This window comes from Danaus plexippus, chromosome 14, assembly GCF_018135715.1.
Source record: "Danaus plexippus chromosome 14, MEX_DaPlex, whole genome shotgun sequence".
NCBI classification, from domain to species: Eukaryota; Metazoa; Arthropoda; class Insecta; order Lepidoptera; family Nymphalidae; genus Danaus; species Danaus plexippus.
Window position 1 is genome coordinate 584,845 of NC_083546.1, and position 57,577 is coordinate 642,421.

Below are 57,577 nucleotides of genomic sequence, written 5' to 3' on the forward strand. Positions count from 1 at the left end.
TTGAAGAAGACCGCTAAAATATTAGTTTTCATTTTAATCACTTTATTTTCAGATTTGCACCAAATGGTTGGCAGCGGACCTTTTTCTTTTTGGTACAATAAGGGTAATGGTGTTGCGAAAGAGATGATAAAATGTTTTCCAGTATAAAATAGTAATTCTATTAGATCTCTAACGTCGATTACAACTTGACTCGTAATTCAACACGCGGACACAGACAAAATGTAATTGTCATTTATTTTTGTCACGACCATTTTTATATGCGAAGTTTATGACAGGACGTCATTTGACCGTTGTTCTTGAGCGTCATTAAAAAAAAACATAGTTTAAGCCGTCATTATAAATACAGTTATCTATGTAAGATTAATATTAATAATGCGAGTGTAATGGCTGTATGAAGATTATCTTTTCGTCACGCGGCTCTGCTTGACGCATTAAGTCGAGTTTGTTTACACTATCACGCTTTTAAAATATGTAAAACATTTGAATTTTGTACACGGATATATAATTTTAAAGGTATATTATTCTTTGCATCGCTACAATAAAACCGTTCGAGCTTAGGCGAGTATTATCGTAATGAAAAATATGTTGCAGAGAGAATATAAATATAATGTTGCAATTATTAAGTACTGTATTTTTTTATTTAATTTTTATAAAATGCAGGTAACAAATATATATTTCTGTCATTAAAATGTAGTATCAATTAAATGTCTCCTAATTGAATGTGAATGTTTTAATAAAAACCATATCGAGTTACGTGATCTTAAATAAGACTGTAATTGTATTAAAATATCAAATAACAGTTTAACATATAATAGGGAAGTGCATTGTTCAAATTCTGTTAATACCGAACCATATTGTGGTCAGACGGGGCAGTTTTGGCGTTATGTTACAAGTTACTATTATTCAGTTAGTTCATATGATCCTATATGAATATAAAAGATATATTAAAACAAACTTGTGATATTTTTTCGTATCAACTCTTTTTTCCATAATATCCTAAATTTAAAATATTGTGTATATTTATTTATATAAATTCCTCATTTATGGCAGAATAAAATAAAACTCTAGTTTTAAAAGGCTGGCATAAAAAAAATATATAGACACTCGAAATGTCAGTACCATATAATATTGTATTTTATTTGTAGTTACAATAATTTATTTCCTATTCCAGTCCATCCCCAATTCTATTCTATTATCCTAACACAGCATAACGGACGCCATTTTTGTTATTAGATTTATTATCTACTCCCCGTAGCTGCGTTGCGTTGACGTCGCGAACTAGAATGACGAGTAATAAATAAATAATAATACAATACTTTAATACATTTAGTAAGTTTTATATTAACGTAAATATAATTGGTAATGTCATTAAAAGTATGTTATATTTTTGTCATTTAGGATTAAGTCTTATTTTGTAATTTTTTATTTTAGTAACAACACAATGTGACATAATATGTATAGTATATTTGGTTTCTGAACGTATCCTTAAATAGCAATTGTAACCTAAAAATTAACAATATTTCTAACAAATCGTGAAATACATAATGGAACATTAATAACGACCTAGCCATGGGGTACCCCATGGTGTGAAAGCTTCATTGTGAGTTGTGACAGTAATTATGTGTGCCGTGGGGACCGGGTGTGCTAGCGACACGCCCCGGCGATGCTTGCTGTGAGTGAAGGACGGCGAATGATGCTGTCTTCTTTATATCACTAGTATATTTTATTACATTTTCATATTAACATGTTTATTAATGTGAACACAGTTACATATAATCGTTAATAGATTCTGCAATGAAGTTATCTTAATCACAAATCACTTTACATTTGGCTGTGTAAAACATCTCAGAATATTGTAGAAAGAATTTTATATTATCTATTATGGTCATGAAAATATATACCTAAGCGTTTTGTCTATTTAATATTAAAGTGTCGCCGTTTTGGTATATTTTTTACCTTTTATTATAATTTTATATAAATTAGTGTTCACTCATCTATCCATCCATATTTGATTTTCATATTATTTGTTCGCAATAATACCTGATCTGACTTGGTTATATATTTTTCTTAGTTCGAGCACGTATTTTGAATAGCGTGTACTTATTTTTGATTTTACGCCAACGTTTCCTGTATTGATGTGATAGTGTCATCTCAAATGTTATATTCAACATACGTCGGAGTTTTATGTCAAGAGACGTATGTTTTTGATGTTCATTAATAGCGAGAAAAGGAAATTTTTAATCTGTGCTGATGAAATCTTAGTGAGTTTGTAATTTTTTATTTTTCTTTATGCTCATTCGAAAGTCCATTTCGTTTTATAGGAATAACGCGTTAAATTGACGTTATTTTTGTTAGAATAAAGTATAGCGGTAATGAAGGTATAGACAAAAATGTATATTTAAATATTACATTACGTCAAAGTAAATTAAGTGTGTAATAAGATGGTTATTCTGGTCAATTACCGTCAGCGGTTGAGGATCGCTAGCTGGGTATCGGGTTACCACAACTTGGATGATTTCAATTAAATTACAATAATTTAAAATTGGATTTAATTATTTCTTAATCTTTAATTCAATTGGTTTAATTGATTTGAAAACTATATATTTTTTGTAGACGCATATAAATCGTAACACAGCACAGTTGAGTCTCAGAAGATGTTTTGTCTACTTCTAATCGATTTATTACTTACTATATATTAATTATAGAGATTAATTTAAATAAATATATTTACTGTTTCATATAAGAAAGTTTTTAAACAGCGTCGCTTGAAGTAAATAAAGCTAGGAGTTCATAATTGTTCCACCAGTTTTTAGCGAGATCGAAACGAGATAAATCGTATCCCCTTGATGAAAAACTGGGCTATTGAAACCAACAATAATTTGTTTTGTGAACTATTCATTTGTTTGTCATTTTATCTTTATATACACCTTTATGGTCTACTGTACGTGTGTGTTCCTAAACTATTCTGAAACGACTGGACCGATTTGAATGATTTTTTTTTTGTATGCGTTTTTGTGGCGCCATGGATGGATCAGATTTACAGACGACATCCATATTATTTAAAACGAAAAAGCTGGTTTATATTAACACACTTCATTTATCTAAGAGCGCAACGAAAACTAGTATATAAATCTCTATATATTCCATACAACTTAAATCACTTATTCTGTATAACACACCATAGATATTCGTCGAAACACGAATTCCTCGTTACACACCAATAAGCTTCAATGTAAAACGATCGTGGATGGACAGATTTGGATGCGGTTTTATTATTCTAAAATCGCTTCCTTGCGGTGAATGTACATATGTTTGTTTAATGTCGATCCAGTCGTGTGAGATATTAGATTCTTTCCAAAATGATGTAACTTGTAAGGCATTTTTGACGTCCGATTACTCGATTAACTGCTTCACGTGACAGAATAATCGTTAATGGACAAGCAGTGATTTTTGTTATTATAAACTAACATTGTATTACAAGTAAATTTTAACTTTATATTATTGGATTGAAGTTGTTAAGTAAAATTAATGTGTTTGAAGTGAAATTTATAATTATCATTATATATTTATATATGAAATTCAGACAGACGTACGAGATAATGAAAAATTATTTAATATACATAATTGTATGTGTCGATCTATAACCTAAACACGTTTTGATTTAAAAGCATCTATAAACAAATTATCTAAATAAGAAGTTATATATTTTTTACATATTTCGGTACAAGGCTTTAGTACAATACAGGTGTCGGTCCGAGTAATAGCGGATAATTAATTGCATTAACAAATCACAAGCGGAAGCGGTAATGTCTCAATGATAACAACTGTGATGGGAACATCTCAAACAATTGAAACAAGAATAATATCTGTGACCTTAGCACAAGTCAGCATCGTCACTAGATACGAAGCGTTTCTCGTTTTACGTTCAATAACCTACGTCCTACTGTAATTTGAAAATATATGACTGAACAACGAGTGTGACGAGTGAGCATACTGTACTCCACATTAAAGAAGAGGTCGTTTCAAACCGCGCATGTTTTGGTAATGAATTAGACGGAAAGGTACATTTATTTCTACACTTGGATAATACATTTTAATTATGAACTTATCAAAAACATACTACACATCTTTGGTAGCAAAATATATTAAAATTTCACTTTAAATTGGGCAGCGGTTATTCGTTAAGTTAAATCAGATATATCCTTATTATTACAAACAGCGTGTAGTGCATTAAGATTTAGCGGTAATCTAAATGTTTTTGAAAAACTTTGCCAGCTTGCTGGGGTTAGGGGTTAGGGGTTAGGGGTTAAAATCCCTTAGGTTTATGGTTTTAATTTCCACCCTATGTTGGAAATAAGCTGTGAGTAAACATAAACATTATTGTAGTAACATGATAGAAAGCTCCCACAAGTGATTAACTGGACCCACAGATAATAAATACTATTTTCAACTTTATTTTGGTCTGCACCCAGCCCTTTACATCAGTTTAGTATTGCAAAATTAGACAAATAAACAAATTTGAACCTTAAAGTGTAAATCATAAAATTCATATCAGCATGTCGTTGGTTTTACTTAAATGTCTTATTTGCTTTGTAAACAATTAAAATGTTTATTGGATTGTAAACTGTACGTACAACGCACAAGGCACGTTTTGTATTGCATTCGCATATCGCTAGTAACTCTCCCCGGTTGCGACTACATTATTTAGTGATTAATTTGTAAAGCCGGTGATAATGGGGTGATGTTAGGCCGATTTTACCGTCGGATTTAAATTCACTCGCATTGGTTTAACTTTTAATACTATAGATTAATTTCTATGTAACTAATACAGGGCATATATTTTTTATTGAATACGCGTCTCATTAAAAAAAAATGGCCGACGTTTGAACTGTCAACACTTATATATTTTTAAATTAAATTTGATTATAAAATACTGAATAAATTTTTATATCTATAAAGTTTATATTGAAAGAAAGGTTTAAAATTTTGTAATGTTTATCTCTTTCGGTTTCATTGTTTTAGAGGGAGATCTTAAATGGGGTGAATAAATACTGATTGACAGATGACATAAGCCGCTTTAGAAAGTACGTTTATAAATACGCTGCGGATACCAAAAACGATACTGGAATGAGCGAATGTTATTGAAACATTCATATTTATAATAATTTATAGTAAATTAATGCCGTGTTTAATAAATATATAAATATAATTGATTTAACAGAGAATCATTTAATTCGTTATAAATTTAGGCCTCTCGACATAATAATTTTAGATGTATAGAAAACATAATATGCTGCGGATTACACATTATGTATGTTAATACCTCAGCTTGGTGAACACTTACCGCGTTTCCAATGTCCGACGGCACGGATTTATGACGGCCGAACATTTCGTGCTGATTACATTAAGAAAGTTTTTATAATGTAATTGTATAAACAGATTAATTACATTTTAAATAAGTGTCGTTTTGGGTGTATTTTTTTTAAATTATAAATATATACTGAGCTAAATATTTTAGTGATCTTTCAAGTGTATTATTACGAACGCGTATACATTGAGTCATAATCTGACACATCGTTTGACATATCAGAAAATATTAACATAATTTCTGGATCACGATTAGAAAATATCAAATAATTATTACATATACAATACTTATTATAAATAGTTTTTTTATTTGTCTCATATTGTTTACAAACTCGTACAACAATGTACACAGCGGAGGATTAACTGCGCGTCTAATATGGTATTTATTTGGTGCTAATGCACTTAGCTAATGCTTGGTTGTTAATATTTCCACCCCATTTGCATACCATCGGCTTTTGTTGTTGCTGTCTGAACGGGTATCGCTGTCTGTCTTTACGTGCTGTATGAGTTTTAGAATTTCATGTTCGTCATAAAAATTTAATACATATTTTTACATACGATCCCAGTATAATGATAGTTTAAAAGAAAGTTACTTGCAATAACCGAGAGAGAACTCGAATTGAAATCTCATAAAACATCATCGAAGTCCTAAATAGACAAACGTAAACAATGCAAGCAAAACGTCATTTAGGCTGTTAATGATGTTGCCATAATCACTAGATAAATTATAAAATATTTTCGTCTTTATACAAGAAATATAATGATGTATATTAAATATTTTATTAAGTTCTTATTTTATATTACGTACTGCTAGACACATTTTTTTAAATATATGGTGACTGCATCTCTTCATTATTCTTTGACCTTGATAGCCGCACGATCTTAAGCATTAGTGAAGAATATTTTATTTATATCTATGGATTTTTTTCTTTTACATCAATATTCTAAATAACAGGAGTGGTCTGAGGATCACCAGCGAGACTTCAAATCGATTATAATGATTAATAATACATGAACATTAATCAAAAGTTATAAGCGCTTTGATGAACAAAAATATGTTATATCAAATTATATCAGTAGATTTAAATCGCACATACATATTTCGTAATATGAAGAAACAGTAATTTTGCTATATCTAGTAAAGTGTATTATTAACGTCGAAGTATTGTGAAGTAAGAAGCATAATGGCAATACTATTGAGCGAGGGTCAGAATGTTTTCTGTCACCACTGACAGACAGCTGAGATAGTCCATTAGGTCTTCACAATAGTGGCCCATATCATAAACGTACGGACTCGAGGCCCTGATTCATGGACTTACGAGGATGAGAACACCTAAGTGTACAGACCTACAAACCAATATTTTTAATAACATAACATGATTTTTGACGACTTAAAAAAAAAAATATTTATATGAATCTAAATTTGTTATCAATAAAATCGTTCCATGTTTGATTGATTTTTTCATAATATCAGCTGTATAAAAAAAAACAATGGTTTTAATGTCTCTGACAAAATCGATGTTAGTTGTGTGATATTTATTTGATGATTATAATCGATATATATTATTTTGGTGAGTGTGGACGTGTCAAGTTCTGTGGTGTAGTCGGTCCATGTCACATAAACTAATCACAGGATGATGTACACGACGTGGGTTGATAGCTGCGCTCGCGCAAGCACCCTTTGTGATCTGCGGTCCACGGACCAAGTGTTTTGTTATGAGATGTGCTACTTATATATGTAACATATAGTATATATAGGTGTATTATTTAACAAATATATTAAATATATTATAACTATCAATGATTCGTCAATTGATCGATTTAGAGAAGAGTGTAAATCGATGTTTTTTGTATTATAAATTTATACCTAAACATTATGTGTTAAATGATTTTCATATAAAATAATAATATTGTTTTCGACACATTATACGGAGTTAGCGATGTCGTGATAAAAAAAATTACATTTACCCAATGAAGATATGAAGAAATACATCAAGCTATACAAATTAAGTAAAATGCGACATAGTCCGTGATTGTTTTAGGCCAAAATTTTGAGACCCCCGGCTCCGTACTGGTTGCTTAGGATAACTAGAAACACATTACTTAGTAAACAGTTTATCATTCGTAGATATACTCATTATACTTGTAATAACGACCGCTAACGAATGGGAAACGTCAAACGCGCCGTATAGTGTGTTGTTGCAAACTAATACTAAGCATGCAGAGTTCATTCTTTCTTGTTCAGACATCTTCTGAATATATGTCATACAATAAACTGCGGACAAAACAGTCGCAGATGATTGTCGCAAGTCTGGAGAGAGCGCGAGACAATTAACAAACACGTTAAGGTTGTAATTACAGCGGCTCAGAGAGTTTTATAGGTGTCCTTTTAAATTAAATACAGCTGAGCATGAGATCTAGTATTGTAAATAATATCAATGCAATGAGTTTAATCATATTTACAATTTTATTATAAGGAAACCAAAAAAACACATTTGAAAAAAAATACCGTATCGTTGTTATGAGAAAATAATAGTATTTTATTAGTTGATATGTGTGTGTGTGTGTGTGTATGATTTAAAATCGCCGCATCTTATGTCTTGGAGGGGCACGTCCGCGTCGGAAGGCACTTCTATTGTGAGCGTCTCCTGGCTCTTGTAATGTTTAACAAACAAAACATGCACGAACATAATTTCACATGTTTTGTATATATAATTAATACGGTGAATATAACATATGATACAGAATAAATGTTATATGTGTTATAGTTTAAATAATAATTATTCGGTTCCCAGCAAATAATTTTTATTTTTCTTAGCAATACATATATTTTTATGAGATTGGTCCAAAGATTTTTGGATATTTTTTATATCGGATATTCGGATGTTATTAAAAAATAATAAATATTTAACGTTTTATACTATTATTTTTTGTATGATATATATATTGTATATATGTATATATTTTGCATGTCGTGCCTGCGTCTGTGTAAACAGAGCGGGTTTTATCGAAATAGCTTTGATGTCCGCGGCCGGCTATTGAAACTCATTTAGTGTTATTTCGTGTGTGATCACTTTTAGGGCTGGCGCGGTACTAGAAGTAAAAAAAAAACACTATCTCTTAACGACGAATATAACAAATATAATCATTATCAATAATATATATATATATAGAGAGAATAATTTTTTAGAAATTGCCTACTAAATTAGTATTGTAAGGTGATACTCGGAGATTATATTGATTTATTAATGTAATGAATAAATTGTAACTATTAACTATTTAGTTGTGATGTTTACTGATGGAGTATGTCGTTAGAGTCAATCCGTCAGTATGTCAAACCCCTGATGGCGGTGACTCTATCAGAGTCAACTAACCGTGCTGAAGGGTTACGACCGATTTCGGTTTCATTTTTGCTATTCTCGTGACGCACTCGACCGTCTGATAACCTTTTGAACGTAACGATAGGGTTAACTTAATGGTTAACTTTTACATCAATCGAACTCACTCATTAGTCTATTTCGCATTGTTTTAGATGGCAACTAAATTGATGTTTGTTTCCTATGAGATATTATTTATAATTATTAATGGAAATTTAGTTTTATAATATAATATTTATGTTGTATGTAAAATAGTTTTATGAATATCTTTATTGACGACTTTCAAATGATAGTAATCGAATGTGTAGTGGGTAGGCGAGTTTAACAAATCACTCCCGCTAACTGTCTGTCAGATAGCGAGGTTGTAAAACTCGTCGTTTGACGTACGACGTATTGTGTGACAAACAGACATGTAGCTGCCTCCCGGGGCCGGCTGCACAACATTCTAACAGTTATTACGTTCTTACAAGGTATGTTTTAGTGACGCGTCGTTTGTTCGCCGCACACTACAGCCCGCAGAGCCTCAACTATGTTGCCCGGTAGCGTCGACTTTAGTTTCCAATTCGCATATGCATCATTGTGTTCCCTGTATATATATTTTATTTTCGTTTTGTTAGATTTGAACTCTTCATTCTTGGAAATTATGAAGCCTCGAATAGGCTTTTGTTTGGTCGAAGTGACGATGCTGAATATGATGCGGTTCATAACGAAAGGAATTTATTACTAGAACCGTTTGTTGAATAGAATAGAATATTTGAATGAAGATATAATATAATATTATTGCTCGTTGATGTTGTTGGTCTCATTACTGAATTACGGAGATCAGTTTTTTGTATTTTTATAAAGGTACTAGCACAAAAATATAGTTTTAAACTGAACATAGATACAATATTAACTCACGAACTAGGTTCAACTTAATAATAAGTCATAGGAAAATATCTTATATATGATAATACAAAAATTCGAACTTAATCCATGTTAAAGCGTAATATATTTCCAAATCAGATCCCAGACCACACCCCTAAGATTTTATATCCAAACAAAGATACCGTGTATCGATCGTCACCCCCCGACCCTGAGCGGATCCCCCCATGATACCAATGTAACCGGGATAACTCGCAGCCACTTATACATAGCCAAGCAGCACATACCCCGCTCTACATTACAATACGATCGCAACTTACCGAGATTCAATCATTGTAGAGCACTCCGAATATAATTTTTGTTATTTATATATAAAGATTTCTCCTCGATAAATTCATAAAACTCCTAATGTAAAGTCTGAGTTAACATTTTGTCAAAACTTTTCAATTACTCGGCGGTTACTTTAAGAGTTAGCACGCCTTATGAATTAGTTACGATATTTTAACAACTTATGATGTAAATCAGATGCTTCTACGTCGAATAATAAGATGGAGGATGGGATAAAAAAAAAAACAAAAAATGAAATAAAAATACGATTCTGATTTAGTGGTGAGTTTAAAATTAAATTCTTTGTTTCTGTTGTTATTGAAGTTATTTAATATAAACTAAGAGGTTATAAAATTAAAAGGCGTTATTTATAATGTTAATGGCATGTAGGATGTAGGTACGTCTTCAAGATGAAGCCTTCACTGTGGTTGCGAATAAGCAACTAGCAAGACAAGAGTTAATTGATTCAGGGGAGGCTGCTCGAGAGATTCGCAAATTGTTGCTGTCATCAGAAAGGAAGCGTTCAGTTAACTACATCGGCTTCGAAACTGAAGTAACTTTGAACGCGTCGTTAAACCGATACTGTAACGGAGTGGATTTAATAAATACTTAAACATCAAACTCTTTGTAAACGTTCAGGGATTTCCGAAAACGCTGCTCCGCTCGTAATGTGTTATAATGAATTTCATATTTATAACGAGCGGTATCAAAAGTCCTATATTTAAATGTACAATACGGGGTGTTCACGTTATCTGAACGTAGCTCACCCCCTCCCACCACCTCCCGACCCCCGGGTCCCGCGGACCCACGGCGGGGTGTGGTTTGCCGTTCAATAACTTAATACTGTGGAAAGGCTTTCACGGTGAAATCTGTAGTAGAGCGCTCGACGCTCCTTGACACTTGATGTGACTCTATGATATTTGATGATTTAGATTCTCTGTGTTATGTATGAGAATAATGAGTCGCCGTTGGTACTTGGAAGGAATGGTTTTTATTGGAACTTTTCGTCGTGACTCATTACAGAAGCACCGGCGGTTGCTAGTCGTCTTGAAGGACTTATTATGATACATTCTAAGTTGGCCGGCCCGAGCTGAACGTTATATCAAAATGAAATATCTGGTACGAGATAAATAATTAAATGTTTGATCGAACAGACGGCCGTTAATGAAGTAGGCGTGTATGTAGAGCGTATGAAGCGATGAGGTACTAATTTATCGATCGGTGGCGGAACATAGACCAAATAAAAGCTGGTAATCCACCCGGATGAATATATGGAGGCTATTAATTGAAGGTTCGCAGGTAATCTATCGAAGCGGCGGCGCAGACCGGGCGCTGCACCCGCCGGCGAGGGGTACGCGCGGTGTGTGTGACGGATCATGGCGGCGCGGGGGGCCCGCGTCCCGCCGCCCTCGTTAAACGCGCCCGCCGGATACGCGCCGCGGCGCGGTTGAAAGCTATCCGGCCCCCGAGCGGAGGACGCCCGATTGGCCGCGCAGCCTCCCGCTCCGTAACCGATAGCCAATAGCCGCGGGCTCCGAGCACGCCCTCCCTCGGCTAGGGAGCTCCGCCGTCCGCGGCTCAAACGGCGCGCGACTCCGGCGCGCACACTCGCACCGATGCGCGGCTCCTGGGACGAGTCCACGACGGCGGCGCTGCACGCGCGCATCCTGGAGGCGCAGCGCGGGCCCGCGGCCGAGCCCGCAGCCTGCGCTGACCCACCCGCGCCGTTGTCTCTGGCCGCGCTCGAGCTGGCCGCTCCGACTCCTCTGCTGCCGCTACCCACGCTGTCCTTCAGCGCGGCGCAGGTGGCCACCGTCTGCGAGACCCTGGAGGAGAGTGGTGACGTGGAGCGCCTTGCGCGCTTCCTGTGGTCCCTGCCGGTGGCACACCCCAACGTTGCCGAGCTGGAGCGCTGCGAGGCGGTGCTTCGGGCGCGGGCCGTTGTCGCCTTCCACGCCGGCCGCCACCGGGAGCTCTACTCGATTCTCGAGAGACATCGGTTCCAGCGCTCGAGCCACGCGAAACTACAGGCTCTATGGCTCGAAGCCCACTACCAAGAGGCCGAGCGACTCCGAGGCCGTCCGCTCGGCCCCGTCGACAAATACCGCGTGCGGAAGAAGTTCCCCCTGCCGAGAACCATATGGGACGGCGAACAGAAGACGCACTGCTTCAAGGAACGGACGAGGTCGCTGCTGAGGGAGTGGTATCTCCAGGACCCGTATCCGAACCCCACAAAGAAACGCGAGCTGGCGGCGGCGACGGGCTTGACGCCGACCCAGGTGGGCAACTGGTTCAAGAACCGACGCCAGCGGGATCGCGCCGCCGCCGCCAAGAACCGCTCCGCCGCCCTGGGCCGGGGCTTCGCCTCTTCGTCCACCTACGACGAGGACTCCGCGGACTCCGAGATCAACGTGGACGAGGAATAGACGGACCTCTAGTGTAAATACTGGTGACGTTCAGTGAGGCGAGTGTGCAGTTCACTCGGTATTGTTGTGAGCGAGTGCTTCATGTTATTAAGACCGAGCTGGTCCACGCGCTGTCCCGGGCGACAGGAGGCGCTCGGTTCAGCTCGGCCCGGCTCCGGCTTGTCGCGATCCCTCGAGGTATGACAGGGTTGATTTTAGTATTATTTGACGCTAAATGTATTTATTTATTGTTCACTTATTTATAAACGATGGAAAGCCCTCCGTCAGCCTTCCCGGAGTATTTTAAGTTCTAAGATGCTGCCAATTAAATACGATTTATTTATCATATCACTATTAGATGTAAACTATTATGGTTGTAGATTGTTCGTGGGATAGAGTTTTATATTAGGGAGTGTAGACGGTACCTGAATCTGAACATCACTGCTGGCGATTGGAGTTAGTTGACGATTAGGTCTCTATGACGACTTGCATCATCAGAATTAAGAGACGCTGTAATAGGCTTTTGATTATTTAAAACGTTCTATGTACCGGACACGTTTAGGTAAGATACAATATTCGCGCTCTACAACAAGTAGGCCTATTCGAAGACTAGATACATATACTGTTATATTCTGCCGTAATAATAGTGAAGATTCAGTACAATATTCACAACTAATGAACGAAATATACATTGATTGTGCTATTAGTAGAAGAGTAATAATTTTTAGAAAACAAAAAAGTTTCCTTAGAAAATTTAATTTAATTGTTAAATGTTCCGTAAATCGTCTGTTCCGCTATAAACATTGAGACCGTTAAAGGGCGAGCGTAGTTATAATAATGAAATTGTAACAAAAAGGTTCATGAGGTCGGCTAAGATAATTTGATCCATACTCAATAAGAAAATAATTATAACTTAAAGGCCATAGTACGTCGGCCTCCGTGGAAATTACACACGTCTTGTTGGGAAGAAATAATTATTTGCATAAATATAGGCAAATCAGTATGTAGCATCGTAATTTATATGAAAAATAAAAGTCAAGAATCTTACCGTTAAATGTAGTTGAGACCGAGTTTAATATTCAATCATGGTAGATTAAAAAATAGGAAAAAAGGTATCTTTTCAAATGGTTATTATTCCTTTTTTCCTGTCTAAATATACATCACATAGAAATGTAGAAAATGTATGTCATAGAAACGGGTTTTCATTGTTAATAACAAAAAAAAACGTCAGGAACCAAATACGGCGTTTGAGATATTCAAGAATTAATTCAACAATTATAATAACATAATTGCTATGAAATAACCTTAAAAGAGATAAAAAAATACAGTTATTTGAAAGGTACATTAGACAAGAATGCTAAGGTACGCTCCCAACTGCTCATAGTTTTAATCGTTATAATGTATTAATCAATCGAAGGAGGTACATTTATAAAGCAACATGGATGAATGAAAATTGTATTGACCGTTAATATTAAAAAAAAAAAAAGTAAAAATGCTCTCATTGTCATTTTTCAGCAGATTCTTTCGTCTGATTTATTGCTTTAATTTAATTCTTGTTTGTACAAATGAATCCCTATGAGTTAATAGATTTATGTTTTAAGACATATAATGTGATTGTGAATCGATATCTTTTTCGATACAAAATTAAGAGTGATTTTTTTTAAGCCAATCATCATCAGACAGTATCGCTGGTGAGAAGAATATTATACGTTCAATTGACTTTTTAATTAAGATTGTAGTATAATGAAATATTTTATAGAATGTTATGGAAAGGCGAATTAATTGAAATTTTTTTTTTTTAGAAAATCCAATTCAACGAAAACTATGATATTATCTGTGCATGTAAAACGGATTTCATAAACTATTGTTTAGACAGGTCGGCCGCCATGTTGTTATTGTATCTGAGATATCCTTAATATTTTTGTAAATTTCTTTTTGAACTCATCCGATAGCAGCTGTCAGAGAACGAGAAATGTTTTATATGTATATACAATTATATTATGTTAACAATATTATGAATCTGCTTATTTATGTAACAACAATAAAATAACACAGAATAATATTATACGATATATATAACAAAGAACGAATTTTATGTAATTAATGATTGTGAACTATGAAAAAAAAATACGTAGCTTCAATAACCACCCAGTTTGTAAATATATTAGATAATTATCGATTACCATTGTATATATTTGTTTTGTACGTGCAATACATGTTTGTTATATATGTGAAACAGTTTCACGGAAGCCTATTACAGTGACACGTGAACTATATGAGTTATAAGACGAGTGTAAAAATGTATTATAAATGTAAATATATTGATACAGTCATTAAAGTAAATTGTTAATAAAAATATATTCGTAAACAAAAAAAAAATGGAAGCCGAATATTATTTCTCCCTGTTATATATTAATTTAATTTTTTTTAATTTCAAACGACGAAAATTTAAATTTAGAAGGCCATTTTGAATGTTTTAGGACTATTTGTCAGTGATTTGACATTTGTCATAGCAGCGTATAATCAGTACAACGATTATATTATCAAATGCTTTCTTTACGTAAATGATACGTAATAAAAAATGAATAGTACGTAATTACTGCATCGTCACGTAACAATTTGTAACACAATAGCCAATACTTTTATATAAAAATTAATTTAATTTAATTTTACAATCAGTCTGTTTGTGTCACGATTAGCGGGAATGTAAATGTTTATAAAAATTATAATTTCAATAACTCAAACACGAAACCAGACACTAACTTTATAATTACATTCAATCATTTATTATTTAAAACACAATTACTTGAATGAAAATGAAAACTGTTGTTAGGGAAAAATTTTTTTTTTATTAATTTTGTGTTCAAGTATCGAGTGGTTGTATCAAATGATTCTAGCTGTATATATTAAAGAGTTTAATAATATATAAAGGCCTCTCGTATATATAGATGAATATTCCGTTTAACTATTGTATTTTAAAACACTTCTTTCTAACCTCCAGTTATCGCGAAAGGTGATAAATTTAAGTGCGCCCCTTCGTTACTCGAGTCTGTCACTATCCGTTGGTTATGGAACGGTAAATACATTGTAAAAATAAAGAAAAATATATAATTTGAATATATATACGAAATAAATTTTTGCTTTGTATGAATTGAAAATTTCCAAATGCTTTAAAATGTTTGAATTAATTTTGCACAGTCGTTTTGTTGTTAGGTTTTTAATTGCACGCTGTTTTTTTTACGGAAATTTAATTAACAAAAAAGGATGCAATGATTTAAAATACGAATCCATTTCCTGTTTACGGTTTTGAAAGTTTATTAAATCGATAAATGTATTTATACACAATGCATTCAGACGGATAGAGATGTCAAGATTTACTAAGCGATTGTTGTAGACGCATTCAATATGGCGACGTTCTTAATTTGAAATAGTGAAGTCAAACCGGCGGGAAAAATAAAACATCACATAATGCTATCAATCATTAGTTTTATAATAGTTATCTGTAAAGATAAAAGAAATTCGTCTTACTTGGACTATTTAGGACTAAAGAAGGGCTGTACGGGTATGGCTGATAAGTGGTGGAGAGGTAGCTTAGAACCAAGGAAAGGACAGGATACTTTTCATCTGATTGAAAAAGAAGAAAAAAATAGTTTATCAAAACCAAAATCTTCTTATGTACTATCTTTATGGAGTAATAGAATTCGCCCGGTCAGCTATACATTACTAATTTTGAAAGTAACGCAGACGAAGTCGCGGGAAAAATCTAGTATAATATAAATAAATTAAGTGACGATCTAAATACTATCTGATATAAGCTGGTTTCAGAAACTAACGTTTAATAATGAGAAAATCAAGTCTATCTAGATTTGGACAACAATAATTTAATATTTTTTAAAGATATTTAAATATTTTTAAATATAAAAGCAGTACAAAAAGATGACATTTCGAAATTATTTCAGAATTAAGATTTTTTCTTATCTGTTGAATAAGATTCTGAATAAGTATTGCTCTGTGATGATTTAACATCTAGACATTATACCACGATTAATTCCATGTCCCCTTATTAACAGAAGAATATGATGGAACTGATGTTTGTGATGGAATATCAGGTCAGTATTCCTAATAATAATAAAATATACGATTGGTTTAAAAATTATAATGTCCTATTTAAAGGTTAAACTAACTGATAAACTAGCTTATTAGTTCAGCTTATGTTATTGCAATACAATAAACACGATATCTGTACGTAAATAATAATGTAGGAGTTATTTAATTAACAAGTCATCCGATCACAATGATTTAGTGACATCGCTACATTGATTACCTTCCCGTTTGTTAGACGCTGTCAGAATGTGGTCTGGCTTTTTAAGGAAATCTCAAGTACGCCTAAATGAAGCCAATGCGACTTTTATGGAGAACTTGCATCAGTAAGTCATCGGCGAACTCTAAATGTAACAAAACACGTATGTCCGTGTGTTTTTATGGCAGTATCAAACAATTAGTGAACAATGAATGTGGTTAAGGAATTTTAGTTTTCTTGTTTACGTTTCTGGTGGCGAATTTCGGTATGGTTATCGAATATGGGATTTTATATGAAAATGAAGGAAATGTTCTGTTTGTTGTGTATATAAAACACATTGTAGTTACACAAACAGCAGTGTAATGGGTGTATTGTTTTCAACATGTCCGCTACGAGATGTCCGCTACGAGTCAACGTCAAAGATATGTCTTCGCTAATTACGAGATAAATTAATCAGTCCCCGGCATTTAGCTTTACCGTTTGCTATTTGCATTCCGCAACCGTTTCTCATCAGAGACAAACTATTACTTAAAAAAAGTTTTATCCATCTAATTACATCGCATATTGTGGGAACAGAGTTAAATAAAATGATTTGATCAGTTTCCTTTGTTTATTTATTATATATTAACTTTTTTTATATAAATTCTAACTGATACAAGAAAAATGAGATAGTATTTGTATAAGTATGGTGTCACTTTTTAAAACCGGTAAGCTCGCTGTCAAAGTTACACGTAGTTTTTTTTTTAACAAACGCTAAGTCTTGGCGTCAGTCGGACAAGATAATTGCTCAGAAATAAATCAATTAATGAGCTATCCTAACGGTAATAACATATTCAGCCAATATCGCAACAACGGTCTCATTAGAAATATAAAGTGCAAAGTTATCAGAATTGGTATTATAAATATTGATATGAGATTATTAATGTTTATATTACAAGGTTTTTTTTTTGTAGGCCTATTGATGCCTGTACAAATCGTTCTTGTTCCCGCCGTCGCTGTCACGCCATTTGACAGCTCGTTTTTTGTTTTGAACTTTATCTATACAGCCTTTTTGCTTTTATATCAAACTCTTTGGACATGAATATTAAATCTGTTGGACGGTGAATGTTTATTTTATGCGTTGACGCCTGTCTTATAGGCGCCTCTTAGCTTAGTCTTAATTATTGAACATCATAAATTTAAAAGCTATTGTTCGTATGAAATAAATATTAATATAATGTTTTAAACTCTTGGATCTCCTTGGAGAATGTCTTGTAGTTTAAGTTATTCAACTGAATTATTTGTAAATATTATTATAATGATGTTACCAAAACATACCATTCTTAGAAAATGCCATACTTATATCACGAAGAGTTCTGGCAATGATCGTATTGAATAGTTTCGTAAATATTTTTGTACAAACATATTTGATGTGATATATTTTTGCGTGTACGAGTGATGGATGGTCCGCCTGACAATTAATCATTGCCTGGGCTAGTCCGAAACTAATTATATAAATAATACCCTCGAGGCATTTCACTGTTTTGTATCCGTTTTTTGGGGAAAATTTATTGTCACCCTTTTCCCGTTACAATACAGTTATTTATGTATGTGAAAAGATTTACTATTTTTTAAAATTGTATATAAAAATATAAGTTTAATATCTATTTGGATGTTAGAACTTGTCTAGAACTTGTCTATGGATAAACTTAATTTACAAAACAAATTCTTCTTTTATTTCAAGATGCCTCTGTAGATAATATTTATCTCCTTAAAATGTAAAGGAATCAAAAACAAAACAGAGTTCGGAGTAAGGGGTTCAAAGGCTACAAATTAAGATTTAATAATATTTTTTTTATAGACGAGACTTAATAACCTAAGACTATTACGTCATATCCTCTATATTGTCCATGGAAACAATACAGACTAAATAACAATAATCTTTATGTAGATTAAATAAATCTATTTTTTAAACAAATTTTTTTATTACGAAGTTAAAATTCACAAAATGAATATACATCCTTATAAACTAATGTCGTAAACTAGCGACTGTAATATGTTATTATTATCAAACAATACTAAGTAATAACCAATTGTTATCGACCACTGAGTAACGATAACATTTACTTTAAGGGTGTTTAATACTGTGTGAGGGCCCCGTGAAAAGTAACACTCACCCCACGAGGGTGAAGCTTAGGAAATTACAACTAACTCTCAAGACGTCGACTCTGTTCAATTAATGCTTTATAACAATGCAACAACGTCTGGTTTTAAAATTATGAATGCGATTAAAGAGTAGCTAATGTGTAATTGATTTTTACCAATTCGTTTAAATCACTGTTAATAGATTTCAGGATAGTTACGTTTCTACTAATTTATTTGCACGTATATTGTTTAAGTTGATTGCATTTATGTTGGTTGATAAAAATATTGAAGGAAACTTAATTGTAGTATTGTACCTGATAAGTTAATGTATCGTCTGGACAGAAAAGTAGAGAAGTGAGAACGGAAAGAAAGTTTAGGAGATGATTAAAACTCGTTACTGAGGAGTATTTCCGATGTTAATGATGTTCTATGTTAGGTTAAATAAATACTAAAACTATATCCCTTTTCCCATTTCTTTTAAGCAAGGTTTTAGTCTGTCTGTTAAAGGTAAAATGTTACACATAAGACGCCCAAAATAAAAATAATATTTCTTTCTTTTAATGTGTAACGCTACACAGTGCAATGGATAATTCAATCTCAATTGTCAGTCAACTTGTAAGTAGGTATATCGAATATTGTATCGAGTGAGAGTGGTCGTTATTGTAACGTTTTGTCCAAATCAATTAAGTGTTATTTGTCGCAAGACGTCTGCCGCCCGTGTTTTGATTGTTGATAGGTTGTGTCCCGCGAGGCTCCGCGGCGGCCCGTCGGGGAGCGTCGAGGAGCGCCGGGGAGCGTCGAGGAGCGCCGGGGAGCGCGCCTGTATTGATATCGAGTGTTTGATAACTTGGATATTACTAGATGTTTACAGTTTACACTAAGATAATAATATTTACTTAAAAGTAACGAAAAATACGAACAGTTTAAGTATTTTTTGTAAATCTTAATGTACATATATGTTTTTTTAATGATTTCATAGCGAAAACGTCTTTTAGTTTTTATGAAATGAAGTTTGTAGGAAATCTATTAAACCTCTGCGTTCCAGGCTGTATCTTCAAAACCTTATCTAATGATATATTAAAAAAAAATCAACCGTCGTCCGTGTATTAGCTACAAGATACACGACACAGTGATCCGACAACCCTAACTGGCGTCGAATTGCGAAGACGAATCCAATTTGGCTAATTTGGGTCCCATTTTTGTATACAATTACATTAAATTACAGCTTCTAATAGTTTGTGTCAATAATTATTCTGATTAATCTCATTACAGATATCGCTTGAAACAAAATTTAATTTATAATATTGGTACTTCTTGTTTTGATTGTGAAAACGTAATTTTGGTTTTGTAATTACTATAAAATAATCCCATATCTATACAGTAATATGCATGCATGCATGATAAACATATACATGCATCCATTACTAATGATCGGTAGGATATTTTGGATTAGAACAGCTGTCACAGAATTCTTAGAAGAATATTATTTATTTATTGTTATATATTTTAACCTAATGTGAAAATAAAACACATATTTCACTATCCCTATTTAATTATAATCAATCACACACAATCCAATACAAAAAGGTTTTAAGCAACAGCCTTCCTCTAATGAGGGTTAAACTATCTTTAGGCCAAACGACCCGGTTAAGCCGGAAGGATGACAAAGCTTTTAAATACCTCAGCTATCTACCAGATAACCGAAAGGAAAGAAATGCTCTCTGAATCAGTTCTTAGGCGAATAGATTATTAGATAAGCACTAAGTTAAGAAACTTCAGGATGAAGCTTATAGAAGGCGTAGAAAATATAAAATAATATAAAAAATATATCCGCCCGTCCGTAAAGTGATTTGAGGGCCCAACTCAATAACGAGTATCGGGTCCCGGGGGATTGTTTTATGAAGTCCCGTGTTCTTCCCTTTTGTTATTTGTTATTTAAATTGTGCTTTAATTGTGATGGGACGACATCTATCAATGTTATTAATAAAATTTCCTGAATTATCTAATTATATCACGACTAATGTCATTTTAGATTCGTTATTTTTTTTATCGTAATCTATGTGAAATGTCAAATTTATACGATCAGTGGTCGAGAGTCTTAAGGTTCCGACCTGGTCCTAGTTACTTTAAACAATGACATTACTGTATTTAAATAATACTGAGTGTACACGAAGCGTCACCCTCTCGGCCAGCAGCCGGCAGCGCGGATATTACGACCGACACTACAGATATTATAAATTGAATATAGAGTAAACAGTATTATATTATATTTATTGAGATCTTACTTTTATTGAGATGTATAAAATAGTTTTTTTTTTTTGTATATTTCCGAAGCACAATACAATAGTATGATTTTTTTTATACAACCCATAATCGAGACAACACTATTCCGTTATGTTGTCTGTGTAGGCAACAAAGTATTTATATAAATTTCGTTGTGTTCTTATGGACATAATTAATTTTATCGTTATAAAATATATGCTAGCATAATAATGGCTGTATTGATGTGAAGTAACGTCGTAAAACATTATAAGTGTTTTATAAACAGGTCATTATTTTGATGGACGACGTCGTGTGATGAAATTATGTGATGCTAATATTATGTTAATATTTGTTGATAATGTACCGAGATAACACAAACTGCTTCTTGTATTTTCTAACATAGCTATATGTGTATGTTATAGACAAAACTACAGTACAAAACCGACTAGACTTGTTAAACAATCACTGGTATTGGAAAGAGTTTTTATGAAAATAGTTTATGAGTCAACGATATTAATTGATCGTGGATATAGTGTTGGACTTTACTACATTGTGCGGTTGAAATAATAATTTTTTAACACATAACAATTACGAGTAATTCCTAACATTTTTCTTTATATCCGAACATGAATGTTGCCTCGCTATTAGTTTCTATGAAGACTAATTGCACTTGCATCATATTACCATAATATTACACGATTCTTGAGAAAAGCAGCTGTTGTTTATCATATTTTTTCTAATTTTCACTTAATAAACTTAATTTGTGTCGCGTATAATTTAATTGCGCCATTTTAGTTGTCCGTGTGACAGATTACGTGTTTGACAGTAGGTAACTGAAATCAAATTTTAGTGCGACCTCATAATATCCCTGAATAGATAGACAAAACAGCATCAGGACAAAATATTAGAATGAAACTGTGGTCTAAGAATATTTCTTGCTTCTATAGAATCCGCGACTGAAATTTTTGGTGGTGGATTCGATATTATCCAATAAGACATTGTTATACACGTAAATTTAATATACACACGCATATATAATAAGTTTTACTTCACGATAAGGTTGTAAAGGTTATCGGAATATACTTTATGTATGCGATTAATTACGTTGCGTGAATGTAAATGTATGATTCAACTAATTTAATAATCTGCTTGATTGCTTTACTTTTCCGCCTCGAAGAACGGCTGCGATGGAAATAGAAAAAATATCGATTGCGTTAACACAGGATTCACACGAATTTGCAAAAGCTATTGCCTTCTTGCTATTCTGTAATACAAATTATAAACCTCACTTACTTAATTACGTCGCATGACACAAATTTGAAAATAATTAATTTGTTGTCTATGGAAAATCATCTAAACTCCGTTGTCAATCGAACATTTAAGAGGTTAGAATAGTTTGAATGCCTTTAAAATTAATATTACCTCAAAATATATTCAAGATAACGAAAAATCTATTAATTTATGTATATATATATAATTACCTAGTTTAAAATGTAAAAGTGAACTGGCAGGGCAGTATCCGTGTATGTTAATACGCGTGTAGCAGCTGTAAGGGTTATTTTTTTCTCATCCCATGATGTTACGGAGACAAAACGCTAATATAATTATGCACAATTTCTAATTGCTATAAATGTCAAGCAGGAATATCTTACTGGACTATAACGTAAAAACTGCTGATACATTTAAATGTATTCGATTATACATATCCGTAGAAGCGGGGTGAATTTATTATGATGTCAACGTTGTTTAGTAAATTGACCAGTTTTTATCTGCGGTTACGTCCGCGTGGATTCCAGAATTGGGATCGGACTGAAAATATACAATAGATGTGACTACCAGAGTCAGCCATGAAGTTTTTTTTTTCGATTGGATAACGTATATTATGACTCCATCCGTTGATAGTTGAAAATTAAGTCGCAAGCGGCGTTACCTCAGTGATAACTAATACACTCTTTTCATGAAGAGTCCTAAATTATAACTTGAATGAAACACAGACGCGGGTGACCTGTAGCATTCCTTTGCTGTGCTCATGAGGATGGAGAAAGCTTATCGCTTTGTGCTAATGCGGGGACTACAGCGATAGGATGGAGGCCCACTGTCTGTGTCACTTCGTAGACACAATTAATATGCGAGATTACATGCAGACTAACGTGGATTTCGCCATAAATTATAGTCTTTGTTATATTTTGATGTATAAACTAAAGTAATTTAAAGTTTCATGAAATAAATGTTACGTTATTTTTGCGTGAAAGCCCACACACGTCCACACTCCGTGCACTCAATACATACAAACTTCCCTGTATACAATATATATATCAACAGATTTCTTTATTTCCTTGTCCCAAATAAAAACTATCTCTGTTTAGTTCAAATAAAAAATATTTTGTAATAAATAAATTTAAAACGATAGGTTACGGTTACGTGCAAAATAATTGTATTTGTAAAAGTAGTTTAAATTAAAGTCTTGATTTTAATTAAGATATTCGATGTTAGATTTTTATTCAAAGTTTTAAATAAAATATTATCTTAAATGAAAAGTTTGTTAGATAAACTGAAAAGAGATTTCTAATTGGAAATAGTAAGACTGAATATGAGGCTTTGTTAAAATATTAAAAATCCAGTTTTAAAAGAACAGCTCGGGTAAGTCGTTGATTATTTCATCCAGCAGGTAACAGGTAACAGGTAACAGGTCATAGGCTACACGGCACGTGTCAATTTTTGTTCAATCTGTCAGATTTCCGACGCCGGCTTTACTTCCGGCGCGGAAACGAATCCGCAGGAACCTTCTGACATCATGGCTGTTATTTTGTAAGTATTTGTTATAATATACATTTGTTTTATAATAAAAAAAACACTTCTGTATTATAAAAAATATATTATCATATAAGTTTGAAGTAAAAAAATAAATATTGATTTCTCTTCTTGTGTAATTTAGCAATGTCAAAAGATTTTCGCATATTATTTATGGACTCAATCGAAATATATATATTGGCAGTTTTTCACCATCTCGAGTGAAAATCCCGTAAATTCTTCGACATAAACAACAAATATATTTTTTATAATAATACTCACAAGCCACTTAAAGTCCATCCAAAACAAAAAAGTGATTAAATTCAGAATCTACTTTTTTCAATGTTGGTGAAAACAATACATGAGCAATATTCTTTCATAATAATGTCTTAAGTATTTCCTGTTCGTAAACAGTAAAAGTTTTTCAATTCTCGCCGAGTTTTGCGGCCGGTAGTCGTGGGGCGAAGTCCCAAGGGAAGGGCTGATTCAATTCCACCGTCATCGCGTAACAATTGATCGCTCCGGTGTTACAGGAGTGTAGTCTATCTGGTAAGACGGAACATAAACATTATATAGCAATCCATGGTTCTGAATCCGATGTTAAGACAAGGAGTTTAAATTCGACTTCTGCTAGATATGTCTCAAATAAATGTTGGCTTATATAACATAATAAGAAGAGCTCACATTGGCATGTCTATGACATCCACCGTACTCTCTGGACCTCTGGTTGGTTGGTTGGTGTAAGGTCCGAAGATTACCATTTTTTTGGAAAATTGGCTTACAAGCAAGAACAAAATTCAATTCCGATGGGGCAGCCCAAAGCGCCTCAAAGTATTTATTGATTCCCGTCAAAATGATTTTTTTTATAGGGATCAATGAACTACCCATGAGATAGCAAAGTACATAAATAGCAATATTACCTTAACCTAACCTTAGGTTACTTACTCCCTTACAAAACGCCAATTTCACATGTAAGGATCTAATAAAATGACTTCTGACGACACATTACCGAACTACTTCAGTACTTCACATTTCTTGTAATTCTGATAGGTTGAGACAAAAAAATTGTATTATTTTCCAATTCTATATCTCGCTGGTAAATTTATAGTGAATCACCATTTATCAAAACGCATTATAAAAAAAAAAAATCCCCGGCGTCAAAGCAAAAGCTACGACGACTAATGCTGTATCGAAGCAGTGATAAAAGCTGTGAATATTTCAAAACAAATCATAATCTCCCACCAGATGATAAAATATATTTTAAGTGAGACAAATATGGCTGCCTAACAAAAACCGCGTCCATTATTCAGAAGTCGTAAGAACCCATCATTACGTCGTTGAGAGGCGACGGCGCGGGCGCCCGGCCCGGACTATTTCATAACAGATACAATTATTCTTAACCAGATAATTGCGTTTAAAACACTATTTTTTTTGGGATCATATTAAATTTTGATGACCATTTTAAAAGCTTTTTTTTATATATAAAATAAATATGTACTTAGTAACATCAGAGATGTTTATACGGGCGAGTTCTCGGGACTCTTTATGTATAAATGAAAATGTAGCTAAAAATATGTGAACTCATACTTACGTTATAATAACGTACTAAAATGTCATTACAACTCTAAATCAGATTTAGCAAAAGATTCGTATCAAATGTACTTTCAGATTCATTTTATTTCTTTTTTGAACAATTTAACGTCCCTCCAAAGCTAGTTTGTTTTCTACGTTAAACACATTCATTATATTTGGAAAATAAAATGATAAATTTTAAATTACGTTACAATGGTATATTCTAAGTAGGTATCTGTTTATACAGTTTTCTTTGCTAAAACACATAATATATTACATATATATACTCATGAGAAAAATGTCAAAAAAACTGCAGTTATTAAATATCACACGTTTTAAGGCCGACTTCGACGCCTGAATTTCTTAGTTTTTCACACATTATCCGATATATCGTTTAAAGCTATGTACAGGACGAAGGTCTCCGGTGTAAGCGCAGTAGGTGCTGCTGGTGAGTCGGAGCGCTGTCATTAATCACGGACATTTTTTGTTCGAAAGCGATTTTTATTCTCCTTGGAGTCGGTTCGCTCTGTGTTAATGAGAGCCGCAAGGTGGCCTTAGCTTTAATTCGATGTCATTTCGTAATATTGTAATCAGGCATCCCTTCTGTTTTTTGTTTCCCCTTCACGTTGAAAAAAATGTGTGAAATTGACAGTTGCACGGAATGCGGGGAAAACAAGGAATATCTGATGACAATTACGCCTATATAATGACAAGATTCGTTTATCTGTGTGTTAATATTTCTCGTTGTCGTACAGTCTGTGTAACTTTACCTTGTTAGAGCTGTGTGAAGACACTCTAAACGTAATGGCTCCGTTGTAAAACGTTGTTATCATTGATTTCATCACATTTACCGATCTCCTCGCGTAATGACTCCATTCGTTTTAAAATTTACCGAACTTTTTAATCTCACGGAATATTTACAATTGACTCACATTTAATTTGACAGACGTAGAGCAAGATCGCACGGTTTGAAAGTAAAATTATAGGACATAATGTGCTGATAAGTGCCGATTTCGATTATTGCTCTTGATTTTAAATAAAGTTTTAACAGCACGTTACAAATTTTTGAACGAAATTTTGTTTTGGAATGATCTAAGACTTTATTTTATATTATATATACTTTATATATTCGGATTCCTGTGAAACACATTACAACTCGTCTGTCTGTTCGTGATCACGGTCGATCGCGGTTGCTGCAAAGTAACCGAAACGTCGTTGGCTATGTAGTTATTAAAATAATAAAATACGCGCAGTAATCCGAAAAATGTTAGTTTCATTTAAACATATGATATTTAAAACAGAATTATATATATATTTTCCGATACTCATATAATATAAACAGTAATGGTATCCAAAACAAGTCAACAAACAGAGGTCCATCGCCCGCGCGGCGACAGTGACGGTGCACTACAATGTTCCCACATTCTTCGACAGTCAGGTGCCAATCTCAGATTGTTAGTTGATGTTATTATGATGTAGGAAATCATATTGGTTTATTGTTACACCGAGACAGCTTATTACCGTTTCAACTATGTACTGACAGACAGATTTTACGTATTAGTGATAAACTAATTTCGCGTTTTCTTAATGTCGTCTAAGTTATACAAGATTCATGTCTATATAAGACACGTAACTGAATTTAATCTAACAATCACGTCACAATATAAAAACAATCTCGATTTATAAGACAGCATCCTTAAATCTCAATCAGACGGGATCACGCTGAGATGCTATCTCGATGCTTCACGAGATACACGGCTAAAGTGCTGAAAAGGTGACGTTGTATTTATTAATTGACATATCTATGTGACAGGAGTTTGTCGTTCAATAAAATAGTGTTATGTCTATAATAAAAATATTATACATATTTTTACGCAAAACTTAAGTTTTGTTCCTCAAATATAGGAAGGAACTAAATTAAAAAAAGACGGAATAGGTAAGACAAAAAATACAATGAAAAAACCTGATAATATTTATGACAAAAAAAGTAGGACTTTAATAATAATATTGTTATAATTGCTCATATAATGCCAGTGTTACACCATAAACAAACACACTAGCATAATATTTATTCAAAAAACTTTTTTTCTCTGTTTGTGGGTGATTTGGCTGGAAATATTTCAAATCAAAAGCCATGGACTACATTAAGAGATCAAACGTATCTTACCCATCTCGTCTGTCAGACGATGACTCCATCGATGACGTGGGCCAGATAGCATCTGAATTAAATACGACCCTTCCATATATTTGTTTTACCTTCAATATAAAATGCTAACTAAACATTTTAATACCAGAATCGACTACCTTTTCGTTTGTATTTTGTGTCACAATGGCATTAAACATCTAAATGACAATTTAGAAACGTAATCCTCAAACTGACGAACGTGAAAGGATTTATACGACGTGGAACTGGACCGCGGAGGTTGGATTCGATATGGAAATCGATATTGGACTGGCCGAAAAGATCCGAATCATCGTGTTTGAAAAAAAAAAAGAAAAGGAATAGATCCCAGCATGTCGTAATTACGCCGTTAATAATTACAATGGCGCAAGGGGAATCAATCGTCCGTCTGCTGACGTTTCAATCAACATAGCATTGTTTGTATTATATGTTTAATATCTAGATTGTGTTACCGATATACTGGTTTTTGTGCGTCCATTGTGGGATGACGAGCAGTTTCTGACGATCCGTCTTATTGAGATGTCTTATAATTTGTTATTGAGTATCGCCTCGCCAGAATTGAATTTTTTAAATGAGCACATGACTTTTATTTCTTTAAAATTGGTTTTTGCAGTTTAATTCCACATATTACATGTATTTTTTGTTTTATTAGCTGATGTTATATCAATATTGCTTTATCACCGGTAATTAATCTGTTCACTTTTATCCGGGATTGGATTAGAGGCCGTATATATGAATCATTTTATATATTTCTTTGTTGCAGAGAAATAGTTTATTGAAAAGGTATGATTGTATCTGTACAGGAATTCCCAGCATCTTTGCTGATCTGGTGACTGGAATTTGGTGATATCGAGACGGAATTATAGATTGATGCTACCACATTGACAGAGAATTAAATTTCATATTATAATTGCACAGAATATAATTGAACCTAACCACGAAATGAAAGGTTTATTTAGTCAGTGTTGTATATTTTTTTTTTGTATAAAACAAGTGTATATATATTTTTGGATATTGATGTCAATTTATGCGAAACTTTAAGTTACTCAGGGAATTATGAAAAGGGCTATGCTGAAATTTTTACTGTCCTAGAAATGATTTCTGTTTAAGAACCAGTCTAATCTACAAACTAGACTCAAATTTGAGTTGGCTACATAACTTCAACGATCGTCCTTTGGAGTCAAAAGGCCCAAATGGTGACTTACCTATTACTTATAGGCTTATAGATTTTCCTCTGGCTTGAGCTACGTGACGAAATCTTGGTGGATTCAGAAGGCCTAAAAGCTGGCGTTGACTGATGTTGGAAGGCTATGTCCTGAAATGGTTTCCTGGATGACGGTGATGGTGAGTAATGACAGGAAGGCTTCCTAAAAACAACCTCTAATTTAAATTTCTGGAGTAGGTTTAAAATTAAAATTTGGAAAAAATTAAATTAATTTATTACATTGTCTTAGAATTCCATGTTGGTATAATGTTATGAAATATTCGAACGAAAAAAGTATAGTCCCTATACTTAGCAGTATATGATCGTGTTTTGCGAAATACATACAAAAAGTCTGCTTGACAGTCATTATAGGGTTATAGGAATCCCGAAAATGTTATCAATTAAGGAAACCTGTTTGTGGTCAGTTTTCAAGGGAAGCCTCGTAGCCATAAAAGATGATCAGGTGATGAAAATGAGACTGCTTAAATTAGTAATTAAATTAAAATTTATATTTAAAAATGTTAAAATCATACAAAATTCTACTTTGGCTTTGTAGCAGTGTCATAAAATTCAAAGTTTTTGTTTCAACTCCCGTATCTTGAGTAAACATCGTCAAAATAAAATTACAAACGTTTAAAGAACCTCCTCCTTTTTTGAAGTAGGTTGAGAAGGAAACAGACAATTTTCTTATAAAAAAACACATATACTTATCGTATGTGAGCGTAATATATTAACTAACATTATACGAGTATAGTAACATTTTGTATATATTATTAACACAAACAAATCTATTCACATAAAACATGTTTCGTAAATCAAAGAAATCGACTTGCTCGTAGTCTCTAACTTAATTTATTTAAACAAAATTCATATTATTGTAATGTCCTTATTTAAAATCCTATAATTGACTATTGAAATAATTACGATTAAAACGACCTTCAAATGATGTCTTAAATATATTATAATATAATTTGAAACACTAATCGAGTTAAAAAAATGAAGGAAAACTTTCGCTTGGTGCGGACAAAAACAAAAGTATATATAACACGCTAAAGAGTAACACATCCTTATTTATTATATCAATGCATTGACACGACCTTATCTCCTAGCGGAGTTTTTTAACCCACGTCAATCCTGCTCCCAGACAGTATTGGATCCACGTTCCTTTGCTATCAGATTAAAAAGTTAAACCACAATAAAATTGTCTATAATTACTTGTATCCAAACGGCTTATCTTCGGTTGGCGCGAACTGGCGGTGCCAATTTTAGCGTACACTTAGTTTAACGTATAAGGCTATGTCAGTTTTTAAGTTGGTAGAACACGGAATATAAATCAGCATTGCACATAAATAATCGCAGTTATCTTTGCCATATTGGTGCTATTGATAAATTGTCTATGGCTTATTTAATAGAAGGTTAAATTGCTATTTAATATGTTATTGTTATGAATAACTTTATACAAAGAAGTTGTGAATACAGAACAACGTTAATAATACAATAGAACTTTACTAATATCAAGCCAGCTGTAGCTTTGTGACAGTTGATTACTAGATTTCAAACTTTAAAACTTTGTTAAAATACTAGTCCGTAAATATTTTCTCTACAATCTCTATGCGAATTGCTATATATGTCTTTCAATGCGATGAAAACAACAGCGAGTAAGTAAAACAAAATGTTCCAACAGTCACGTTACAAGTTATTAATGTTATTCACAATTAAATTAATTTATAGACCCATTAAACATTTTCCATAAAAAAACTCACCCTCCGATTTCCGATACAAAAACTATCGACGCACTACCAAGGACGGGACCCGTAGTTTATGATGGGCACCTAATATAAAACAATAATTAATTATAATGTCCCTCGTACTTCTGCTGGATGTATCTTAAAACGCTGCACCTGACGTAGCCCTCGACAAAAACATCTACCGTTATGAAGTTCAACGTAATGAAGCACGTTGTATGTATTGTGAGCCACATGCCAGTGACTTGCGGAATACGGAATAAAATAAAGAGCTCCGTAAAATATTTTTAGGCTAATATTATGATAGTTTGATAATGGGCCGCGTCTTCGGATTCGGGTCAGAATTTACTGTCGCGTAGTTTAAATTCTAAATCATTAGGTGACTGGTGCTCCGAGCGTTAAGAACATAACCTTTTACCTGATAGGGTAATAGATAATATTAAATTTATTTGCATTAGCATTTTCCAACTTGTTAACATCGACATAAAGACCCTCAGCGTGTATATTTTTTTTATTTTATAGTTGAATTAGTTACAATGCAGCCGCGGAATTCCAGGGCATTATTCAAACATATAAAAGTATATTTTTTTCGCTTTTAATGCTTTTGTTAAATAAAATATTGTGGAGGATGCTTGTTATTTTATAAAATGATTATTCATCAACAATTACGTGAGGATTTTATTTTGTTTTTGTATCAAAACGAGCGAGTCGTCTTCAGAGCCCTTCAATACAAAAGACGGGTGCCTTTAGCCGCCATTTTGTTGTTTGCGGTTTTCAATGGTCTATTGAAGAGATCGCGTATAGTGAGTCTGTTTGTGTGTATTGCTTTTGTAACCAGATTTTGATGAGAAATTCAAGATTAATACTGTAACAGTAGGAGGTCTCATAAAGCTTTACAATCGGACCGAAAACAAATGTTTTTTTTTAAGTACTTGTAATGAATATTATTTTGCGCAGAACATTTAACCCTTCCCGTTTAACGGCGCGTTATTAACCTATACTGACATACAATGCTACCGCTTCATTTACGAGTATATAGAAAGTGGAGCACCATGAAGTGGTTTTAGATATGTTTGTATTTTATCTTAATAAAATCGTCAAAAAAATATTAAAGATCCTACTAAGCATTCAATAGAATTTTTTAGTTAGGTTAGGTTTAAATAATATTATATTTGATAATTATGAACTAGAGAAGTTACAAAATGATTATATGAATTTATGCAAATTTCATAAATTTAATGTTCTTTATAAATAAGGCAACAATTTTTTCTCATTCGAGTAAACTAACAATAAAATTATGAAGTATAATATTCGTGGTAGTAGAAGCGAGAAGAACCAGTATTTTTTTTTTTAATAAACCTCAGTTACAGACGTTAATGTCTTGTAACAGATTTCAAGACTATAATTATTCTCTATCCATAACATTGAAATGTACAACTATATTGGTTAAATCAAAATGTAGGTTATTGCCAGCGTAATATACAAATTTCCCTAATTAATGCATATAATCTCTATTATGAAATCCACTTAGGAAATTAAATTTCTAATACGATAAGAAAATAAAAAGGTCCGCCCTTATATATTTTTAAATAATTTAAATTACGTGTGTAATTGATTATATCTATATTATAGTCTGTATAATCTAAACTTCTGCCAGCAAGGATTTAAAAAATAAACAAAAGTCGATTGCATATTAAATGTCATCCTTTCACAACGTTAATTCTAATGTCATAGTCAATACAGCGTTCAATTAACGAGGGTAAATCAAATGCGCATCCGTCAGGAGGCGACAAATTAAAATAAATGGCGGCCGTCCCGTGTTGTCAGTTTAAAATATTAAAACGCCATTTGAGGGGCGTCTCAATGTGTCAATAAAGACATGTTTGTTGTGCTCGCGCCTAATTAGACTGTGAGATATTTCAGAGCACAGATTATCTTAGCTTTTTTATTTCTTACACTTAATAGTGTTGTTTGTTTAAAAGCCTCATTGTTATTAACAATAACAAATAACTGTATTATTCTATAAATTGTTTAACGAAAAAATGCGATTGATTTTGTTTATTTATAATTATTAATTAAGTACTCATAAAATCTTTGAAAAATTATTTGGGATGTATAGAACCGATAATATATAAGAATTGACATAAACATTGTATTAAATTTCAGATCTTCGATAGAATCTTTTAGTTTTGATTAAAACTCCTTTTACTGTACAGAAAAATGTGTTTTTTAATAATGAAAGCTGATTTATTTTAATGCTTTGTCAAATAAAAGTTTTCAGTAAACGTGTTTCATGGTGTCTGGTGTCGTGTATACAAAAGTTTTGTTCTGGTTTAAGATAATAACGAACGAATCCACTCATATGATAATAATCTCAAGCCGTACTGGTTGGAATAGAAAAATTATTTAATTTTGCATAGAATATTAGAATAGGCCTTAAAAACACTACCCGTAATAACCCAAGATTATTAAGTTTTTAACTAAAACAGAGACAATGTATTCACTTAAGGACCTAAATTGTGAAAACGCGTAAATGTTTCGCCTTTAAAGGTTATCTCACCGCTACCTTTAAAATAATAATTAAATATGTTCTAAAATAATACCTGCCAGCCTGAACAAATATTGGATTCCCGTGGGATTATAAAAGCACTTCCTTGTTACTTTCCTCTTAACATTTCGTGTTAACGGGAGTTATTAATCTCGGATAAAACTGTTTTCTTTTGATGGTCCTAAGTATATCATATCAATCGGAATAGTGTCGCGGAAGCTTGCTATTAACAAAATATATACGTTATACATATTTGATAAACTTGTTTGGACCTATATCTTATTGTCAAATAACTTGACATATGAGTATAATGTTCTTTAATAAATTATATATATATATATCCTTATATCGAGCACCGTTTAAAACCGATCCTTAATGCACTCCAGGATCACAGACACGATAGTTTAGTTAGTATGACAACTGAAACGCGATATTCTGGAGGTCGTAGGTTCATGTCGATAATTTTTTAATTTTAATATTAGTTATAAATGTATATTTATATGAGCTAAGCTGCTGTGGGTCCGTGTGCCGCAAGCGACCCAGTGAGGGTGGCGTGTCTCTGTATCTCGGCTTGTATCTCGTGTCCCAAGATTCGCTTCAGTAATGTGATATCCGATTAGCGTATTTTTTTTCGACCGCTGTGCATTATTTGCTTCATTAGCGCCTTACACTCGGGTGCAGTCACATTTTACTCAATATTTTAATAACGAGCAAAATGTTACTGCTTCTTAAAGCGACGTGTTTATGGAAATACAAAAAAAATGTTGCCATGTTATTATATAGCCCAGAATGCAATGAAATATTCCGACACGAGCTTTTTGTCAAAAAATTATTGTTATTTAGTATGTAATCAATATTGTATACATTTATATACTTTTGTTTGAAGTATTTAATTCATTATTCTATCAATCATCCTTAGAAATCCTCTCCTTGTTACGATAATTGAAAATATATGTCAAATAATAATTCTATTCCCTTATTCTGGCCGGCGTTGTACCTGAGGTGTATTAAGTATCAAACTTGGTGGCATATCGTTTGTTCATGCTCAATTAGGCCCCACTGCATCTGGCCTAGAGGTCACCTTCACAGATTTAGGTTACTGAATGATAGTGCATCAGAACACTCTGAACTGTCTCACGTCAAACCTAAGAAATAAACTTAAGGCAAATAAATTTTGGACATAGTTTAATCTTGTGCATTAGATGTTTGGCTTTAAGTAGTCAAATGTCGATTTTTATTTACGAAGACCGCTCAGGATTCTCTTGTTAGTGACTGTTTCAGCTTTTCATTACGTCACTAATATAAATGAGCGATAGTTCAAATATAAATTGGAGTCCTGTATCGAGTGTAAATTTTTAATACAAATTTTTGAGCGTAGTTTTAAGATATAAGTTTTAAGGTTCCTGTAGGATATTATTGTCCAAAAAAACCTTTTATTGGCAACCTGTTTAAAGCCATTATTTTTGGAACACTTCATTCAAGTTTAACGATCAAAAATAGTAATTAAGTTAATATAAGGAAGGTCAAATGAAAATCTCTAAATTAGTTTCAAGTAACGGAAAAGTAACATAACTGGCTCCAAATAATTGAAGAGTAACGGAGAGGTGTTATTAAGACTAAGATACTTTATAGGTAGGTTGGGGACTCAGTGAAGATTATAGAATTGTGCTAATTGTGTGTCTTGCCTTGCACATCTTCAGTTAGAATATAAGACGCGAATACACCTTAAACATCCGGCATATAGAGGGGAACTAAACTAAAGAATTGAAAACAGTGACAGTTATGCCATCAGGAGGACGAGGATGGGATTCAGCATGGAGGAAATACGTGGACTTTCAGATCGATCAACTAACCATGCTATTAATTTTTGTGCTTATGATTTCTCCTTCCACCAGCCTTCACGGATCTGAATCATACATTTTTTCAACCAATTATATATCATTACATCTGCATCAATGTTTTTCTATTTGATTATTGTTTCTAATACTGTCATTGTATCACTGAATCTAGAGAAGAATGATATTAAAGTTATGTTTAACATTAAAGTCTATATAAAAGTGAAGAAAAAAATGTTTCTAGTAACATATCCGTATGAAGTTACTTACTTACTATAAAGTAAGTACTCCCTTGAATGTTATTGCGTAAATATTTGTTAATAATACTATATTACTGGATGTGTAACCGGATCTTGCGGTTGTGAGGCGGTTCTTAAACGGTGATGAATATAATCAGAGTAAGCGATACTAAGTTCACGGTACACCTGATCCGAACACAGAGCATCATCGCTATCGGCTCAGCAAAACGACCGTATATTGGTTAATGAGCTGCGAAATTAGGGTACAATGGCGAAGTATTGTGTTACCGCTTCCCAAGTCACAAGAGGACGCGTCCGCTGAGAAAAATACAAGTCGCTACTCCAATGAGATACGAAATTAGATTTAAATAATAAAATACATTAAAATAATACAAAATACCGATTTCCCTCATTGTCACTTTCACTTGCTGTTTTGCGTTTTTAATTATTATTGTCATGAAATGCAAACGAATGAAGATTCTCGTGAACTGAACCTCGCTATCAAAAAATGATTGCGAACCAGTCAGCGTATTGTACGTGGAATCTGCGTTTTTGGTACTTTGGGTAACCAAATACGGCATTGTATTTTTTGTTCTTAGCCGATAGACAATCGCTTCAATGAATGTTGAGTTCCATTCAGAACCAATTTCACTCCGGATTATTTGCCTTTTAGCAGCCTTTAACTTAAAACACAAAGAAATCATAGTTTAGGAGGCGTAATGTTTGTAGATGGAATGCTATATACAAACAGCATTACTGAGGTCAAGAATTCGTTTATTTAAGTGTGATTTATTTAAAAATAACTTGAAAGACTTTTAATAATTAGATAATTTAAATATATAATATAATCAGACAATGCCGGAATGATGTTTGAGTTAAAAAACCAGATAACTAACTATACGTTAAGTGTGTCTGTGTAACTAGAGCTTCCAACATCTGTCCGCTAGGTGGCGGCTGAGTTATGCGACGCTTTGCTAACTGCGACATTTGAACCACGCTATCGGAGATGGATCTTTAATTATGATACAAATATAAATAAAACAATGAAGTAATTTGGAAACAATGTTCATAAAAAATATATAAATTATGTCGTTTACAATACATTATATCAATCGATTAGCGAGAATAAAAACAATACATTGAAATTGATGGTATTAAAACTACAATTTAATCGTAAAGATTAATTGCTTTTTTAAAGATGAGCTGAAAAAGGTTGCACCAACTTTAACTGGCTGCGAAGATAAAATCGTGCTATTTGTAATTGTAGCAGATGCTAACTTCCTTTGAGAGAAATAAAAAAAAAATATGATTAAAATAATAATCGTATAAAGTTGATGAAATTAATTTATGTGAAGCTGGTTGTTGATCACACAACATATTTGAAAAATGTGCCGCGGACAGGTGTGAGTGTAATTGCAGTTCATTAAAACTATTGGTCACTTTAAAATTATAAAATACTCTAACTAGACTTAATATGGACTATTTAAAACAATCTTTCCGCTCGCATCTATGATATTTGATATTTTTTTATTTAACTTTTGCTTTTTGAGAAAAAAATATTCAACTTAGCTTTAAGGTTGTAAGATTCGAATAATCATATCATGCAAAAAACAATCTTAGGCATCCTTTAAATTTACGATAATCATCCTTTACTTCACCAATTCGAAGGACAAAAACTGGATTATGTTTTTAACAGACACTATTTTTATATAGAACATCATTATAAGTCTTACAGTCAGTCACAGGCAAACATCCAAAACGGTCAGTCACTAACCAAGGGTTCGGTGCTCCCAACACGATGAGCAGTCCATGATACCAAGTCTCACAAGAAACACAGGAAGACAGGAAGTACATACCGTTACTATGACAGTTATAACTCATACTAATTATAAGGTCACAGTATCAAAAAAGTTTAAATATCTCATCATCAAAGTGACGTGAATATCTGAATCATTGAAAATGAAAAAGATATTTTTTATTTTAATTTTTGTAAAATCGTTATAAATGTATTTTATTAAAAATTTAGATAGCGTTTATTAATTAATATTTTGCTTATAAATCCTGAAACAAAACATGAGTAAGGGTCTATTACTTTGTTTAACGCTGTATAATACATTTATACACAGACGATATCTTACTTAAGTTTTAGGCTGTTCCCATCTAGTGTGGACTGCTTGAAGAGCGTTTTAACTACAATGAATGAGGTGATCTAGTTAAAGCGTTTTCCCTTTATAACTGCGGTCCTGCCTGGTACTGTTTCAAAGAGAATTATAATTTGTATAAATATTAACAAATAACTACATCCGTAATTGGCTGATCGGCATCTTCGGTGGAACTGAATGAAGACTTCAATCATGAGAACAATGTGCTACATTAATTCGGTAGATTGCTTCAAAGGAGTAACATGATCTCTTTGTCCGTCGCACTGAACTATGGACCCCGTGGTCCCATTAATAAAACATCTCGAACTCCCGCCAGGCGCCCACCGCGGCTTCTGTTGTGAATTTTAATTACATACAAATCATTTCGTACTGTCGCTTCTCCTGACGCGACCGACAAAGCCTGATGAAGCTGCTGTTCAGTGTTTAACTATGATTAGACTAAAATCTGGCAGTGAGATAAACTCTGTATACTTTCACGGCTTGCTCTTATTTATGTTAAGAAGGAAAATTTAAGTTGTCAAGAAGGTTAACATACCAGGTGAAATTATATTTCAGGTTAAGGTTTCCAAACCAATATTAGACTTGTGCGTTGACTTCACTGGCGTGGACTTCGGAAGCGTTTTTAGAAAAGAGTTAAGTGCGCTTAAAAAGTATATAAGACAAATACAATAGACATACCGCGTCCGCGCTTGAGTAACGTTGATATTGGATTATCTAATTTACATTAAATTTATATAAAACCTAATCAGTAGTTTTCATGAAAGAGTAACGTACAGTCATACGCACATATAACCCTCGAAGTGGATTATCGCTCGCGTAATACATTGAGTTTTAGAGCCTAAGATTTCATTACTAAAACAAAAATGTCCATCGAGATTTGAACCCGTTGATTTGTACTACAATAGCTCGTTATGTATGTGGTATTTAATTTCCCATAGCGACATGGCGACATGCGAGATGGCGGGCCTATCACAATAGGCTGACCGCTAATTGCCAGCCAGCTCTCGGATCACACACATTTAGAGAACATTATCCAGAGAGGCGTAATGATGCTGGGATATGACTGTGTCTAATTGTATAAAAACATCTTTTGTTGCGTTCAAAACTTATTCAAGGCAACCGTGTAACCTTCATTAGGCGAAAAAGCATCAAATGCGTCAATGATAGTGATCGCGATCTCGTTTGAATATATTTTAATTTTTTGGTATTGTAATATATTATAAGAATATAATATAAATCTATTAGAAATCCTCTCCCTTTTTTTTATATAAATCTATTAGAGATCCTCTTTAAATCCTCTCCCTTTTTTTTTCATATTTTTGGTAATGTTTTTTTCGTCTCTCCAGCACAGACCTGAATGTGACATGAATGAGAGGAGTAATTGAATTATAGCATTAAAACGTTTAAATGCGGCCAAAACAGTATTAAATTTTAAGGAGACCGGTTAGATAAGACAGAAATATACACAGAATACTGCATTTATTATAACAGTACATAACGGTGTTATTGCCATTAATAAGATAACAGATTTATATTGAATTAGAAGCGATCGGAGAATATAAAATATTTCCTTATTGCGAGATGTTATCTCTCAATAAATCAGTCAGTGAGTTAATTTATGTCCCATCCGAGTGTGTTTCTTGTGTGTCATATCATTTGTTTAATCTGTGAACGGTTTCAGTCGCTCTGACTGCATCTTAGTTTTAAACTTACAGTTAGACCGGTTGAATTATAACACCTTCGAGAACCCGACTTAACGTTTATTGTGCATTTATGTTATTAATCAATTATTATTTAACGAAGATTAACCACAGTTAAGCAATGTTATACTTTATAATATTATTTTTTAAAAACAGTTTTGTAACATATTTTATTTTTATAACAGACTGTCTGTTGATATAAGAAAGTATGCAATTATTAATACTATGTTTTTTTAAAAATTTTAACTTAGAGTATTTTAAGTATTCTGTTATAAAAAAATGCATAGATTTTTGACGTTGTTTTTAATATTTTAATTTAAGTAATTTATATCTACGTATCACGTGGCGTATAGTGGTTGGTACCCGGTCACCCCTGTACGACAAACGAGTCTCTCTAAATGTTTTATTACAGGCATGTAACGAGGTTGTGCATCAAACTGCAGGTCATTTAGTGTGAGAGCCTCCCCTCACATTCCATAAACAAATGGAGCTTTCATCTCATCTCAACAGATGATATTCGGACGCCGCAGCTGATACAATTGAGAGCGCATCACTTTGGATTCACTTGGGACGGAAGATTTTATTTATACTTCGTAACCCTGATTGATTTGACACATTATTAACTGTCTTCAAATTAATGACATTTAACTTTCGCGAGTATTAACTTAAATTAAACTAATATTTTCGGATTACAGCGCGTTTATAATAATTTTTAAAACTAAATACTCCCGTCGTTTCGTTTAGTTTGTAGCAACCGTGATGAGATGCGTTCAAATTATATTTAAAATTTTAATCGTAATGTAAATCAATCCTTTATAATTCTAATCTAATCTAATAGATCCATACATATGCTCTCTGTAACTCAACGGCGTAATATCAACTGTACTTATTTGTTTGAAACTTTATATTAATAATAAAATTAATTGAAAGGCTAGATCGTCTAGTTCTCTATCTGCGATCAACGTTTCGTATTCACATAATCCGTCAGATCTCCTTTAATTATTGCAATATATCTATAGTTATAATTATTTCGCATATACTCCGCGAGTTTGTAAAACATGGCGGACAAGCAGCTGTTGTCATGGTAACGACACTATTCCAGCTTTCAATTACGTAATGTCTTTATTCTGTGAATCTAAATTGAAATCGAAACGAGTGGAGATCCGAGATAGCATCCCTTAATGACCGGACCGCCGGTACAGGCAGAGTATTATTGATGTTTCAACATTCACCCCGCGGTAAATTAGGCTTGCTATCATGCAGGTGTCAAGAGAAACGGCGATGGAACAAAAAAGCTCATCAGCTATCAAACGTGTGATATCACGGCCACAGATTGTAATACAGACGGTTCACGGTTCTGAAGAGCGATGGATGTAGATATTCAGCCTTTATACAATCATGGACTCCTTAACAGAACCGGTCTTAATCGAGCCTATTGTAATGACGCTTCCACGGTTATAATAAATATAATTTAACTATTATCCCATCAAACACAGTTTAGTTAAAAAGCTTCGTTTCAAATGTACTTATTGATCACTCAAATCCTATCGGATTTATTCTTAACTTAAACTTTGCGAACTGTTTTGCTTTTAATGTGAACAATATTCGAAGGAGTTCTGCGATCTCTTACTCTATGTTTGAAACGCGTTAACGCTCGTTTTTATTCTTATGACAATATTAAATCAGGGGGCGGGCGGTGTCTCATGATTTATTGGACTCACTTCGTGGGACTCTCGTGCGCTTGTGTCCGAATGCTCACTGGGTTTAATCAAATTTTATGTTTTTGGACAGGACCTGAACGCTCTTGGCACACGTTTGTGGAATGCGGGATAAATTATATGACAAGTTAAGTTTTTAAACGTAAGTCATAGTGTGATAGTTAATACAGGGATCAGGATCTATGATATAAAGAAATTTGTGTACACCACTACCTAACAGAAGATTGCTATGAAGCCAGATAAAGACTGCGCCTCCCATACTTTACTGACAATTCCTTTCTATTAAATAAAACTAATATTTTCGTATTTATTGCCCGTTTTTTATTATTGTAAGTACATACTCAGCAACCGTGATTCCTGACGAATTCCTTTCTTCCTTATAAGTCTGTATTCCGTCTATAAATACTTCTTTTTACGACCAACCAACTTCTATCAACTCTTGCATATTCGAAGGATTCAGGAAACAAAATATCTTAGGTTTATATTAATTAAACAATGTTCCGTGTAAGCTGAACGAGAATAGATAATTTTAACGAAAAAGTCGCCACATAAAAAAATATACATACAGTACTTAAATTAAAGTTATTTATTCCAAAAATGATAATGTTTCTGGTTTATATATATATATATATATAGCAATTTAAAAGTGCCAATGTCAAAGTTTAATATGTTGAACCCACTAACATACAACACATATTTTTCGATATGATTTGTGACGCCTTTTTTGTGTGAAACCAAATTATCTAGATCTAAAATCTGTATAGCCTGCGAGTAATCTCCGATCTATTTCCGGTTTATCGACTATCATCAGCAGAACTAATATATAATAAAATTCGTATAATATTACAAGTGAACTATATTAGCGAGAATATTATTCATAAAATATTAAGAGAATAAAAAATATGTTGCTAATGAAATATTGTACTTGCCATGGCTAACGGACGTCCGACACGTTTGCTATTTGATATATATAGTAATGGCGCAAACATAACGTCTGTGTGGCGCCAATTATTCCGTGATCTGTATACATTTATTTTTTCTATACAATTCATTGTTGTAATGTCCGAACATCGTTCAATCAGACGGACAAAGACGCGGTCAGTGTCTTGTCAAATACACGTTCGCTACTCACAGGCCTTTCTACACTATAATAAGCCTCCTACTGCTCTATTAAGACGTGAAACGACCTAAACGACACAAAACCCCAAGCTATTATAAGCTTTCTAATGATACAAATAAGGTATATATTTATAAGTATGAAAGTTGGTATGTATGTTGTTTTATACAAATATAGATTTCTATAATTTTCGCCTCAGTAGAACTGATGTTTATAACGCCAGGTTAAATTTCGACCTAAGTGTACTGTAATTAAGGTTCAGACTGTATTGAAGCGGTATATTTCATTGCATTTGTCTATAATAAATCCGCGTATTGTCTCTCAGATAACCTCCGTTTGTCCCACTAATTGGGCAACACGTCGTAATGATGGACGTATTTCTTTAAAACAATAGAAAATACATATTTTTTGTTTCCCTATCAGTATGCTCCGAGCTTACAACTTCACACTACCATATCAACGTATATTATCAATAATTATCGGAGTATTCTAAGTAAGAATTGACACAGTCATACACCGACTATGACGTTTTAGTTTTTAAAGAATCATTTTGTTAATTTAATATATATGAAAGGTTAGCTTCAATTCGATAATAGTGGTTAATTATTTCAGTTATTCTATGAAACACGAATATCTAGCTGTGATGTCGATACTATATGAAAAAAACACGACACATCTAAGTGGTTTGAAAAACGGGTGATAATAAATTAATCATAATATGGCAATATATGTTATAAAATGCTTAAATATGTACTTTATTAAAAAGTATATAGCATAAAACTTTAAAAATAGTAAACACTAAAAAGTTTTACTTTTAAAAGGTTTTAGACGCGATTATATCTACGCAGATATATGAATGAAAGACCGTAGCCTGATTACAAGTCTGCCTCGTCACTACACACGAAGCGTATTACGTATCGCATTTAAAAACCAACGTTAATAGAATAAGATGCAAACAATTATGAATGAAATACTTTCAACGCTCCGTATACAGTCGTGAGTTTGGTCACTTGGGGTAAGCGTAATGTTCTCTGGGTATTTTTGCCCTATTTTTTCCGTGTTATCTTTAAGGTATAATTATTATAACATAAAAACTCAACTTATTTTTAACCTCCAACATAATTTAAATAAAATATATAAATAGTTACTTTATTTTAAATAATGAATAGGGATCAAAAATTTAACTTTAAATTTAAAATTACGCTATGAAATTTATAGTATAAGACTAAATTTACATGTACATTTACTGTGTTATCTTCCTAAGACCTCTGCCATTATACGATATCAAAAATCAACGTTTATCTAAAACCTTACGATGAACGATTAAAAAATAAATTTAAAGAACAATTCCCGCGAAAAGGAGTGTCACATTTCTTGGTATTTTGCACATTAGCCGGCATTATGTCGTATCATGTTACATTCGTTCACATGAAACCATTCAACGAATGAATGGAGACTGCTGGTATTCAAACAAAGGGGAGGGGGGTGAATGAAATAATTAGTACGTGTTGAACATATTAGTGATATTCCATACAGCCATCATTACGAGCGGCGCAAGTTATTATAAACAAAGAGGTTTTATATTTATAAATTAATATTAATATTATTGAGAGCATTTTTATTAGACTGTACTATATTATTCAGCCTAGCTGTATATAAAAAAGAAAATATATATATAATGAATACTAAAATGTATCGAGAATATTAATGTTAAAAGTTACATTGAAAATATTATTGTATATATATATATAATAATAATAGTTCAGTATAATAATAATAAGTCACAACTTAGACCATCCCGCGTGTTATTGTTGTGATGAATTAATTGAATCTTGAATGCGGCGAGCGCTAAAATAACGAGACTATCAAATATCGTTTAGACTTCAAGAGACGGAAGCTATCAGACTCTTTCTTTTGCTTCAACGTTGATGGATTTAACCTCATAGGGTCTCGTACACACTGGAAATACCGACCTCCATTATAAACAACACATAAAACATGTATATTTGTATTCAGAAAGGATAATAATATAAGAAACATTAAATTTGATATAATAAATTATGGTACGGAACCTTATTACAATAAATAAAAGCCTTAATTCTAAACAGATTTGTGTACAGCCGAAGCGTTCACTTCGTGATTGTCTTTTAAATAGATTCCGGATTACAAACTTTTTTTTATCTGTATCATATAATACATCAATTATATAAATTGTTATTAAACATCAATTTTATGGCAACCAAATAAATGTTATTGTTTTCTATACTAGTATTATAGTAGTGTTTATATTTTGAACGTCAGCTGAAGCAATGTTACAATTTTTTCCACGCTTACCATAGACAACGGTTTCTATTGACCATAGACATTTAAATAACCGTCTAACAACTGAATGAAACTAATATTTTACGGATATACTACGCGTGTTTTATTTTTGTGAAAATTCTACACACTCCCGACGTTCGGTTACTTTTCAGCAACCGTGATCACGGGCAGACGAGATGTGACGTGACGTGACGTTTAACAACTGAACACAACTGTTAGAATAACTTCCTTATAATATAACTTAATTGACTCTAAATTGTTTAATTAATAGTCAGTTAGTGTAACATACAATGAAACCTCTATAAGTTAACAAAAAGGTTGTAATAACAAACTTTTACATCAACTTCACTAATAGACGAATGTCAAACATCTGACATGAAGTAAAAATATTCAAGAATACTGTTAATGATATGAATATTCAAATTGTGACGCCTTATAAAGGCGTTTTGACATTTAGTAATGTCCATTGCAGGAAAAAGATATGTAAAATACATTTTTATTTAAATTAAATTAATAGTATTTTTTTTCTTGCAGCCAATGTCCGTATTACGTCGCGTGAGTTATCTCACAAAAGTTTTGTGTAAGTACTGTTTCCAGAATTCTTACTATTTGTATCGATCTTCAAAATAAATAAAGTATGCGATGGACCCGGCGCCCGCACGGTGAATCCACGGAGCGCTGAGAAGTTTCGTCTCGTCTTTTTTCAGTTATCGTATAAATAAATCTATTACAGTCTTTTTAGTTTTATGTTTACTATCAGTGAGAATATTTAGAAATGAAAACTGAATATTAGTCTAGCGTATTTGTCATATGAGTAACATAATTATTTCGCGTTCCGTATATAGAACTTATTTTTGTTGTATCTAAATTTTAGGACGAGAGAACAATCCAATATTTATCGGAGTAACTTATACGTATATTCAGAGTTTGTTTACACTTTTATTATGTTAATCTGCTTCTAAAGAAAGAGCAATTTATTAAGACATAATATTAAAAATTCTTCAAAGCGGATTTTTAACGCCCGACCCACAAAAGCGTCTGCGAGTGTCCATGGTGGCTCTTAAGCGGATAAACTAATTTAGATGAGGTTTTTTCATTCGAAATTCAGTTCCTTGCGACGATTCTTAGCTACATATGTGTGTTAATTATGGGCCCAGTGAAGTAAGAGTATCAGCTGTCATCCAAAATGATGTCAAGCATTTTGGTGTGTGATAACTTGGACATCACGTTCGCCATTGCAATTCTAACATGACAGTTAATGCTTCAGTTTATCTTATCTAATAGGATTTATTTATTTCAATATCGTCTTATGTCTCAGTGCATCTGATTTTAAGGACCTTGAATCAATTTTTCTTTATTAACAGTAGTCCAAGAAAATTTAAAATTCCGCCAACGATATTCATTTCATTATTCGAATCGTTGAAAGAATCTTCCCATATGTGAGGTACATTAATTACAAATGAGAAGGTCACTCACAAAGATCGCAATTAGCATGGAGGCACAATACACAGAGCGACTAACTCTGTCGCTTCTATTAATCACGGGAGGTTTTCTTAGCTGTGACAGTTAATATCGCTGCGTGTGTGTGGGAGAAGTTAGCGTCAGGGAGCGTTTGCATCGATATGATAATAATATAAGACGAAATATGCCAAAGAAACTTGATTCATCAAAAGTAGGCTGATTGGAAATTCGTTGCAAAAAAAAATCTTTGTATTTACACGTTGTTAATCTATCAATTGTATTTTTTTTAAATATTTACTCAGTTTTAAAATACTTTTCTGGTTTCTTACATGTACGTCGATGGCAAGTTACTTATGTATTTCGTTTGTGTACCTGTGTAATATATAACATCTTCCATTTATTGCATTCACTGGGAAGTGTTTGTAGAGTTTTATAAACACTGTATGCCATAATTTGGACCAGATCCTTCGTATTGAAAGGCAGGCATCAGTGATGTCTGAAAGGCTACCCAGGTGGCATTGTGGTCTCAATGCCAGGAACCCAACCACCAGGTAATGACGCGTTGATTTCATACAGATGAAATGAAAGGAATCGCGGAGTAAGAGCTTCGACGCTCATGAGATATGACGACTTTTATAGCGAATGTCTTATTCATTGATAGAATGTAGATCTGTTGTTTAAAATACAGGTTTGAGTACGTATAGCGTGTACCTGATGTTGCTGATGGTTGCTTTATATGTTTATTATGTAGTACGTATTGTCAATTCATCCCCAAATACAATATCGAAGACAAAACGAACGGAAAGTAGTCCAAATATATTATTTATAATGAACCATGAATCAATGTCCGTCCCGGATGCCAGATTGAAAATCTCAAACAAATCAGCGACTCATAAAATCTGTACAAACGAATTCACCAATCGATTAATCTCCTGTGTTCGCGGTTAATTCTATGACCCTTACCCTCCCCTCTACCACAACACTAGCATAATATCTGGAATAACTTCCAAACTCGTCACAACAATATAAACCGAAGGAGATGGAGTCATATTATCGTTTCCGTGTCGTGTATTTAGCGCCCTGGTAGCGGCGCTCACACCCTCGTTCGAGGGTGAAACTTGAAGCACTTTGTCACGGATTAGTGTTCCGTATATTTGTCGGAAGTGACGAACTGATTGACTTGCTGTGGTCAATGCAAACACTATGTGCCGATATTAGACACTTAATAGGTTTTATATTTGCCATAGGAATGTCCTCGTTCGTTCTATTACAAGTCTCGCTTGACTGTGAGAACTTTCACTCCATATAATGGACTATCTTAGTTAAATTCAACTTTACGTTCGTCTAGTGTGAAATATACATATGACTTGTTCCGTTCTGTAACTAATTCTGACAAAAAATTATTACATTTCCTCAGTCGTAATATTGATTAATTTTTTATTTAAACATGCATTTGTAGTTCGTGATACTTATAATAATAGTGTTGGTGTGTTAATATTGTTAAAATGTGCAACTGTTGCGGACGGTTCCATTACTAAGACAATGGCCCTCACAGCCCTCAGTCCTCTCGACCCTCGCAGGCCTCTTCCCTCCCTTAAAGTGCTGTGTTTTAAACTGTATTGTTTTAAGCGTATGTTTGTTTTGTTTTATTTACAGAACTCACTGTTTTATTGAACGTACTAATATTTTTTATTCACTCCAAAGAAGGTTCAAGAGTCAATTTTATATTTTTTAATTTCATCGTTTTTATGATGTTTCTCATGTTTGATACATTTTAAACTTATTTTAATGGGTGATTATATAATTTTACACTATATTTTGTTTCCTCTTCCCGTTTCACTGTGGCCTTAAATAACTAAAACTTATGGTCGATAAGTAACAAAGGCAAAAATCAAAATAGTTTTCATCAAATGGAACAATATTTTCATAAAAAATTCTCATGCAACTGCGACGTATCGATCACTAAGTCATCAATATGTTAATTACAATATATTATATCTTTGCAACGCATAATATTTTTTTTTGCAGAACAGAAATATTATATTAAAAAAACCATCTCCATAAATCTGACAACACTAGCACTCTGCGATACATTACAAAAGTAAGAATCTTAAATATTTATACGTAAATAATCAACGCGTCCCAACTAGTGTTAGCCGAAAATAATTACACGTAATATATTTCAAGAAACTAATTAGTACAGTCACAGAATATAAATATGTGATGAGTTCAGGAGAGGAGACGGAACAGCAAATTATATTTTGATACCAGCTACGTCCTTTTTGATCCTAGGAGTTATCAAACTCATCTTTCCTATTCGCTCTAACATACCCAATATCAGATTTGACAGAGGGAGACGGAAGGTTTTATTAAAATTGTATAGTTTGTCTCATATTTAATATTCAAGAAGCTTCCTAAAATCTCTACAATCTCAAATGGACGCTGCTTCATTACGTGACAAAAGAAGTGATAGCATTTGATCGGCATCTAGTTTATTTTAAACTTGTATTACATTTTCTTCAAAATGCATAATTTTCTTTATTAATATGTTGTGAATTATAATATCAATACAGATTAGAATTATTTTATATAGAGACTGAGAAAATCCCTAATTAAAATATTACATATACATAAAGACATATATGTATATTTTGTTTTATATCAATTGTTATAAATTTTAATGTATCAAACTAGTGAGTCGTATACGTAATAGGGTCTGTGAAGGTGAGATTTGTGAAAGTGGAATTAAATTTCCTCTCCTGGAGATGACAGCTCTCAAAAAGAGCGCTTTTGGTCTGACCCGCTGTAGGATAAACGTTGGTTAAATCTGGTTTATTTGAAGGACTATTTGGCAGTTTCGTTTACTTCAACTTATATATTCGGTCATATTAAACTATAGTTAAAATTATAATGACATTTGAGAGTTTTAATCTATAATATTTTTCATATAATTTTTATAAATCATTTAATAATGATCATTTTTAAGTCTTGAACACTTCATCAAAGTTATCTCACTCTTTATAATTTTCGACGTTAGTTGTTACCCATTAAAGATAACTCGTGAGTCATTTTAAATTGAATTTCGGTTACTCGGTTCGTTCAATAACCGAATTTAACCACTGCACCATCCTTACGATCGGCGACCCGCTGGGTCCTGACATATATTGACTGACCAGCACTCAAAGTTGGGGTGGACTAACTTTGATGGACATTTCTTGTAATAATTTTGACAATAACGTATTTATTATACTGGGATTATAACGTTTTACACTAATGTGTGTAATTTTTATTCATTTTAGGGGAAGAAATAGGAAAATTATGTTTTCCTTGTAAATAATTAAACTAATTTTCTAGCGTTTTTCAAAATATGTTTATATTATCGCTTCCTACTCACAGATTATAAAATTGGGTTAAGCAGAATTATCATAATAATAATTAAGTTTAACTAATATCCAGAAAAGATTTAGGATTTAAGGTAAACTGCAAAAATACATACTAAATTTTTCAAGATTAAATAGCAAGTATACAGACGCTATTTGTTGAAACTTAGGGTTGCTAGCTTAGGTTGTCGAATTAATTGTAAATTTTTAGTAAAAAATAGATTAATGTCATTCATTTAACTGAAAAATCTCATATACATTTTACATTTTCAAACATTATCTCAATTAAAGTGTTATAACAAAGTAAAAAATTTAACAACATAAAATTTAATTTGTCAAATTCAATCTCCGACACGAAAAGCTAGACTTAATCAGATACAGAGTTAACAATTAAAATAAATTAATTTTGCTACAGAATCTGATAAATGCAACGTCTTACAGAGAATATAAATAACAAATAAAACATAACATCAAACGCACTATTACTGTGAGCGCGGTGATACACAGATCACGCGAAGCGGCCGTTTGACATACGCCGAGCCGCCGAGATCTAACCTAGCCGACTGCAGACATCTGATAGCCATACACTATGCGGCTAGAAATACAATCGTCACAGCTAAAACGTATATAGATGTGTATGCGTGGAAAATATTATTCCTTTCCCTTTTTTATGAAAGATACTGACATATTCTGGTGTTAAATAAATCTTTGTAACATGTAGTCTGTGGGATATTTTTTTACAATAAACACGTCTCGTATTATAACTGTAGATTATAATTTATGTATAGCAAAACGTATTTGTAGTTTTACAATTGTAATATCCGATAACCTCTTGCGACGCTCGAAGGCCTGCGACAGCTCGTTAAGGCTCTCACGGCACCGTTATTTAAATTAAGGGTTATTTTCATAATTCCGTTTATTCGTGTACAAATATTTTAATCAGATTTTAAACAGCAATAAGAAAGTTGTATGGAATACAAAAAAAAATATTAATGTTTTGAAATTACGTTGTGGTGTCCAAAGGCTGTGTTTTTAACGTTAATTAAGAATATAAATTTTTTTTTGAGTTCGGAATAGCAAACGCTAATATGAAGTTTATTTATTTCTATCTTTTCCGTACTCCAATGAATTTAATGAAGATGTCAGATATATACAGATGATGTATTTTTTCAATACTACGTACTCGAATCATAATACTTGAGAGATTGTATCGTGGAAAAAATATTAAAATCTTTCTTATGTAAATGAATAGTGTTATCGATGACTGTTTTAAGAGTTGTAGTTGATATTTTGTTAATATTTCAGTTTCTTCATATATATACATTTACTATATCTTACAGGTAACTGGCATAATTGTAGGCCATAGGTCATAGAACGATTGATTGATAAAGTTAGCGTCTCAACTGTGAACCCTCACTTTTGATCTTATGATGATATGAGTAACAGAGATATAATTTTATTCTTTTTTTTTTTGTAAAAGTAAATTTTATGAAATGCTCCCTTTTTATAATTAAATGTAAGTAACAAATATATTATATATTATATACTGTTAATATTTTATGTACACATACATACGTCGAAATACAACATGAATTCTATACAGCAAGATGGCAATACCTTATCAAATGCTATTGAATCTCACATTATTCATAGAGTTATAAATAACTAATTTATATACGTTTAATATCAGCGGTCGGTGTTCAGTTATTGATTCGCAACAACAAAACAAACACACAACTAAATGGAAGCGGTGCGGATTAAGCTGTAACCGGGGCCGAGTGTGGTGCAAGTCACTGTCGCCTGTATACGTATGTTATAATAACAACATATAAAACATAAAGAATTATATCCCAGTAAGCTAGAACATTTTTTATATTATTTGAATTCAACACAGATTTCTTCAAAATTACAACAGATACAAAATTAAAATAACCGTCCAACAGCTGTCAATGGTTGACACGCAGACGATATTCGTCTTAATAAAAACTCCAAGCTACACTGGCAGAATATACTGTGCACGTCTGTACCGACGGAGGCCATATTAAAATAAGCAACCAAAAAATCTATGTCGCAATAAAAGTTGTTTAAAGCAGTAGTAGTGTGTGTGATAAACGCTGCCTCGTGTCACGGAAGCCGCGTGCGTCCACTAGCGGCGTCGGTATATCAAGTCCGCGTAACAGCGGCGCCTGGGCAGGCGGATTTATGGCCGCAGTAACCTTTAATTTGGACATAATTTAATTTGAACACGCCCGCCCTCTTAATTATGATATCTCCAGAGCTCTGTATAACCTGACTTACGAGCGAGCAGAGACACGGATATCGCGATAGCAGATATTCCAGGTGTGTTATATATTTCTCGGAACGTCTGTTTTTTTATGAGTGGATTTAATCAAATTTAATATTAACAACCCGAATGCGTTCTGCCTTCAACACTCCAAGTGCAATAATTTTCCTGTCATGTCTTCATGTCATTTCTCACAGGAAATTATAATCTGAATACAATTCGCCGGCCTTTCTCCGTCGCGTGCGAAATCAAAAAGTTAATTTGTCAAAGTAATCTTTGGTCGTATAGCATGTCGCGTGAAATTCATAATTAAGAGAGACCCAGAACAGATAAACACATGTGTTGCTTGGATCGGGACTTGATGAGAACTTTGTCATCTTTAACGTTTGTTTAATTTGTAGCTATAACTATTTTACGTAATAATATTTCGTATTATTTAACAATAATTGGCCCTATAAATGCTTTTATTATAACTAATTTTTGCCTGCAACTTCGTCTCTATGGATATCGGAATGAGACTAAAATAGAAATGTTAAAAGTTTCTTAAAACAATATATGTATGTGGTAACCAACCAGGTAGGGCATTAATAGTCTCTGTCACGTGACTCCATGCAAGCTACAATTGTCTTGTCTAGATCCTTCGAACACTACACGGATTTTGGATTATTTTGGAACTACAGGCTTCGTCTTATTCTGATGTCCAAACTGTATTACAAATAAGTTTATTCAAAATTCGTTAAGTTATTTTTGCGTGATTGAGCAACAAACAAAATTTGCAGTTTTAATAGCAGTAGAAAAGATTTCGATATGTCGTCTTATAATTTGTTAATTCCTCTACAGAAAAATCTAATATTTAAAATCCTACCAACCTATAGCTGCTAGATAGTAGATACAACAAAATAAATGTCTCCCAAAGATCTAAGATACCAAAAATGTTTAGTATATAATATTATGATTTAAACTTAAAATGTATTAAATCCCTATAGTTCAAGCGAAAATTGTAGAAATAAATGTGCTCAGACCCATTGAGCATCAAGGGTCAGGGTTGTTAAAGAGTCGACTTTTTCAACCTTAAAGACTCTCCGAGATCGCTATCGTGAAAGCGTGTTCGCTCCCCGGCCAGAATCCGAGCAGCACATTAATTAATTAACAGCCCATTATCTTGCTTCTTATTATCTGCTCAGGATTCGGTCTTTTCTTAACACCGCTCATTGTTATCATTGACCATCACAAAAACTGCTATCGCGCCGCCAAAAGCTGATACTAACATTTCTGCAAAAGAATCTGAAGGAACCCGCGCTCATTAACGCTTCTCATCCGCTGCACCGACTCAGACGCGAAACGTGATAACACAAATCAAGTCCACAATCAACTTGGGACCTTGAGGGGTTGTGTTGTAGTTTAATACTCAAAGACACAATCCCATCATATTTGATAAGCAAAGCTCGTCTTTAAAGTCGTTCTTAAAAAGGACCTTAAGATAAGTACTCAAGGTTTGATTTCAAACAATGATGACAATGTCGAAAAAGCTCTTTTCAATAGAGCATTCACATTTTCGTTTTACCAGTAAGGTCCTAAGTACACGGCGGGATTATTCAAATTTGTATCTTGTACGCTTCATATAATTTCGTAATTCTGTAATCACGTTGGAAAGCTGAAGTCGTAGTAGAAGGACGCACAGACGATCCGCGATTAGTGTTTTTGCGTCGGCGGCGTAATTAGGGACTATCCGCGGTGTGTATGAAGACATAAATAAAATGATCACGCCTGAATTAACTGCTCCCGGTACGGTGGACAACACACAGCTACACACGGACCAGTTCCCTGATCATACAGCGACGATCAGTATCTGTGTGGTACGGGATATATGAAATTGCGATCGCACAGATATATATGTCTCTGTGGCTGTGAGAAAAACTCGAGACTTCTTAACCAGTAAATAAACATCGAGGGGGCTCCGTTGGTATCATTAAAAATATTTATAATTTATGTGTTGTTCGAATTAAATGTAGGTACCATAAACATACCAAAAATATTTTTCTACACTCTCACGCATTGTTCCACACACGATGTTGTTTTTCATTCCTAAATATCCCGCATATAGCATCAAAAATTCTATCAAAATAGAGTAATGGTTGATAAACTATTAATTAAGATTAATGGATGTAATACTTGTGGGTTTCACACTGATTGCCCAACGACTACAATCGTACACGATCCGCAACTACAAATGCACACCGCGCTGCGCCTGCGCATGCATACCACACATTCTAAACATGTTACATTATTTATTAACACAAATCCAGTTTTACGTAAATTTTTTAGCCGTCCTTTACTAAATACATTTAAAATTAAACATTGTGCTCACAATCCACTGAGAGTGTGACTTGATCATCCGCTAATACCGTCTGTCTCGTTGCGATAACTGACTTACAATTCCTTACAGTTTTGTGTAATGACATTTGACGTGCTCGCGGTTTATAAATATTTATAGTATTGTTAAACTAGTTAATAGCGTGACATTAGGTTTTAAAAGGCATTGGATTTATTATAGATGCGCAACACCGGCACGCTTATTGACTCTTGCTACACTATTGCGCCCGGTTTTTGCTGTACTACTGTTATTTAAATTAGTTGCGTTCGTTATACAGCCGGGCACCATCTGACGGGAGTTTTCGCTTTGATGTACATACACATTTGAATTAATATTTTATGTACATATAATAAAATTAAATGTTTTATAATCTTCTATCGAAACAAATCTAAGATATGAATTCAATTTTCTGTAATGTAAACAATCAGTGTTGCTATGTTTAAGCGATCTTGGAGAAAATCAAACGCTTCGTAATTTTGGGTCGCGGAGATTATGATCGTTTCCACGGTACGATCACGACACGATTGCGTCATTTATTTTCGTCGATACGACATCGTTTGTTGATATCATAAGTGAATTAAATAAAACGACGGCGGCGAATTTGTTAAAGAAATGTTCCATAAAAACCGATACAATTTTAGCATATGTGTTCAAGCATTACAAGGGATAACAGTACCTTAGAATTTTAATTTATTAGATCGTTTTATAGCGATAGTGTGAATTTTAGCGCTAAGGTTAAGTATAAGAAAGGAATAAGGTTAAGTATTTCTTGTAAAAGCGCATCAAGTGAATTAATTTAATTAAAACGCTTTGAAGAGACATGAATATTCAAAACAGCTCCAGTTTTTGTTTGTCTTTGTAAAAGTTATAAGTTGAATATGCGGCGTAACTGAAAATGCGAACACCTGTATAATGTTGTTACCGTCTTCGGTTACATGGATCCCCTTCTTATACAGTTTAGTAATTAATAAAGATTTTATATTTAACATTTATACAGTAGGTATTTGGCACATTTCAATGTAGCCCCACCAATTTTTATACTAAAATACTCAGACAACGTACTAATTATTGGTTATAGAAATTTTAATTTAATAATAGACTTATAGGCCTGTTGATAGAGAGTACTTTCAAGACTTAAGTATCATTTTAAACAGTTCTCACTTCTGGATCCGCTATCAATTATATATATATATTTTTTCCAGAAGCCTGTAGCCTTATAGGAACCGATGTCCATAACTAATTCCAGAAGCGTATCAAGACGCACATTTTTTTACAACAAGCGTTGAGAACCGCGTGACTTCGGACACCTTTCATTATAAAGCTACGGCTACACCATACAGCTCTTTGATATTTTTGTTCTGTATAATTAAATTATAATAAAAAATATATATATTATATGAAATCCATGACTGATGATACCGTCAGTATAATATTTATAATCTACTTAAGATTTGTCACAAAACAACAATTTTGTCGCACTTCGAAGATTTTTCTGACATAAACTGTGCTTTTAAATTTTTTTTAATTAATTTTAAAGCATAGTTTATAGTTTATCGGAACACAAGTGTGTTCATATCTTTTCTGCACGTCGCTAGTAAAGTTTTTCTCGTCTCATAGCACTGTATCAACATCCCGGCTAACAAATTAATTTTTTATGCTCGATTAATATCTATAAGTTATACCACAGAGACAAATAGCTTTAAACAAGAAGTAAATATTTTAATATTTAAATTATGATTGTTATTATATACGTAGATGCAATATATATTTAAGACAGTTTTTAAATTTAGTCTAGAAGTCAAAGGGTGCGGTTCTATTTTCTATTCGAGCTGCTAAAAAAATTAAAACGTTATTAAAGCTCTGGATATTGGATTTTTTTTTACCTAAACTGAAATGAAAGGTGAAAATTATTTAAAACATAAAAAGGAGAGCTTAGATTTTGTAATGTTAGTCATTGATGTTAACAAAATTGTAAAAATGTAAATTTTTGATCAAACACTAAACTAATTTTCTCGAAAGAAAGTAAAATTGTATATTTATGTTTTCCTTAATACCTTTGAATTGTGTTTTACATTTTTTTAAAGGGAGATAAAAGAAAATTCTCACATTTGGTAACCAGACAACCTAACCCACAACTCAGTATGTAGGTTAACCGTACGTAACAGAACAAAATAAACTAAAGTTATCCAAAGGAAATATAAAATTAATTTTACCTCAATAAATTGAATATTAACCCGGCTTAGAGTTTGAGAACGGTCTGCTAAAATAAATTTAACTCAACTTGACGGTGTTCTTAAAGAAACATTCCTGTGATTAAAGCCTACACAAAATTCGTTGGAGCATGCCGGGTTACGGGCAGCTGGAAAATTCAGACGTACATACAGACATTCTACACCAAAAGTGAAAGTGTCAGTTCTTCGCAGGAAATAAAATAAAATGTTGAACAACATCTGGACTAATAAAATATGACAATAACAACAAACATTTGCAACTTACACTGAAAATAAAAACAATCATGACTTTTCTATTAACAGTTCCACTACCCATCCTTGAACATGCTCGAACAACCCAGTCTTTAAGAAACTTTACATGTTATAAGACACTAACGTAATCAGCGATTCTATATAAACAAGGTTATCTAGGTAAGAAAATTGCAAAATTTTCAACATGGTCTAGGTAACTTATAGATTAAACAAAATAATGGCATCAGGGAAAAAAATCGCTGGCAAAATCTTATTGGTACCATAAACAATTTGTATGGCTACAGTCAGTTGTCTGTGACAATTGTATTGTACTGTCAAATAAGGTGTACATTAGATTTATAATTGGTCAAATGCTAACTTAATAATAAAACTACTGAACATTAGAAGAAAGGCATTCCGTTTGGTGGCGAGTCGTCATACAATCTTAGCTTTGATCATAATACTATCCTTATTTCTATTACGAGATGTAACACTCAAAAAGTTCTACAGAGAGTGGAAGTATGGCTAACGATAAGGCTTAGAGCATATAACTGACAAGTACCTCCAGTCTGTACCAGTCCTAGGAAACTTGAGGAATTACGACTGTCATGCACCGACATTGAGAGATGATGGATTATGTTCCAGAGATGGAGAAATTCATGCAATGTCAAAAAACACAATGATTCAGTAGGACAATTAAATTGCAACAACGAGCAATAACAAGTCCTTTTTCTAGGCTCCGTTATTTTGTACTGACTAGCGACATCAACGATTTAATCGAGAGACAAAGAAGCAAAACATTTTAGATGTGGTTTTTGTTGCGTATTTTAAAAATACTCTTAATCGTTCTCTGTGTAAATAGTATCTTAGTTGGAAATTATAAGTCCTTCACCGAGTGCTTCTATTAAGGCATATTGCGATCAAGTAAACTCAAACGCTAGTGAAAGCTTTAAAAAGATCATCATTTGAAAATATAGAAAGCATCTGAATAAAGGAAATATATATGTATATGTATATACACTGATATTTTTATTATATAAATATCTCATAGAATCATGAGTTTGGTAAAAATTTAACAGGTGTAAAAGAATTTTCCAATTTAAAATCAGATATGGGATGTTAAGTCATGGTTTGTAAAAAAAATCGAAAAACTAAGTAAGTGGATGTAAGTAAAGCTTACAAGTACGTTTTAGTTGTGTCGAGCGCAAGTCAAGTGACGCGAGACGAGCTGTAATTAGCAATCACGGATCATAACTCATGATTACAACTACACTCTCGGCTTCTATTGAGGTTCTGATTGTTTAATAAAATTTTTCCTAATGTTGTTACGATTGCATATAAAGTAATCTATTTATTATACGTAATATATATATGTATCTTTACATTATTTGCAGAGACGAAACTTTTCAGCATTCAATGGATTCACCGTGCGGGTGTCGGGTCCATCGTTGCAGGG

The 57,577-nt window shown here is 33.1% G+C and overlaps 1 protein-coding gene across 1 annotated transcript; it reads left to right on the forward strand.

Annotated features, from left to right (window-relative positions):
• The first annotated feature begins 11,446 nt into the window (after positions 1-11,446).
• Positions 11,447-14,724, forward strand: LOC116769719 (homeobox protein SIX6). Its single transcript, XM_061522632.1, has 2 exons — positions 11,447-14,031; positions 14,143-14,724. Exon 1 carries the CDS (start codon positions 11,552-11,554, stop codon positions 12,359-12,361), a length of 810 nt encoding a protein of 269 aa, XP_061378616.1. The 5' UTR covers positions 11,447-11,551; the 3' UTR covers positions 12,362-14,031; positions 14,143-14,724.
• Positions 14,725-57,577: the final 42,853 nt, after the last annotated feature.

Excerpts from the sequence above, each read along its gene's own strand:
- LOC116769719 (XM_061522632.1), top strand. The coding sequence starts at position 11,552 with ATGCGCGGCTCCTGGGACGAGTCCACGACGGCGGCGCTGCACGCGCGC.